The 60636-nt window shown below is 40.1% G+C and overlaps 2 protein-coding genes across 2 annotated transcripts; both read left to right on the forward strand.

Moving 5' to 3' along the window:
- The first annotated feature begins 23264 nt into the window (after positions 1-23264).
- On the forward strand, positions 23265-38404 carry LOC148048948 (zinc metalloproteinase/disintegrin-like). Its single transcript, XM_087703612.1, has 7 exons — positions 23265-23446; positions 25367-25470; positions 31806-31882; positions 33649-33727; positions 34727-34803; positions 35835-36033; positions 38253-38404. Exons 1-7 carry the CDS (start codon positions 23296-23298, stop codon positions 38385-38387), a joined length of 822 nt encoding a protein of 273 aa, XP_087559738.1. The 5' UTR covers positions 23265-23295; the 3' UTR covers positions 38388-38404.
- A 1416-nt stretch (positions 38405-39820) lies between these two features.
- On the forward strand, positions 39821-42625 carry LOC148048949 (zinc metalloproteinase-disintegrin-like ohagin). Its single transcript, XM_087703613.1, has 3 exons — positions 39821-40190; positions 41180-41349; positions 42511-42625. The coding sequence occupies exons 1-3, from the start codon at positions 40170-40172 to the stop codon at positions 42608-42610; spliced, it is 291 nt and encodes a 96-aa protein (XP_087559739.1). The 5' UTR covers positions 39821-40169; the 3' UTR covers positions 42611-42625.
- Positions 42626-60636: the final 18011 nt, after the last annotated feature.

Here is a 60636-nt window from a genome sequence, read left to right on the forward strand (position 1 = left end):
CCACTCTGGGTATATATTGCCAACAAAGTCCAAACAGAATTGATTTACAGTTAAATGTTATAAATTGATTTCCTCATCTTCCTCAGTCTTCATAGGAAAAAATAATTTGTCACTTTCCCATTCAGTCAAACTCCTAGTATTGTAAGGGAATGTAGGCTGAATCCTCAAAGAGACACAGTTCTCCAGATGTGGAGATATCTCTTGGTCTGTAACTTTTATTATCTATCTTCATACCTCTGCATATTTTCCACAGCCATTATCAGCTCATCAAACCATTTTTTTTTTAAAAAAAAAAGTTTTCATGGTCATAAAGCAACACCCAAAAATAACGACAAAAAAGGAAAACACCAAAACTGAGCCAGTAGGATTGTAGTCAAAGTGACACAGACAACTAAATATATATACTATATTAATTACAAAATAATTAACAAGAAGAACAACATTAATAAAAGGGCAAAATTAAAGTTTTAAAACTCTATGTTAACAAACTGCTATTGAGATCAACTCATAAAAAATTTACCATATCTTATTTGTCCCAAATCATCCCAAGAGTTAACAGTTATCCATCCTTGATCAAATATTCATGTTTGTTTCTTAATACCATATTTTATCAATCATTGTCTGGTAAAATATAATAAATTCAATTTCCAAAGATTCCCAAAAAAGTCCAGATGAAATTGTTTTTCAATTAAGTATGATAAACTCATTCCCTAATCATCTTCAATCCCCCTAAGGAAACCAATGTATTGTTTCTCCACTCAGTCAGATTCCCACTATTGGGGAAAAAAATGCAGGGTTCAACTTCAGGGAGACATGTGCAATAAATTCAGTTCTAAGTCTGTACAATCCATATTTCTTTCTAACGAATCTGCTGCTTTCAAATGACATTTCTTTTGTGAATCTAATTTATCCATTTCTACATGCATATATCATTTTATCAAAACTTAAGGAAAAGCTTTCAACTAGGGATTGCATGTTATGGAACAGTCTTTTTTCACATATCAGCCACATTTGCTTGTCTGTAATCTAATACATTGTTGCTTTGTGTAACTTTGCAATGGTAGATAATAGAGCACAGGAAACATGGGAGGTTAAAATGAATTAACATTCATCCAGCTGGGCATCTTTTAAAAATAAAGTTAAGTAAAACAATAGATTCAAAATGTGAAGTTAAAACCCAGGAATGTTTCAGAAAACGAATGTCCAAGAGGAAGTCAGGTGACTTTCAGTCCATTCCCACAGGGAACAGGAATCTTGAAGACTCCCCTATCCAGGGTCCATGGCCATTCAAAAGCTGTCTTGGGTCCCAAGTGCTCCCATTGAAATCAAAGCCACAGCCACCACTCTGTTGCGAAGGGCAAGTGGGCCAGAGTCGCATTGGGGCTCTGTGTCATAATGGGTTCCATGAGGAGGAGGGGTCCCTGTCTCCCCCATTGTGAAGTGCACTAAATTTCACTGTGCAGCGCACGGCACTGCGAGAGCAGCAGGCAGACCACTTCAGCCATGGGGCAGCAACAGCAGTTCCGGCGGCAACACAGATCAGGTCATTGGGCAGGCCATGAGGCAGCCATGGCAGTGAACACAGCAAGCTAGTGTCTCACAGCAGATAGCAGGTCACACGTCTCCACAAATGACCAAGGCATGCGTGCCCAGCTGCACCAACAAAGAACAGAAGTAGCTGCCCACCATTTCCTGCTAGAAAAATCTTTTTGAAAACCCTGACTGTGGGGAAGCAACACAGAGCAAGAAATGAGGCACTGGAGAATCGAACCCAGCCACTTCTCTCCATCACAGTGTTTCCCACACGTGGCTTACAGCTCCGAGACTGAAGTGGTGGGAGGCGAGGATTGCCTTGAGCATAAATGTACCACAATGAAGGTTTAATGCTGTTGCTGAACAAAGTCAAGTACAGAGGCACTTCACTCTTGCACTAAGGCTCTGGCCATCACCACCACCACTTCAGACACCTGCACTGTTCCACATTGCCGCAACAGCACCATTGCCTCACTCCAGCCAGCAGGGACCTTGCACCACTTCTTGTACCACCCTCTACAGCACAGATTTCCAGCCCTAATCAGAACGAGACTCCCTACCCCACTGTCACCTTTACCTTCTCAGGCCAGGCAAGGAGTGGCTGGCAGGGGAGAGATGAGGGGTGGGGCCAACCAGTTGTAGGATCAGCCGGTTCACCAAACTGCACAAAAAGTTAACTGGTTCAGTTGAACTGGTGAAAACTGGCTGAATGAAACCACTGGGTGGGTCCATCTGAGTAGATCAGAGCCACCCAAATGGTTGGGCTATTTTCAAATTCTTGAGGTAACACAGTTCAATACAACTGAGTTCCCTGTACATATTCATTGTCAGCCCACTGAAAAGCAAACAACCTCTGGCTAGCCCGCTTTAAGTCCAGTCCAGTATACCATACAATGGCAGGTGACATCAAAGACATGAAAATATAATGATTGGGTATTGTATGGTGAATTGTCACTATCAGTAAATTGATAACTCTCAAGTCCAGAATCATCAGGTTTCTTTTTTTTTTTTTTTAAATATATATTTTATTATGTTTTCATTCTATACAATCACATATTCACTGTGCTTAATCAGGGCATATAACATTGAATAATAAACACGGCCCTCACTTATATAGAAAATGCCCTCTACAATACAAACCCAGTATACCACCTTAGCCTGCCATACACCCTCTTTCAACCCCCTCCAACTTTCATTCTTCCTTCTCACACACCCCTCTACGCCTACTTCCCCTCCCCTTCTTTCTAACCCTATCACTCCGTCTCCATTCCCTCCCTCCCTTCTCCTCCTCCTCTCTCTCACCCTTTCCACCCTCCTTCTTCTTTCACTCGACTCTTTCCTTCGGTATCTATTACCTTCCAGTATATTCGGTTTGTTCTATTTTCGCACTAACATAGAAAAGCCACAGTATACCAATACAATCATGGAATTTAACACATATTGTATTTCCCCCCTCCCCCCTCCCCCTAAATCCCCACCTCCCTTCCCTCCCCCCGACTTCCCAAAGACCATACGTGGTATAATTTTTGAACAATCACAGTCTAAAATATCTCTACATTGAACTCAGCTTCTTACTGTTACCCAAATTTTAAACAATTTAAATTATTACTGATACTAAGCATAAGCTATCTGGAGTTTCTTAGTCCCATATTTGCTTTTTATGTAATCAATCCACTTTTTCCAGTCTCGTTTATATCTCTCATTTGAATGTTCTTTGAGATATGCTGAGATTTTGGCCATTTCGGCTAAGTTCATAACTTTCAAAGTCCATTCTTGAATTGTAGGTAAATCTTTCTTCTTCCAATACTGCGCCACCAAGAGTCTTGCTGCCGTTATTAAATACAGAATCAAATTAGTCTCTGCTACTGTAAAATCAATACATATACCCAGTAAGAACAACTGGGGGGTAAATTTTATCCTTCTTTTAAAGATGTTTTGCAGGATCCACCATATTTTTATCCAAAATGCCTTAACATTACGACATGTCCACCATATATGAAAATATGTAGCATCACAAGAACCACATCTCCAACATTTAGGTTGAACATTTGGATACATAGAGGCAAGCTTTTTAGGATCTAGGTGCCATCTATAAAACATTTTATAAAAATTTTCTCTCAAGTTTTGTGCTTGTGTAAATTTCACATTTCTTACCCAGATTCTTTCCCATGTTTCAAGCATTATTGGTTCCTCGATATTCTGAGCCCATTTTATCATACAATCCTTAATCAGTTCCGTTTCAGAATCCATCTGTACTAATACATTATATATCCTCTTTATATGCATTGAGCTTTGATCTCTTATTTGTTTAAACAAATTATCCTCAACTTTTACAAAGCCAATTTTTTGATCTGTTTTCCACCTAGCCTGTAGTTGACCATACTGAAACCACGTTTGAACTACCTTCTCTTCTTTAAGTACCTCTAAAGATTTTAGTTCCATCACCCCTCTTTCTGAGATAAGAAGTTGTCTATAAGTGGTTCTATCGTGTTTTTGTTCTACATTCATATTTTCAATTGCATGTCTAGGAATTGCCCACATGGGCACTTTATCATTTAGTTTATGTTGATATTTTTTCCAAACCCGCAATAAAGCATTTCTTAAGATGTGATTTTTAAATTTCTTATCCGTTTTTTTGTTAAATAACAGGTAAGCATGCCAACCATATAACAAGTCATATCCCTCGATATTCAAAATTCTGTCATTAGTTAGATGAATCCAATCACTAATTGCAGATAATGCCACTGCGTCATAGTATAATTTTAAGTTAGGTAATTTCAATCCTCCTCTTTCACGTGCATCTTGCATTATTTTCATCTTTACCCTCGGCTTCTTTCCTGCCCACACAAATTTATTGATACCCTTCTGCCATTCTAAAAGATTCGCATCTCTTTTAAGTATTGGTAACATTTGAAAAAGAAATAAAAATTTTGGTAAAATGTTCATTTTTACTGCCGCTATTCTACCCAGCAAGGACAAATGCAGTTTTTCCCACCTTTTCAACTCCAACTGTGTACTATGCCAAAGTGATTCATAATTATACTTGTATAATTTCCCATTTGAAATTAAAATATTAACTCCAAGATATTTAACTTTTTTAACTACCTCACATCTTAACATCGCCCCCAGTTCTTCCTTCTGTTTGGTAGTCATATTTATAGCTATTATTTTGGTTTTTCCTAGATTTATTTTAAATCCTGAGACTTGACCATATTGATTGATCGTATTCAATAATACCCTACTAGTTTCCTGCGGTTGTTCCAATATTATAACCAGATCATCCGCAAATGCACGGACTCTATATTCTTGCTGTCTAATTTTAATCCCTTTTAGACCGCCCAGGCCCCGTATCTTATTCAACAATATTTCCAAAGTTATAATAAACAATAATGGGGACAGAGGACAGCCCTGTCTTGTACCTTTTTCAATTTGAAACGAGTCTGTCAGATTTCCATTGACGATGATCTGGGCTGTTTGCTGCTGGTATATTGCACCAATTGACCGTAAAAAGCCATCTCCTATCTGCATTTTTTGCAATGTCTTCAGCAGGAATTGCCAATTAACTCGATCAAAGGCTTTCTCCGCATCCAAAAATATGAATGCGGCCGGGATTTGATTGTTTTTTCCCAGGTATTCTAAAGCGTTGATAATTAATCTAACGTTGTCCTTCATCTGTCTGCCCTGTATAAAACCAGTTTGATCGGTATGTATCAGTTGCTGAATTACCCCCATTAGCCTATTTGCTAATATTTTAGTAAAAATTTTATAATCTACATTGAGTAATGAAATAGGTCTGTAATTTTTTGGTTGGGTAAGGTCTTGATCTTCTTTGGGTATCAACGATATGAACGCAGTCTTCCACGAAGGAGGCACTTTCCCTCCCGATTGAATTTTATTGAATAATTCTCTGAGGGGTTCTACCATTTCTAACTGTAGATTTTTATAATAAACAGCTGTTAAACCATCTGTGCCTGGTGCTTTCCCTAACTTTAATTGTTTAATTGCCTGCAAAATTTCCCCAGAGGTTATAGGTTGATTCAGCTTATGCCTATGTTCTTCTCTAACTAGGGGGATTTTCTCTTTATCTAGGAATTTATCTATATCTCCGTCCTTAATTTTATCCCCTTTATACAACTCTGTAAAAAATTCCCGAAATACCTTTTGAATCTCTTCCTGTTGAAACACTTCCTTCCCTCTGTAACACAATTTGGATACATTTCGAGCTTTCCTTTTTTTTCTAATCTGATAAGCCAACCACCTACCGGGTTTATTTGCATTGCAGAAAGTATTATGTTTAGCATATAATAAACTAGTAGCTACCTGGTCAGAGATCAGCATATCAAACTGAGATTTTAATATAGCAATTGTTTCCCTAATCTTTGTATCTCCTGGATTCAATGTTAACTCTGACTCTTTCCCTTTAATTTCCTCTTCCAATTCTTTTCGTTTTTGCCCTTGTTTGTATCTATGTATTTTGTTTATATTCATTAATACTCCTCTCATATACGCTTTGCTTGCATCCCATACATATTCCAAAGATGTACCCTTGTTCATATTGAGAACAAAATATTCCGATAGCAATTTTTTACAATCATTAACATACTTTTCATATCTAAATAAGTTTTCATTCAACCTCCAGGACCTTCTTGGCTGGGCTATCCTTCCCAATTCCATCCAGACTGGATTATGGTCTGAAAGAACTCTCGCCATAATCTTTGTCTTCTTCACCCTACAAAGTAAATCATTTGTAATTAGTATAAAATCAATCCTTGAAAGAGATTGATGTCTATTGGAAAAAAAAAGTAAAGTCATGTTCTTCTGCGTGCCTCTCGCGCCAAGCGTCTCGCAATTCAAAGTCGTCCAGCATGTCAAAAAAGGCTTTGGGTAACTTAGCTCGAAATTTGGTGTTCGGGCGGGCTGTCTTCTTATCTCTTTTGGTGTCGATCACGCCATTCCAGTCACCCAATAATATACAAGACTCAAAGTCCCACTGTACTAATTTAGCGTGGAGATTTCTATAAAATCCATCTTGTTGTTGATTAGGAGCATAAATTCCCAAAAGTAACGTCTTTTTCCCTTCTAAGATTAAATCTAATGCAATATATCTTCCAAAGGGATCTGCTTCAATTAGCTCAGCTTTAATGTCTTTTCTTAAATATACTACTATGCCATTTTTCTTTTCCATGGCTGAGGTCGCAAAATGTTGGCCCAGTTTGGGGTTAAACAAATATTTTTGATCGGTTGATTTGATATGAGTTTCTTGCAAGCAAATTATGTCATTCTTAAACTGTTTGAGATAATGAAATATTTTCCTTCTTTTCTGTGGAGAGTTCAGTCCGTTAACATTCCATGTCAAAATCTTAGTTGTCATTTTTGGTTGCCTGAAGCTTTTTTAGAGCCTCCCGCAAGGCCTGTCTCACCTTTGGTTTAGCTCCTCCCACAGCTTCTGAGCTTATTGCAGTGGCTCCTTGATCAGTGGCCAACGATTGTTGAGATTGTTGCATAGTAGCTTGTTTATCCGTTTGTCTGGTGGTCTTACGGTTGGATCTTTTTTCCTTGACTCCTTGCCCTTCCGGAAGAGGGAGATGATACATTTTATCTGATGGTTGTGTGGTTTGCTGTTTATCTTGTTCGTCTCGTGGTTTTTCACCATATCCCGAAGGTTCAGGGTATCCCATCTTCAGAATCTTATGATAGAAATCACGAGCTTTCCATACAGAGCTGAGACGATATCTTTGTTTGTCCATTGTAACTATAATACCGAATGGGGCATCCCATCTGTACTGTATCTGACGCTTTCTGAGCTCTTCCACCAGAAAAGCATAATCTCTTCTGGCTCTTAGCATTTGAGGTGGTATTTCTTTCAAAACAATCAGGTCCTGTCCACCAATTTGAAGCTTAGTATTGTAAGACTCTTGTAGTATCATATTTCTAGATTCTCTTGTAACAAAGTATATTACTATGTCTCGGGGAAGTTGCCTTTGTTTTGCCGCCCATGAGTTAACACGAAAAATCCTGTCAATCTGCCAATCAAAATTGGATCCCGGTTTTCCCACCAGACGGTCAAAAGCTTCAGAAAACATTTGCTTTAAGTTCTCCTGCTTTTCTTCACGCAGCCCCCTCACTCTTAATGCAAGCTCCATCTGCTTATACTGTATCATAATAATTTGTTTTTCAGCATTGTCAATTTTTTGTTCCACCACTTCAGTTTTGGATATCAGGTTAGTTTTAGCTTCATTGAGAGTTTCTAAATTATCTTCCATTCCAGAAATATATTCTGTTATCACATTTACAATTCCCATCATATTATCATTCGTTTTAGTGACCCTGGTATCGAATTTGTCATATAGAACTTCCATCTCATTCCTTATTTCATCTTTGAATTCTTTGAGCATTTCTAGATTCTGTTCTCTGAACTCTTTAAACATTTCTAAGTTCTGTTCTCTGGATTGTTTGAACATTTCCAGAAAAAATTCTTTTGTTGGTACATCTCCACTAGGGGGCATAGATGGTGGGGGCTGCAGCTTTGTACCAGGTATGGGAGACGTTTTCGGAGGTAATTTGACAGAGGTTGATTTAGATGCCATTATATTTTAGTTTTAATTATTTATTCTAAATTACTAATCCACTGTGCTATGTGGAGAGAAAGAAATTCCTCCCCCCCCTTTTTTCCCTTCTTTTTTTTTTTTTTTTCCAAGGGGTTTTACGGAGGATTTCAAAAGAGAAAGTCCGTTTGGAATGTTTGGAATGTCCCTGTTTCCACAGCAAAGAGTCTTGAAAGCTTTAAGGGAGTAGCTCTAATTAAATTATAAGAGATTGTTTCTTTAGTTCTGTAGCAGGAAGCCGGAGATAACAAATGCAGAAGCTGTAAACGCCATTTTGAAGACAATTAAACAAAAGAGGTTTTTATAACATTGAAGCTGGTATTTCAGATAGAGAAAGGTTTTCAAAGTTCACAAGTTTAGTCTTTGCTCGTATTGATTTTTAATAGTCTCTTTTCTAAAGATTGTCCTGAGGGGGAGGGGGTCCTGTCTAGTGCTGAGAATAACAGCTGCGAAGTTCAGGTCGGAGTTGAATGACTCAGCTTTGGGTTGACCCTCCCCCTCCGTCCACAGCTCACAAAAAGAAACAAACTGTGAACTTCAAAGAAGATTCTTACCAGCTGAGATTCCTCACTGCTTTTTTCTTGTCTGAAAAAAGAGTTATCTTCTTGATATTAAGTAGATAACGAACCTGGATTCTGGGGGCAGCTCTGTTAAGCTGCCGACCGGCGACAGGCCACTCCCCGGAAGCCCAGAATCATCAGGTTTCTTCACTGGAGAATTGGACTATTGAAAGATTTCCCTTTCTTGAGAAGATAAGATAAGATGATAAGAGATAAAGGGATCATAAGAGATAAAATCATCTTTATTGTCATTTTTTTCTGTGAACACATTGGAATAATTTAAAGATGAAATTTTGTTGCCTACTCTCAAAAGAAGGTATAAAGTCTATCCATATTCATTCTCCCTCTCCCTCTCCCTCTCTCCCTCCCTCCCACCACCCCTCTCTCTCTCTCTCTCTCTCTCACACACACACACCCCTCACTGTCCATTTTGAATCAATAGCAGAAATACTGACCACTTACGGTTGATTCATTGGAGACATTTTTCACCCTGCCCAGCCTCCAAAGACGTTCCTGGGGAGGGTGAATAATGGCCCCAAACTTCATTCAGTTTGGGAGTGAACTTCTGGTTGGGTTGTTGGGGCTGTTTTTCGCTCTCATCAGCCTCCAGAGGCTTTCCTGAAGCCTGGGGAGGGTGAAAAATCAGCTGGCTGGTGTGTGCAGGCACACTGGAGCTGACAGTTGGCATGCTTCCAAATATGGCTCTGTGTGCCACTTGTGACACCTGTGCCATAGGTTCGCCATCACAGTCCTAGATAGAAGGAAGTGAACTACCAATAATATTTTCTGCCATCTTCCCTGCTCTCTCCTCTGGGTCTTACTATTGAGTGACCAAGCTAGCCTACTCGTTAGTTGCACACCCAGAAATGTGATGCTGCTAACCACTTCCCCAGGTGAATCATTAGTACAAGCAATCTTCCAGTACTTGAGGAGCTGTCACAGAGGGGAGGGAGTCAACTTATTCTTCAAAGCACCTGCGGGCAGGGCAAGAAGTAATGGGTGAAGATCATTAAAGAGAGATTCAACCTAGAAGTAAAAAAAAAAAAATGTGATAGTAAAAACAATTAATTAGTGCTTAATTAGTGAAATTGTAGATGTCCCATCACTGGAGGTTTTCAGGAAGTGACTGGACAATCATTGGTCTGGAACGGTATAGGATCTCCTGGGCAGGGGATTGAGCTAGAAGGGGATTGGACTAGAATCAAGATCATGTGAAATGTTTATATCACTTCAAGCAACTAGAACTAAGAAGGAGTTTCCTGACAGAACAGTTAATCAGGGGAACAACTTGTTTTTTGAAGTTGTGGGTGCGCCAACTGGTCGTTTTAAAGAAGAGATTGGGCAGCCATCTGTCTGTAATGTTATAGGGTTTCCTGCTTGAGCAGGATGTTGAAGATGTCTAAGGTCCCTTCCAACTCTATTATTCTGTTATACTAGAAATCAAATACAGATTGAGTGGTGGGAGTTGCCATGGGGAAATTCAGTCTGCAGAAGTAACATTTCTCAGAACACTTATTTTTTTAAAGAAAAAATGTGCTCTGAGGATCCAGACTTCTTTGATCTTCCACTAATCCATCAGGAAATGTGACAGGTACAATAGTAACATATTGCACCCCTAAAAGTATGAATTAATCCAGAGAAAATCATTCAATGTGATTCAGAGTCAAAATAGATCAATCTGAACTCTACCCTCTAGATCAGGGGTGTCAAACTCAATTTCATTGAGGGCGGTATCAGCATTGTGTTTGATCTTGGGAGGCAGGGTGGGGTGGCCAGCTATACATCACTCATGTCAGGGGTGCCTGTGGTGGCCCGAGAGCTCTGCCAGTGAAAATGGGCTGTTTCCAGGGTGGCCCTGTGGGACAGATCTAAGTACCCCACAGGCCAGATCTGGCCCCCGGGCCTTGAGTTTGATACCCCTGCTCTAGACTGTTCTTCAATCTGCAGTGTATAACGTTTCTTTAGTTCCCTGGATCTCATTGAAAAAGGTTTTTCCGCCCTCAGAGGTCAAAGGGCTATTGCAAATTGGCATATTGTATGCCAGGACAATATATGACCTCTGGACTTCCCTTTTATTCAGTCTCTAGTATAGCACTTATTTTGCTGCTGAAAATATCAACAGTATACTGTATTTTCCTAACATTTTAAAGGGGAAATGGAATATAACTCCTAAGACAGATTTAATAACAATCTCTTCCATATCATATATCAAAATCTATGTTTAGAAAAAGCCATTTCCCCTTTTTTCACACTGTTTGTCCTATTGCTCCACCCTACATAGTTCTTCTTAAACCTTCAGTGCAGCTACAGGCCACCCAAACCTGGTCCACTACTGGCAAGAAGAATGAACCTAAAACAGGAACAGAAGTTTAAGACAGAATAAGAATTCATTCATGATTTTTTCCTTCTGAAAAATGGGATCTGCAACACTCCATCTTGATACAAAGAAAATTAATGAAGAGCCATCTTTCTTGTTTGCTACTCTAAGCTTTAAACTTTCATAGAAAATCATGAAAATTGAAAAAAATGACATCTATTTTAGAAAATGATCCCAATGCACTAGCATTAAAAGGCATAGCAAAATGCATGTTGGAAAAAAATCCCAAGACAGTGAGAACAAATAATCAGTGGAACAAATAATCAGTGGAACAACTTGCCTCCACAGGTTGTGGTTGTTCCATCCCTAAAGGCTTTCAAGAAGACACTGAACTGCCATTGGTGTAATGTTTCCTAAAAATGCCTTAATTGATTCATGAGTATCGAGTGAAGTTTTAATACAAAACTAGTCATTTATTAGGAGCATTATAGGCAAGATCTTTTCGCAGTCAAGTTTAAGCTTTGTTTGATTTATAGCTGAACTTTATCCCTGTTCCTTCCCTCCACCCAGTCTGCGTCATAAATCACTTTCCCCTATGAGATGAACCCCTCCCAATCCGGCTGCAGTAATCTGAGATCCGACTCATCCAACAGTATGCGTGGAATGCACTCCTCCCTTCTCTTACTGTGACAACCCTGGGAGTTGACATTTCCATGCAAGGTCATGTCTTTTTGTCAAGATGTGTTGGTTGTTTCAGAACCAGGCATCTGCTAGCAGTATAGTTTTGAGTCTCATGGCTAGGTCACTTGCTGGTTGGTCTTTCTGGTCACAGCATTGTCATCTGGTGGTCACTTGGGCAGCTATTTGAGTAGGGGGAAAGATGGCATCCACCACCTGCTCCTATTTTCATTTGCACTGGGGCATGTGGGAGAGGGCATCAACTAGAAAGTTCCTCCACTCTGGAATGTGCTTTACTATGAAGTCAAAACAGTTGAAATATTGAGCCCATCGGACTTGTTTGGGTGATAGTTTCCATGGGGTCCTGAGAGCCTCCAGATTTTTGTGGTCAGTCCAGACTTCGAATGGTTTCTGCCCCCCTTCCAACAGGTGTCGCCAGGTTACCAATGCCCACATCACTGCAAAAGCCTCCTTTTTCCATGTGGCCCATGTGTCTATGAGCTTGCAGGAGGTGTAGGCTCAGGGCTTTAAGATTCCTTGCCTGTTTCTTTGGAGTAGGACTGCTCTCACTGCCATTTCACTGGTGTCTGCTTGGATCATGAAGGGTTGCTTGGGATCAGGATGCTTCAGCACCGGTTCATCTGCAAACATTTCTTTTAGGGTTTTGAATGCCTTTTGGTAGGTTAGGTCCCACTGTAGAGGTTGTCCTGGGTAAGGTTTTGTTCCTAGGCTCCCTTTCTTCAGGAGGTCTGTCATGCGTTTGGCAATCTTCATGAAGGAGGCGATGATTTGCCTATAGAAATTCACAAATCCTAGGAAGTTCTGTGGCTGTCTGCGGGTGTGATGGGGTGGCCAGCCTAAGATGGCTTGTACTTTGGCTGGGTCCATCTATATTACCTCATTTGACACTTGGCAATCCAGATAGTCTAGCAAGTGCATGGTGGAATTCACATTTTGATAGCTTGATGTACAAGTTGGCTGCCAGAGGTTTTTCCAGTACCTGCCAGACCAGGGTATGTGGTCATTCATGGTCTCCATGTAGATGAGGATGTCAATCAGATAGACAAAAACCCTCTTATAGAGGTGCTCATGCAGCACCTCATTTATTAACTGTATGAATACCTCTGGGGCTCCCTGCACTCTGAAGGCCATCACTTTGAATTGGAAGCTCCCTAGGGGGCAGTTGAACGCTGTTTTACACTCATCTCCTTCTCTGATCTGTACTCAGTAGTATGCTTCTCTGAGGTCTAGTTTGGTGAAGACTTTTCCCTTGGCCAGGTGAGATAGCATGTCCTTCATGAGGGGGACAAAATATAGGTTGTGTACGCACAAAGCATTTATCCCTCTAAAGTCCACACACAACCTCATAGTTCCATCTTCTTTTTCTTTGAAGACAGGCGCTGTGACCCGTGGCTTGGCTGGCTATTTTGCATAATGTATGTTTGAGATTTTACACTTTCTTTGGCTAAATGATTTAGTGTACTCACAATGTCATTAGTTAATACTTCAATCACTGCTTGTAGTCGAATTACCCTATTTACAATGTACATTGGCTCTCTGGCATTTAAGGTACCATCTTCTGCCCATGTGGCAGGTCCATAATAATTGATTACCTTCTTTGGAGTCCATTCATCATCTTTCCTCTCTCCAATCTGTATATCACTTGGTTGTACAGAACTTTTTTCTCAATTTCTGCATGATAAATCATTATATACAGTTACTCCCAGCAGTTGTTTTTGTTCAATGGGGGGGAGGAAAAAACTTTGTTTTATTATTCCTAATACACAGGATCCAAACCACCCCTTGGGCATATTTACCACATATCCAATACATCCCTCTGGATGTTTTCCATTCCAGGGTGTCACTTTCGGGATCCTTTAAGTAAGCAATTTCAGTTATTTCCCTTAAGGCTTCCTCCTTTGTGGTTCCACTTCCTCCACACCAACTGCCATTGTAAGAATTAGGAGGAGATCTGAATTATTTGTGTAAAGAGAATGAACCTGACAGATTCCATTTTGAACAAATAAATATATATTTTGCTTGCTCAGGCTAGAAAAATACTGTTTGTAACAGCATTTCATGTTTTGTTGACAACCTGGGTCTCTCTGACCCAGCCAGGAATAGCCCAGATGGGAACTTGGAATTCCCCTTCGATACAGATATGTTTTCGGGAAGTCAGTAATTATTTTGTTATTGTTTAAACTGTGAGCATGGAGGAAATAAAGAATTTTTGGTAAAGTTTAAAATAACATAGTTTCTTGACACACAGGTTTCCCAGAAAAACACATGGGAAATTTATTTTTGGGCTATAACTTAATTATTGCCAACTATTGTCAATATTGCCAAGTATTGTTATCGATCACGCAAAATGCATTTATGTAATTGTATTATAATGTACTTTGATAATACCCATGAGACTTCAACTTGTGTATTTAAGTATCACCTGTTGTAATACTCAGTATTCTCTCTGAGAATCCTTTCATGTGCATGAAAATGATCAATAAAACTCCTTCTTATTGATGAATAAAGCTTTTTGTTGCCTATAATCTCCTTGTTTGGTTTTTTTTAAGTATATAGAAAATATATCCCTGATATTTTTCTCAGTCATTGTCCATACAGTCAAACAAATCATGTCTCCTACTGCTACCTTTCTATTTCCTTTCCTTCACTCATAACACACTTTTCCTACTAAATTAGTAGTCAAAGCCCATGTCCCTTCCTTACCTTTTGTGAATGTTAAAGTATTATTTTTCCACATTTAAACCACTGTACCATGATGTAATTCCTGAGCTTCCCATGGCCATTGGTCTCCCATATATGTTCCCCCACATACAAAAATATTTTTCACGGTAAGAGTTTTAGCAATTTCCTTAGCCAATTGCACAAACATGGTTACTGCTTTGTTTGGGAATTCTGGTAGTTATGATTTCTCAAATTCTTGATAGTATGACCAATATAATTTTGTGTGTACAGGTTTTATTTTTGTAGTTTCTATTTTTAATACTAGCCATCCCCACGGATCCTTTCTGGTTCTATCTATTCCTATTGCAAATTCTTTATATTGTATTCCCTGTTCTAGTGATTGATTTGTATATAAGCAACTGTGGTTACATTTACCTGGAGTGCAGTCTGTCCTGGTGCTACCCATACTAATATTCATCTCTTTTGGTCCTACATTCGTCTCATTTCAAACTGTAGTGGTATACCAGTAGTCATAACTTGGGGCAAAGGCCACATGTCCAGTACTTAATGTGGATGCTCTCTGAAGCAGGTATTTTCGTTCTTTCATAAAACTTCTTTCCCACTCCAGGTTTTCACATGTAATCCCAAACAAGTTATCAGACCCTTGTCCCTTGTCAATTGCTTGACATGCATCAAAACACACTTGTACACTGATTTCCCCTCTTGTTTCATTATGAGCCAAGTAACTTATCTTGTTTGACTTAAAAAAAACATCTGGAATGGACTTCCCCATCGTTTATAAGCATACACCCATATTCTAGCAGTAAACAGTCAGGAATCATAGTGTGGTATACCATGGTGTTTCCAATTTTCCTCTCTCTTTTGGTCACTTTAATGCATTGCATACACTTCTCTAATGGTTGGGCTAGATTTAAGAGTGTAATAGAAAGCCCCCCTAAAAAGTACCACCATATATAATGACAATACATCTTCAATTATCTTAATATCACACTGTATCTTACACCCAGTACACACAACACAATCAATGTAGTGAGCAAAGCGACAACATCCACACTTAATTGTGTAGAGGAATTTGTTCAATTGTGGTTCTTTTCAATTGAGGGAAAAGCATAGGCAACCACTCAGCTCTAGATTCCAAAAATATAAAAAATTAGTCCACATGCAACTATTACCCCTCCTATTGGCAAGAAATTGACCACCATTAAGTCCTTTGAAATTTTAACTTCAGTGGCTCTCCTTGGTGAGACTCCACCTTCCATCTTTCTGGGGCTGGCATGGGCCCTTTCACTCAGGAGTAGTGCATCCAACCTTTCTCAGCAGTCAAAATTGTCATTTCAGTAGTCAGCAACACAATGTAAGGTCCTTCCCCAGTTAGAGTTAGTTTCTTGGCTTTCCAGGCTTTTATCAGTACCCACTGTCCTGCCTTATATTGGTGCACAGCAAAGTCCAAGAGTAGTGTTTGCACAAGAATTCCTTTCTGTCACAAAAGAGAAAAACATCTGGACAGTTCTAGTACATATTTTCTTATGACTTTATTTTTTAATTCAATTCTCAGTAACCCCTCCTTTCCCATATAAGGTGTTCCAAACATTATTTCATAAGATGATAGTCCAATATCTTTGCATGGTTGTTTTCGTATCCGTAATAAGGCCAAGGGGAGGCATTTATTCCAGGGCATATTTGTTTCTTCCATTAATTTAATTAATGTTTGTTTTAATTTTTGGTTCCCTCGTAACACAATCAAAGAGGAACTGGGGTGCCATGCCATGTGATAATTCCACCTAATCCCCACAGTCTCATTAATTGATTTTATCGCCCTCACCATAAAATGCGTCTCCTGATCACTGTCTATTATTTCAGGAAAACCATATAGAGGGATTATGTTCTCTAGTAATATTCATGCTCAGTGGTGGGTTTCAAAATTTTTTAGAACCTCTTCTGTAGGTCTGGGAGTGGTTTACCAGCCATGTGACTGGGAGGGTGTGGCCAACTTGTAAAATGTGGTGAAACTCATGTAACAACGCTCTTGTTTAGCAACCAAAATGTCAGTTCAGAAACTCTGGCATTTGAAGCACACAAGTCTTAAAGCTGTGAAGTTACAAGACCCTTGCACCCCTAACCCTATACAAAAAAACCCCAGAGGTGTTCAAACTTGACAGCTTTGAGACTTGTGGACTTCAACTTCCAGAATTGCTCCTCCAGTCATGTTGGCTCAGGAACTCTGGCATTGAAGTGTGCAAGTCTTAAAGCTGTCAAGTTGCACCCTTAACTCTTTAGGAAAAAAACCCCAGGGGTGTTCAAAGTTGACAGGTTTAAGACTTGTTGACTTCAACTCCCAGAATTCTTCCTCTTGCTCTTCATCTTGATGATGTACGGATGGGTGGGGGGAGGGAGCTGGAGCCAGTTCTAAATGGCACGGTATATTTGTGGAACCTCTTCTATTGAAGAGGTTAGAACTGGCAGGAACCCACCCCTGTTCATGCTATAGTACTAGCATTTGGATGTATGCATGGAAAAGCCTCAAGCCATCAAGTTAAATGATCCGCAATAACCAACAAGTATTTCATCCTCTCTGCGCTTGGTAGCTCAGTATAATCAACTAGTATCTTTTGGAAAGGTCTCAAAGTCAATTCCCTTCCCCCCATTGGTTGTTTTCGAAGTGCTGCTTTGTTTTTAAGTTTTTAAACATATTATACATTTTTCTCATTTGCAATGTAATATTTTAAATCCCTTTACATACATATCTTCTGTGTATCAAATCTATTAAAGCTTGCAATCCCCAATGTGTCCCCTCATGTAATCTTTCAATTAAATTCCTCATTAGAGCTTTGTTTAATATTTTTCTCCCATCAGTAAAATCCACTCTCCCTTTGTGTTCTTGATCACCCCCTCCTGCTTCATTGCTTCTTCTTCTTATATCAAGCGTTTAGGCACATCTTGCTCTTCTGTTTCAGGTATCGTTATTAAAAAAAACTCTCTTTTCCCCATGAGTCCTGTTTCTTTAGCTTTTTCATCTGCTAAGTTGTTACCATATATTTCAAATCCTTCTCCATTTTGGTGTGCTTCTACGTGTATTATGGCTAATGCATGTGGTATATTTATTAATTGTAAAATTTTGGTAACTAACTCTTCTTTTGCTAATCCGTTTCCCTTGCTATTTATCAGCCCTTTTTCCTTCCATATTTTTCCAAATTTGTATGCTATTCCAAAGGCATACATTGAATCTGTGTCAATATTCCCCCCTTCTTTTCTCAATTCCTATGTTTAATGCATAGAGTTCACAGGTTTGAGCAGATCATTGACTTGGCAGTCTCTCTTCTAACAGTCTTCAAGGATTCCCCTTCTATGATGGCACAGGTGCTTCTTCACTCCCCCTCTATTACCCTGGAACTCTCATCTATAAACAAAGTCCTTAATCCTTTTATTTAAGTCTCCTTCAGATTGGCTCTCACCTTTGTCTGATAGTCAATTGCTTTTAGGCAACCATGCTCTACCACTTGTAAATCCCTTTCTCCACTTAAAAACTGAGCCTGGTTTATATTAACTTCAGTCACAATCACTAGACTTGGATCCTCTAATAAAATACTTTTGTATTTCATTAATCTAGAATTTGTCATCCATTTTTGGGCTTGCTGATTCAAAATATTCAGTACTTGGTGTGGACTACTCACTACAATTGCTCCTCCAAAAGTTATCTTCCGGCTTTCCTGAACTAATAAGGCAGTGGCCGCAATGACTTATATACAGATCGGCCATCCCTTTTTTACCGGGTCCATCAATTTTGACAAAAAATGCTATGGGTTTTTTCAATCCTCCCCATTTCTGAGCTAAAACCCCTTTGGTTATTCCATTTTTTACTGCAACAAAAAGATGAAATGTTTTTTCTAAGTCCGGCCATGATAGAACGGGTGCCTTTTCTAATTTTTCCTTTAGTTCCTGAAATTTCTCCTTCTCTTCTTCTGACCATTCAATTACCCATGGTTCAGAGTCTATCAATTTTGAGTACAATGTTTTGGTTGTTTCTGCATAATTTATGATCCACTGTTTGCAATATCCCACTAATCCCAGAAATTTTCTAAGAGCCTTTTTATCTTTTGGCAGTGGAGGATTTAAGAAACGTAAACCACATAATTGGTTTACTATGCCCTCTATTCTAGAGGGAGTGATTTTTCTGCTGCCTTTACTAAATAAATGCTGTAAATATTTCACTTCTGTTTCCACGTATTGGAGTTTATTCTTAGAAACTCTCAGTTCTTGAGATGCTAAATAATTTAAGAAATCATTGGTTCCATTTTCTACATCTTGCTTCTTTTCTCCTGAAGGCAAAAAGTCATCCACATATTGTATCAAAGATAGTCTTTGGTCTTTCTCAATTTTTTCTAGGATTTGTTCAAAGATTTGGACAAATAAATTAGAACTTTCAGTATACTTGTGGGACAATACTGTCCACCTGAATTGACTTTTTCTTCCAGTATCCATGTCCTCCCATTCAAATGCAAATATATCTTTGGACTCCAGATCACGTGGACAAGCCTAGAAAGCATAATTTAAATCAATTAATTAAATTAAACAATTGATGCTCTGGTGCAGTTCTACTCAATAATGTGTAGGGTTTAGGGACTACCGGGTGCCAGGATACAATTATGTGGTTTACTTTTCTTAAATCCTCCACTAGGCAAAAGTTCCCATCTGGCTTTTGAACTGCTAAGATGGGAGAATTATATGGGGACATGGCTGGTTCTAAGAGTCCATCCTGTATTAATTCCTCTATCACTGGTTTTAACCCCCTTCTTCCCTCCAAACTGATTTCATTTTGCTTCTGCCTCATGGGCTCCTTGATTTTGAGGGTAATTTTTATAGGGGTCACTTGTAATCCACCCCATCTCCTTTTGTGGCCCAAACTATTGGCGTTATATGTTCCTTATTTTCTACAGTTAATATTAACATCTGATTTTTAATTATTTGTATTCCCCACTCACAGCACTGGAGCACAATTCTTCCTAACAGATTTACTCCTGTTGCTGGTACATACAATGGTTAAATTTGGTTTCATAATTTTTTAATTTCAAAGTTATTTCTTCTAATTGAGGGACTTCAAAACATTGTCCAGCTACTCCCAAAATTATTATGGTGCTGTTTATTAACCGGCAACCCTAGGGTATGTTTATTAAAGATGTCATTGAAGCCCCAGTATCTGTTAAGAACACTTATTCCTGCTGTTCGGGTTCCACTTGAATATTTATCAAGGGCTCTTGGTGAAATCTTAATATTACAGACCCCTGATTCTACTATTCTTCATCTTCACCTATCAATCTAAACACTTTCTGTTCTTCTCTCTCTCTCTCTCTCTCTCTCTCTCTCTCTCTCTCTCTCTCTCTCTCTCTCTCTCTCTCTCTCCAGTTCTCCATCTGTGGAAAATTCCTTGCAAAACGTCCTTCTTTTCCACAATTGAAACACTGATTCCTGTTACCTTGTCCTGCCATTTCTCTGCCTCTTCCTCTCCCTTGTCCTCGACCCCCAAATTCTCTTCTCTGTCCTTTCTGATCTCCTAACTTCTTGTCCATCATTACTCCTACTGAAGACAACAACACTTTCTTATCATCTCAACGTTCCTGTGCATCACGATTCACAAACACTTTCTGAGCCTCTGCTCAGAATCAATTATACTCTTTTCTCACCATTCTATTTTCTGTATCCTTCTTTATATACAATATTCTTAAGTTCCAGATTTTACAATCATGTAAAATCCAATTCCCCCCTCTAATAGAATAGAATTGTGGGTCAGATCAGTCAGCAAGAGTAACTCAGTTGTTCAGTTAAAGCTACCACTGTAAAGTTTAATAGCAAAATCCTGTTTTGAAAGCACATATTCCATCTCTTCCTAGCATTTGCCTTCCCTTCAGTTTCAAAAATGATGTGGAAACACCAAGTGTGTTTTACCATTTCCAGCACAGGGAAACCAAATTCCCCTAGTCCTGAATCAAATGGCCTCCAAAATATCCATCTCATTCTTAACAATGTGGTAAGCTTTAAGATGAAAAAAAACAACCCTTCAAGGCTAGCATTAATATATTTGATAATATGTCTTAGATGCTGAAGTTAGGTCATACAGATTCTTTTCTATGTTTTTAACATTGCTTTGCTTTTTTAATTCAAATCAACACAGGGGGTGCTGGTTCTTCTGTACAATATCGCTACAATATCTCTACAATAACCACCGTTCGAAATAGATTGGACTAAAAGAATAGCCAGCCAAAATGATCCATGGCTGGGAATGAGCAGAAAGTTGGATCCAGCCAATCCAAACTCAACACCTTTGTTGCTATGATATACTGCCCCCTCTCAATGGCAGCTGACTACCAGTCCTTACATTTAGCACATGGATGGAAAACCTCTTCTCCTGACAGACATGTAGCTTTCTGTATTGGAAGGTGGATGCTGCAGAGATTGATCTCCTGTTCATAAGCATATTTTTGTTCACCTTCATAGATGGAAAATTCATCTCAGCATATAGTTAGTTTCTTTCTTGTCCTCTCTCCACCAGTCTAGGGAAGGAGCAATGATGCATCTTTCCCCCAACTTCCCAGTCATACCATGAAGATCACTGCTTTCTTATTGCCATCACAACTGGGAAACAGGTGATGTATTCTCAGTTATGCTATTAATCAGCTGGATAGCAGAAATCAGATTACCAGATTGCTTTCCATTAATGATAGAAAGAATCTCATGACTGGTTTCCTAGCAAGCAACTGATCCTGAAAGTCTTGGATCGGTAAATTTCTGTCCCTAAACCACCCAAACTTCGCAGGGCAAAAAAAAAGATGAATTGCACCATTGGTGGGATTCAGCCAGTTCACACCACTTTGGGAGAAACGGTTGTTAGGTTTCTGAGCAGTTTGGTGAACTGGTTGTTGGAAGAAATCATTAGGGCAGAGAAGCCAGTTATTTGAATCCCACCACTGAATTGCACCCAGAAGTAAGTTGGCAGCCAGTGGAAGTTCATGTAACATAAGTGATACATGTGCCACTGCATTTCTGACCAAATTTAGCTTCCAAAAAGTCTTCAAGGGTAGCCCCATGTAGTATGTGGGAGATGGACAAATTTGGCAACAGGATGCTTGCTAGTTCCAAGGGTAGGAAAGGTCCCCATGAATCCAGAATTCAAAGCACATTCCTTTAATGGACTCTTAAAAAATGCTGAAATCTGAAGATTTATCTTAGGAACACTAACTTGTGAAATCATAATTATGAACATTAAGAAGTTGAAGTGAGTTTGGTGACTGGTTTGGGATTATTATTTTTTGAATAAAAGCTGTGCCATTAGATAACACTGTAAGATGCCACAGTGGAAAAATCCATCACCTTGTCTAGAGGACAACAGTAAAATATCAATAAGGGTTTTAGTGTCTTTCTTTTGCCAGTTTCCTTTGTAGTAATGATTGGGGTAGCTGTTTTCTTATTTTTTCCCAATCCCTGCCATGAAAATGTCTAAATGTGTATTTATTATTACAGGTTATATATACACGGATGTGATTTACTGTGCTAGATTTTGTGCTTGTTTTTCAAGGATTAGGACCATCTCTTTTATTGGAACTCTTAATTCTTCCAAAGCTCCTAATTAGATTAAAAGATTATTAAGACAAACAGAATAAAGATCTGACAGGTAATGCCAAAAGGAGGAAGACCAATGAAATGCCATCACAAGGCATGTAAATGTTTTGCAAAGGAAAAAGGTGGACAGTGCCAGGTAAGGCTATATGGACACAGTCATTCATACAGCAAAAGAGCTAAGAACTGTTCTCTTCTTCTAACATCTTTTGAGCCATTTCTTTAAATGAGGGGTGTCATTTTTTGAAATGTGTAGACAGCGTGGAAGGTTGACAACCACATAGTTCAGAAATAAATGTTCTTGAGAGAATAACACAAAGAAAGCCAAACACAGGGTCAGTTACAAGAATAGAATGGATTGGAATGGATTGGATTGGAATGGATTGGAATGGATTGGAATGGAATGGAATAGAATAGAATAGAATAGAATAGAATAGAATAGAATAGAAGGAACTTTGGAGGTCTTCTAGTCCAGCCCCCTGCTCAAGCAGGAGAACTTATACCATTTTAGTTAAGTGACTGTCTAGACGCTTTTTTAAAATATCGAGTGATACATCAAGGGATATATTAAACATAAAGAGATTTTAAAGAAGTAGGTCTGAAAATGGTATTTTTAATACATTCTAAATATTATTCTTTTCTCAGGAACAAAAGGATATGAACTTAAGAGCATACACTGGATTGGACCTCTGGCCCATCTAATTCAGCATTCTTGTTCTCATTGTAATCAACCCAGAAACCCTTTGGTCTCCCTGCGGATGGCTTTTGGAGATAGTTCCTCTGCTTTCAAGGCTAACAAATGTTGATCTCTATGACTTCTTTGGACCATGTGACTGATGGTTGTGGGAAAGTGACAAACTTTTTAATTAGGTAAAAACCATGGAAATGCACTGAGATGGCTTTCACCAGCCTCTGCCAATATGACCTATACAATAAACCTATTCTTTGAGGAATCTACCTGCCTCAATGTTTTGGATATGGATATGTTACTTGGAACCCCGGTAGCTAAATTGTCCAAAAATGCTTGTTGTACACAAAATACCACAAAAACCAATTCTTGACATTTAAAACCCCATGCACAAGAGCACCCAAATTTAGTTGCATTAACGTGCAGGCCAGGAAGACCCATTTTTTAACCACTTAATCCGCTCCTTTGTGGGATACCTTCAAAGAACCCTTCATGTGTAATAGTTGGCACTAAGTTAGTTGGAAACATGCCCTCCAATAGTATGATGGCAACTCAGAATTTGGGCAAATCCTTTAGCAAACACCTTCTCATATAAAGGCATGAATGAAGTTACTTGGTTCTCACAGTCAACAGGAGAAAAGCTCAAGTTGGCTTGAAAGCAGAAAAAGTTTCCTTGACCATCAGCCAACTTCAGGCTTCAAAATGATCCAAGGTCTCTTGGTAACTGTCTGCTTAGTGGTTTTCCCATATCAAGGTAAGATGTTTTCTTTGCTTTCCTCATTCTGGTTCTTACTGTTAAAATGCTATTTCATCGAGCAGGTTTCTATGGTTATTCTTTGACGATTAATCAAACTTTGCTCAATTTTAGTTTCTACAGATTTGCCAAAAGAATGCTCCTAAAGATTCTATTTGTTATGAATCAATGAATAGATTTTTTTTTGTATTTGCTTAAATTTTGTCAAGCAGCAAACAGATCCCAAGAAAGAAAAGACCTAACATTCTCAAAAGAAAATAATGTTCAAGTCAGGTATATTTTCCAGTAATGTGAGTAAAAAAGGAGTAAAAGACTGAATAGGACAGAGGGGCAGAGGTTGTTTAAAGAAAAAAAGAAAAAATCAGGAAGTAAAATATTTTTAAAGTGTTTTCAGTTTTAATTTTCTTCCACTAGGTCAATTAGAAACCATGTTGAAGATTCCCTGAAGATAACAAGAAGTGGTTTGCTTAATATTATGCAACTTTAATTAAGTTGCATAATATTGAGCAAACCACTTCTTGTTATCTTCAGGGAATCTTCAAATGCCACTGAAGCTAATCTGAGACTTTCCTCAATGCAAGATTTAAATTATTTTAAATAATTTCTTCCCCCTTTCTTTTCATTCTCCAGAAAACCAGGGAGGGTCCCTTCTGACCTGCTTCCCATGTTCTCCTTCCTTCTGTGGGCTGAGATAACTTTGACATGCCAGTTAAGCAGTCTCTTCCTTCTGGCTCCCAAGTCATTCCCAGATATCATTACAAACAGCAATATTTGATTGCCTTAAATGGCTGCCCAAACACAGTTAAGGGTCAATAGCTGGCTAGAGTAGCCCGATTTTTTTTTTAAAAAAAATCAGATCTTGCTTAATATCAGGCATGCCTCTTTTAGTATTCAAGAAAGAAAAACCTCAATTCCATTTGAATAGAGATATAGTACTTTTATTAGATATGAATTGAAAGCAGTGAAAAGGAAAGCAAGATCTGAACCAAAAAGGTGCAAACAAGTACATATCAAATGATTACCCAGCCCCCTCCCTACAATTACCCCAGCCCAGTGTCCAATTTGCAACTCCCTAAGGTGTCACGTGGGGTGCATCATCAAAAGGGCTCATCAGGTTGGTATGTGAGATGGTTGACCTTGACCAAGTCCAAACATCAGCCAGCAGCATGCGAAGAAGATGGGGTCACCTTTACCAAGTGGGAAGCTTCCACAATTAAAACAGTAACTTATGGAGAACAATATTGTAAGAAAGGGAGATGGAAAGGAAAACACTGCTTTTTCTGTGCTCTAAACAGGAGGGAATAATAACTTTTCTTTCCAATGTAGGGAATTGAACACCTCCTATGTTTCTGAGAGCATCAGGTACAAATGGGCAGGTACATAAAACTATGAGTAAGGTGTAAACTTCTTCTTGGGGCTACTTTTGCAAGATGTCCATCAGCCTCAGAAGATACATTTCCAAGGTCAAGTTCTAGTTGTGCTTAGACTTCACTTTCTACCTTAGGAAATTTGACTAAAATTAGGAGATTTTTGACTAAAATGTGAATAAACAAATATCATTGTCAGTCTCCCTATTGCATCATCTACTGTAGGACCAAGACTCCTGACTTGAATCAGCTTCTGGAAAGTACACGGTGATAGTCAAAGGCTTTGCTTGGCTGCAGAATGGAAGTGGTTCTCCACCACTTTCCTCTGGGATACTTTTCTGCCCTTTTAGTACAGTCTGCAGTTCTGGGATTTCATGTAGTTAAGTGTTCCTTCTTTACTCCCAGTTATCAAACACTGTTTAGTAAATTGTAAAAAACTAACCTGAATTTCGGTGCTATGCTCCACTAGAAAAGGACCCCATTCTTCATTGATAACTGAAAAACTGTTCTAGATGCAAAAATGGTAGAACTTTTCTTTCCTTTTCTTGTGAAGGGAGTTCTATAATCTTGGAAGCTGGGAATGTTAACGATTATGAAGTAGTATATCCACAAAAAATCCATCCATTGCCCAAAAGCAGAATTGAACGTGAGCAAAAAGTAAGAAATAATCTTCATTTCATCAACTAATTTAAGTGTCAGTAGTGGGGGGAGTGAATAATTGCACTGACATGGCTATCATCCCTGTCATTGTACTTTTATTCTCTTATTCTTGTTCTCATTTTTGTTTGACAAATGCCAATCAATCAATCAATTTATTTATTAATTTATTTATTTACTTATTTATTATCTATCTATCTATCTATCTATCTATCTATCTATCTATCTATCTTAAGGTGACCAGACGTCCCGCTTTTGGCGGGACACACCCGCCTTCCAACGCATTTTCCCGCGTCCCGCCCGCCTTTTTAAAAAGCACGCTTTTTTTGGCGCTCGCAGCTCCCGCCCATCAGCTGCTAGCTTGCTGGGCTGGCTCATTGTTCTGTTCTCTATCCTACCTCCTACCTACAAATTTAAGCCAGCCCAGCCTGCCGCTCACAGATTGGATTGGCCTGGACTCCAGCCAATCAGTGAGCTGGCTGGGATGGAAAACCGCGGCATGCTTAAAGTTTTCCATCCCAGCCAGCTCACTGATTGGCTGGAGTCCGCTTAGCATGCCGCATGAGTCCCCCGCCCATCCGTTGCCGCTCGCATGGGCGGGGTAGCGTAGCGAGTGAGCGGGGAGCGAGCTCGCCTTTCCAGCTCCACTTCCGGACAAGCTGTGGAAAAACCTCTGCGAAAAGTGCCACCTGGGGCCGCCGCTTCTTCTCCGAACTCAGAGTAAGTGACGGGCGGGGCGAGTGAGGGGGGGGTGGCGGGATCGCCACCCGCTGCACTGCAGTTGACTCACCCCGGGCCGGGCGGGCTGGGAGGCTCTGGGCGTCCGGGCGGGAAGAGCACAGAGAAAGGCAGAGCGGCGCTCGACGCGACTCTGCTATTTCTGCTGGAGGAGTCCCTAGATAGGGAAGGCGGGTGGCGAGGCAGAGGAAGGGAGCGCAAATGGCGGATCCCGGGCTCATATGCAGAGGGAGCTCTCCAGGCACAGGAGCGCTGGAAAAGTGCCCCGCTCATGCACCCACCGGGACGGAGCACGCTCGCTCCAGCCCTGCCTGCCGGCAGGACTTTGAAGTGTTGGCTTGCCGCTTGCCTTCCACTTCGGCCCGCGCGGAAGGCAATCCAGCCCTTTCAAAGTCATGCCGGCAGTTTAGAACTCGCCCGCCATTCAGCGAAACATCTTTCGCTGAATGGCAGCCGAGGGGCACACTAAAGTGCCAGCATGAGTTTGAAGGGCTGGCTTGCCTTCCATGTCGGCCCGCGTGGAAGGAAAGCCGCACTTCAAAGTCATGCCGGCAGTGGGAAGCCTTTGCTGGCCCGATACCAGCTCTGAAGTTGCTTTCCTTTCTACTAAAGCCCCTGCTCAGCAAAGCAAGTCCGGGGAAGTCCTTTGAGCTGGCTAGAAAAGGTCTGCCACGAACTGGGAAGCTGACGCACCCCCCTCCTCTCTGCCCCCCCTCTGCAACCCCGGATACCCTCTGCCGCCGTGCCTGAAGCATGGGAGCGCTCACCAGCCGGCAGAACGCCGGAGTGGAAGAGGTGGATGTCCCGTCCAATTTCCTCTACAGATACCCCCCAAAATCTGGTAAGACGGAGCAAGCAGGGGGGGGAATATGCGAGAGGTTTGCGGGGAGTCCCGCCTGGCAGGGTTTTGCGCGCGCTCCGTACTCTGAGTTGAGGGAATGGCGAGCAGCGGCTGCAACCCCAGAGTTCGGCTAGGCGAGAACTTTAAGGCGAGCGGCGGGACGAACCCTTGCTGTCAATCTCCCCCTCCCCTTGTGCCTTTTCGCAGCCGTCCCATCGTTCTCCCGCCAGTGGGGCTGCTCCTGTGATCCCCCCCCCCGTGGCTGCGAAGGAGTTTCCCGAGAGTTTTAGAGGGTCAGGAGTACGACCCTCATTGCAACGTCGCCATTTGCAAGCTCCGGCTGCTTGGGAGGGTGGTTATTCATGTATTTTTTTCTTCTTGCTTCCGCTTTCTTGCCGGCTTGCAAGGATTGTGGTGGCGGCTTGGATGGAAATAGTGACATTCGTGGCATCGCGCTTGGGGTTAAAAACTGCTTTTCGTTCGCGGCAGCAACTGCTCTTTGAGAATTCTTGCTTGAAAAAACAGGACTCCCTCACGCGGTCCTGAATTGAGGTCCATCTCCCTCCACCCCTAATTAAAAAGCCCCTGGTAAATTCTTGCCTGTCCTGTGCCACTTGGCATGCCTGCCTGTTTAGTTGTTATTGCGCTGATTGAATTCTAAAATACACCATCAATCTACCCCATCCAGAGGTGGCGGCAAGAGCAGCGCGTTGTTGTTGTTGGGGCCAGCCTGCTCGTCCATGGCTCGAGCCGTCATCGCGGGCGTTAGGGACCTTCCGTTCTTCCTCCGCACCTCGCCCGAGCAGTCCTTACAGTCGCTGCCCGGCTCCAGCCATGGACGAGCAGGCTGGCCCCAACAACAACAACGCACTGCTCTTGCCGCCACCTCCGGGTGGGAAGCAATCATGCCTGTGCGGCCCCTGTGCTGCGGTGGGAAGCGAGTCTGCAAGGCTTGGTTGCTTCCCACCCGGAGGTGGCGGCAAGAGCAGCGCGTTGTTGTTGTTGGGGCCAGCCTGCTCGTCCATGGCTGGAGCCGTCATCGCGGGCGTTAGGGACCTTCCGTTCTTCCTCCGCACCTCGCCCGAGCAGTCCTTACAGTTGCTGCCCGGCTCCAGCCATGGACGAGCAGGCTGGCCCCAACAACAACAACGCACTGCTCTTGCCGCCACCTCCGGGTGGGAAGCAATCACGCCTGTGCGGCCCCTATGCTGCGGTGGGAAGCGAGTCTGCAAGGCTTGGTTGCTTCCCACCCGGAGGTGGCGGCAAGAGCAGCGCGTTGTTGTTGTTGGGGCCAGCCTGCTCGTCCATGGCTGGAGCCGTCATCGCGGGCGTTAGGGACCTTCCGTTCTTCCTCCGCACCTCGCCTGAGCAGTCCTTACAGTTGCTGCCCGGCTCCAGCCATGGACGAGCAGGCTGGCCCCAACAACAACAACGCACTGCTCTTGCCGCCACCTCCGGGTGGGAAGCAATCACGCCTGTGCGGCCCCTATGCTGCGGTGGGAAGCGAGTCTGCAAGGCTTGGTTGCTTCCCACCCGGAGGTGGCGGCAAGAGCAGCGCGTTGTTGTTGTTGGGGCCAGCCTGCTCGTCCATGGCTCGAGCTGTCATCGCGGGCGTTAGGGACCTTCCGTTCTTCCTCCGCACCTCGCCTGAGCAGTCCTTACAGTCGCTGCCCGGCTCCAGCCATGGACGAGCAGGCTGGCCCCAACAACAACAACGCACTGCTCTTGCCGCCACCTCCGGGTGGGAAGCAATCACGCCTGTGCGGCCCCTGTGCTGCGGTGGGAAGCGAGTCTGCAAGGCTTGGTTGCTTCCCACCCGGAGGTGGCGGCAAGAGCAGCGCGTTGTTGTTGTTGGGGCCAGCCTGCTCGTCCATGGCTGGAGCCGTCATCGCGGGCGTTAGGGACCTTCCGTTCTTCCTCCGCACCTCGCCCGAGCAGTCCTTACAGTTGCTGCCCGGCTCCAGCCATGGACAAGCAGGCTGGCCCCAACAACAACAACGCACTGCTCTTGCCGCCACCTCCGGGTGGGAAGCAATCACGCCTGTGCGGCCCCTGTGCTGCGGTGGGAAGCGAGTCTGCAAGGCTTGGTTGCTTCCCACCCGGAGGTGGCGGCAAGAGCAGCGCGTTGTTGTTGTTGGGGCCAGCCTGCTCGTCCATGGCTCGAGCCGTCATCGCGGGCGTTAGGGACCTTCCGTTCTTCCTCCGCACCTTGCCCGAGCAGTCCTTACAGTCGCTGCCCGGCTCCAGCCATGGACGAGCAGGCTGGCCCCAACAACAACAACAACGCACTGCTCTTGCCGCTACCTCCGGGTGGGAAGCAATCACGCCTGTGCGGCCCCTATGCTGCGGTGGGAAGCGAGTCTGCAAGGCTTGGTTGCTTCCCACCCGGAGATGGCGGCAAGAGCAGCGCGTTGTTGTTGTTGGGGCCAGCCTGCTCGTCCATGGCTGGAGCCGTCATCGCGGGCGTTAGGGACCTTCTGTTCTTCCTCCGCACCTCGCCCGAGCAGTCCTTACAGTCGCTGCCCGGCTCCAGCCATGGACCAACAACAACGCACTGCTCTTGCCGCCACCTCCGGGTGGGAAGCAATCACGCCTGTGTGGCCCCTGTGCTGCGGTGGGAAGCGAGTCTGCAAGGCTTGGTTGCTTCCCGCCACCGCCTCTTCCCTCGTCCGTCTCGATTGCTGGAAGCAGTAACAAACGGCGCGTCTGCTCCGCTGTCAGCGCCTTGACAGCCACCCCAGCCGGCGGCTACCAGGCCTCGCTGGAGTCAATTGCAAAACCGCGTTCAGCGCTTTGAGGACCTGAGGCATCTTGGGAAATGCAGTTCCCTATCGGAAAGAATGGAGTAGCTGCGAATTTGTAACAACAGAAGATAATAACTTGGTGCTTCGCAGGTTACGAAAATCTCAAGTTTGATTTGCACACTGTTTTTTAAAAGTTAGATAAAGAAATTATGCTGTGAAAGCGACTAGAAAGCCTCCCCTCCCCTTCCTGTGTGCGAGAAAGGGAAGGAGAGGAAGGAAGGAGGGAGGGAGGGGGGAAGGAAAAAGAAGAAGGGAGGGGGGAGAAGATGGAAGGAGAAAAGATGGATGGAAGGAGAAAGAATGGGAGGAGAAGGAGGAAGATTGAAGAAAAAAAGAAGAAAAAGAAGAAGGGAGGGAGAAAAGTGGGAAGGAGGTAGGAAGAAAAGGGGAAGAGAGGGAAAGAGCAGAAAGACAAAGAGGATGAAGTTGATAGGCAAGAGGAAAGAGGAAGGAAGGAAAAAAGAAAAAGGGAGGGAGAGAGGAAAGAAGAAAAGATGGAACTAGAAAGGAAAGAAGGGAGGGAGGAAAGGGGAAGACAGGGAAAGAGCAGAAAGACCGAGAAGGTGAAGGTAGATAGGCAGAAGGAAAATAGGAAAGGAGGGAAGGAGGAAGGAACAGAAGCGAAGAGGAAGAGAGAAATGGAAAGAGCAAAAAGACAGAGAAGGTAGATAGGCAAAAGAAATGAAGCTGAAAGAATGGAAGGAGGAAGGAAGAGAAAAGGAGGAAGGGAGTGAGTGAGGAAAGAAGAGAGGATGGAAGGAGAAAGGAAGGGAGGGAAAGAGCAGAAGACGGATAAGGTGAAGGTAGATAAGCAAGAGGAATGAAGGAAGAAGTGAGGAGTCTCGGGGAGGGGGAAAGAAAACATTTAGTGACCAAAGTTACAATGGCATTGAAAAAAGTGACTGATGACCATTTTTCACACTTAGCGACCGTTGCAGCATCCTCATGGTCACGTGATCAAAATTTTGTTTGGCAACAGATTCATATTTATGCTGGTTTCAGTGTCCTGGGGTGACCTTTTGACAAAAAAATTTTTTTTTAATCAAGCCCCCCCCCCCCCCCCCCGGTCAAAGGCGTCCCTCTTTTCCAATCTGAAAATCTGGTCACCTTAATCTATCTATGAATCTGACCGTAACTTTTGTTCAAGATTTACAGTTTTTCCCCTATTTTTCTTACATTTAAAACTCTACTACTTTCACAATTTTGCCATGTGGTTTTTAGGACAAATTTCCCTGAAATTCCTGCTATATTTATGGGCCCTTTTAAAGTTAAATTTGTTCTGTTTTGTAACAGGAAATTACTACAAAGTCACATATTTGTCAGACTATGAAAAGTGATCATTGGAGCAGGGGTTATAATTGGGATCCAGTTTCCTCTTTAGATTGGATCTAATACTAGTCCGACACTTATGAATAAAACTTTCATAGATGGATTTATATAGAAAGTTATGCCTGACCAAAGTTACTATTAATAGGTAATTTGAACAGAGGGTTTTTTCCATTTTTTATGCTCTTGGGGCATCCTTCATCAAAGATGATGGGCAGCTGTGACAGCTGGGAACCATGAGATATAAAAAATCCTTTCTAGCTTCCTAGAATGCATCACTTTGAAATATAAAAGATGATTTAGTAGTTACAGCTCAGAGTTGGAACTAAGGACCAAATACCAGTATATCCTCAACCATGGAAGCCAGTGGATGACTTTTGTCTCTATGTCCTAGCCAAACCTCATTCATCAAGATGTTGAATTAAAGGAGATCTTGAACTTATACAAGAAAGTTTAATTTAATTTATGAAGATTTTATACTGCTTTTCAAGCAGTAGGTGAAATATTCTAAATCTAATAAATGAATTGGCTATGTGTATCCATTTGACAACGGTGTGGAATTGATCAGAAGATACACCTTTTATTTGTCTTTTTAAGAAATGAACCCTGAACTATTTGCATTTCAGATGAAGTATGAAGATACCATGAAATATGAATTTAAAGTGAACGGAGAGCCAGTGGTCCTTCACTTAGAAAAAAATAGGTATGTGAACTCAGAAGTTCTCTTATCTTTGCTAAGAGAAGGTTAAAATGCCTATTCTTAGATAAAATCCTACAGAAATAATAATTGTATTGCTTTGTTGGGAAAATTTAATTTAAATGTTACCAATTTACTGTTGTTACCAATTTACTGTTTAAATTGGTGAGGTAAATATACTTATTGAATCAATTAATTATTTCTCAGCCCAGAACTGAGAATGTTTTATTCCTGTTTTCACTGCTACTGTGCTTGACGCTAACAATTCTAGATAAAGTTGAACTAGTCAAGGCTCATAAACCTCTGGACCTTGAATTACCAAGCTTATTTATGAAATACTTCACAGATTTAAAAATTATTGTTTACACATTCATGCTACTCCACCCCATCAATCTGTATTATGTGTCCTAAGAGCCCAATATTGGGAATGAAGTTCTGGCTTTGATTTCAGAGTGTATTTTTGTATTGACCATGCTACATGTGCCCTCCAAATATATATTGTCTTTATTATGGAGCATAAACTGTGAAGAAATGGATAAATAATGTTACTTTATCTTATATCATTTTAAACATTAGAAAGTATCGTGTTCCCTTTTTTAATGTTTAACTATGAAGACTATGTAGAATTTAGGGTAGCATCTGGATGACCATGTTCGGACCTGAAAGCAAAGCAGGGCTATAGGTGAGAGACTAGTAAGGAATACCAAAGTTATGGCTACATGGAAGCTACCCACCTCCTAGAAGAATGAAATATTTTGAGAAATATTTAAAAAAGGCAGAATACAGTATTTCCCCTAAAAGAGAAATACAAATCTTAAGACAGAAACTCAGAGCCTCAGCTCTCTCCCCCCCTAGTCCCCTCCTCAAAAAAATCTGCAGCAGCATTAGAAATGCAGATTCGGTAACCCATTACCGCCTGCAGGAAGGTCTAACTCTGAACAAAGATATGGTTAGCCTTCAGCCACAATAGCAATTGCCCAAGAAGCCCCTTTATTGCATCAGAAGACCAAGCTTCAACCCAACTTGGCTCAGAGCTAGCTATGACCCCTACAACAACCAATAGAATGCATGTCCGTGTACAGGGAGAGGAAGTTCAAGTGCAAAGCCCAAAAGAGGTATAAATACCTCTCTCTCTCTAAATTCCATGTGCTCAGCTGCACCAGGACCATGCGCTTGATGGTTCTGCTCCATTAAACCACCTTTCCAAATGGCCTCCGTGTTTCCAATGTCTTTTTCTTGGCTTGGAACTGAACCAAATGGATATTTCTTCCAACACTTGCAAGTCTGGCAACATAGAATCATGTACCAATGAATGGAATGGATGTGACACCAGGAGTAGATAGTGACCCAATTCTATAGTTTGGAACATCAAGAGAGATGTTTCTGAATGAAAGTTCAAGGCATCCCTTTCTTCATGAAGCAATGTGAACCTCTTGAATAAAGGGAGATATACTGCTCTCCTTTGCAGACCTAGTAGCTTCAGCTGATGGTTGCATGGGTTAGAAGAATCAAGGAGCCTCGTGGTCAGTCACAGAGCCTTGATGATTGCACAGCTTCCGTGATACAAACCTTTCTCCTCAGGAAAATCTGGAATGCTGTGCATGACTCATAAATAGCCATACCTGATCAGATTGAAATGCTGGCTCCTTTCCTTTGACACCAAACAATATCATTAAAATGCCATTATACAGAAACTGTAGACTGAATGTGGGATTATCTCTGTTCCTACTTAATTCCAGACATAGATATTCTCTTCCTTTCATTCTTTTCAGAGGACTTTTTTCCAAAGATTACACCGAGACTCATTATTCCCCTGATGACAGAGAAATTACAACACGCCCTCAGGTTGAGGTAATATTCAGAATGTCTTACTTTTATGAAGTAAATGGAAAGAATATTTGTGCACTATATTCCAAATAGGCATATGCAAGACCAGGCTATTCAAAGAAGAAGGACTATATATGGATGAAGTGTCTTATATTGACCATGTTCTGTGTAAGGATAAGTGGGTTGTTAAAACCCAGTCAGTTCTACTTATTGAATTAATAGGGCAGTATTTTAATCAATCAGTTGTTTCCTATTGATTAAAAACAAATATTTTGTGGTGTGAGCTCAACAAAGAGATTTAGTATGAGAACCTCAGGAATACTAATATTTTACTTCTACAGAATACAGACATTCATTCTATGTCACCACAGTAAAATGGGTCAAACCAGCTATAATATCATAACTGTAACATGGTTCCTTAGGTCCTCTGCCACCTCCCCCATATTGATTTAAAACTGCATCTTCTGTCTCCCAAAATTTTCTACTTGTGGATTAGCCCCTTCAAAGGCCACACCAGCTGCTCTTTTCTTGTTGTAACATAAATCTGTTGGTTTTAATTTCTACATGACTCTTCTCCTAGAAGATGCTAGGAATCAAATTTCAACATCAGTTGGAGTTTTCCTGGTTATATATGCATTTTTAATATAGTGTTACTGTTGCTTATTTATATCTTTGATGTGTTTCTGAAAGTTTTTATTGTGTGGGTTTAAGGAAATAACAATCAATTGGTAACATTATTAAATGCAAAGTACATTATGATAAGAGTTTAGAACATAGTTTGAAAGTTTATTCAGCAAATCCTGTGGTGCAGCACTAGAGTTGTGTTTATCCTATATTAATTTCTGAATAATCAATTCTAGCAGATTTTCTGTCATCCTCAATCAAAATATTTTGAAATAGTTGCTTATTATTCATTATTCATTGTTTCATTGATGTTGTGGAATACATTGGAACTGCACTTCTGCTCATCAAATCACACTGCAAACAAGCTTTAACCAGTGTAGTCCTCTTGCCTCCATACAGGATCACTGCTATTATCATGGACGCATCCAGAATGACATTGACTCAACTGCAGTCATCAGTGTATGTGACGGATTGAAGTAAGAAAGTCTCTTAAGTTTTGTTCACTTTATTAAGAATGAAAATATTATTACTGCTCTTGGAATTGTCATAGTCAAAAAAGAGCATCAGTTTTTCATACAAATTAATTGGGGTCATCCAAGACATCTGCAGGATTAAGAAAGACTTTGGATCCCAAGAAGAGTTGCAAGGTGCACAATCTGAAACTTACCTATCTTTTTTCCCCTGCAACAACCACTCCTATAAACAAAGGAGACACAGACTTTAAAGCTCATCTTGGCAAATCTGATTTAGCTCCCTACTTTGTCTACTTGCTGGCAGTAGCTCTTTCTTAATCCTGCAGATGTCTTGGATGACACCCAATATATACGTTGTTCTTTGCATTACATAGATACATACATATATTCATGCATACATGCATACATATGTACATTAACTAACCAAGTGAACATTTTCAGTATAACCATGACATAGCTGTACAATATTTGTATGGAGATAGTTTGGCATGTAAAACTAAACCTTTTTGAAAGATTCAGTTTTCGTATAAATTTTTATTTTATTACATAAAATTAAATTAAAATATTTGGGTCGTGTGTGTGTGTATCATACATATGACATAAAATATTTTAAGTTTAAATTTACCTTATTGTCATTGCACCTTGTACATTATAATTATAAAAATAAAACACAGGCATCCTTCACATATTATACATTAGGACTGAAAACCCCTGAAATTGCATTGATAATGCACTATATTATAATTTTATAAAATAAAATTTTACGTAAAAATTGAATCTTTCAAACAGGTTTAATCTTCATACAAATATTGTACAGATACTTCATGGTTATATTGAGAATGTTGACTAGTTAAGAATTGGTTATCCATTGAGGGGTCCCGTAAAGTTTCTGAATTCATTTGATTTTTTGCAGGCATTTCATTACCCAAGTAGGAAACATCATTAGTGATATTCAGCCCTGAAGTACAAATATTGTCTTCTATTGATTGTCCACCTTTAATCACCCTATTCATAAAAAGTCTACTTTTTTATAGAGGACAATTCAGGCATCAAGGTGAGACGTACCTTATTGAACCCTTGAAGCTTTCTGACAGTGAAGCCCATGCAGTCTACAAATATGAAAATGTTGAAAAGGGGGACAAGACCCCCAAAATCTGTGGGGTAACCAGCACCAATTGGAAATCAAACGAGTCCATCAAAAAGACCTTTGACATGTCCGTTACTGCTGAAGAAGTAAGTCTCATATTCAACCTCAAGTATAACATGATTTGAAAACAGGAATACACTTATTTGTTTATAAATTATAAAGCAAAATATACATTCTCTGGAACTGATTGGAAAGAATTCATAGGACAGGAACCTCCATTTCTAAAATTATATTTCAGCCATGCTGAACAATAAAATATGGAAACTCAATGAACAGAAAATACATCTTCCAGGTATATAACATTTTCCATGATCATGCCAACATAGTTTGGAGATTTGATTCAAAATGGATTTAACTGAATCTTAACTTTGTAAATCAGTTAAAAAATGTGATCAAACGATCAAATTGGATGCCACTTTTGAATCAAAACTAACAAATTGAATTTGGTCACAGATGATCCTCATACTCCTAACGTTTTTCTCCATTACTAGAGGCAGAAAAAATTGAAGACAAAATATTGCATCTAAAATCACAGTTTCTACTTTCATTTGGTGGCAGAAATTGAAATTGGATGAAACATATCCAGACATTCAAAACCTCAACTTCCTTTATTAAAATGTGATAGCCTTGGAGTAATAGTTGTTGTTACAGTACAATGCCAAAATGCAAATGCAATCATCAGAATTGATTATGAAGACTTGAAGGCTTGATTGATGGCTTCAGTATTGATGACAAGCTGTCGTTATGTTTTGTAGTCACCTTCACATCTTGAATGTTCCAGTCTCAATGTCAGGTCATGGTCACTTTATTCAACCTGGATCTTGTGCAACAGGGTTAAGAAAGGGGCTGTCAGACAGCAAGGAAAGAAATTGCCCCATGGAATTGGCAATCTGATCTTGCAGTTCCATATGGTGAAAAAGCACCGATACATTTTTCTATGGGACGAAGGAAGTAATGCACTTCATATGGTTCAAATCTTAGCCATAAGGGTAGTTCCTGAGCAATTTGGGTAGGTTAATGGTGGACGATGACACTGGAACTCAGGAGGGAGGGGCTTTTCGTTCCCAGGGCAGTACTAACTATATATATATATATATATATATATATATATATATATATATATATATATATATATATATATATATATATATATATATATATATATATATATATATATATATATATATATATATATATATATATATATATATATATATATATATATATATATATTTATATATATATTTATATATATTTATATTTATATTTATATTTATATTTATATTTATATTTATGCTGATAAATAAATAAAGGGAGACTAGTATAGATCTATTTCAAGCTATTTAGCTCTCATCAGCTAGCCATACCCAAGTTTTTGGGAATCGAACCTGTGCTCTATTGCCTCCCAGGCAGGGAGTTAACCATTTGAGCTACAGAGAACGACTCCTTTATCAGCCAGCCAGGGTGGGAGGTATATACTTAAAGTCACAACCCCTGGTATGCCCAAGTATGGGAGGAAGGTCACACTTCCACTCTCTGTCATTAGGCTCGTCACAAGAGACCATCCAGACAGAAACCCAATATTTTTATAAAAAAATACTGGCTGGCTGATAAAGGAGTCGTTCTCTGTAGCTCAAATGGTTAACTCCCTGCCTGGGAGGCAATAGAGCACAGGTTTGATTCCCAAAAACTTGGGTATGGCTAGCTGATGAGATCTAAATAGCTTGAAATATATCTATACTAGTCTCCCTTTATTTATTTATCAGCATAAATATAACAAATGTAACAAAAAAGGCAACAGTAAAAAATATTGGGTTTCTGTCTGGATGGTCTCTTGTGACGAGCCTAATGACAGAGAGTGGAAGTGTGACCTTCCTCCCATACTTGGGCATACCAGGGGTTGTGACTTTAAGTGTATGTATATATATATATATATATATATATATATATATATATATATATATATATATATATATATATATATATATATATATATATATATATATATATATATATATATATATATATATATATATATATATATATAACGTAGGCACCATAAATTCTGAAAATGGATGCCATTGGAAACAAATGCCATGCTATATTTTGTACAAAGAAAATGTTTCATGCTATGGCAAAATCTCTCCCTATAAATGTCTTCTTCTTCAAAAAAAACAACAACAATATTTCTTAAACTCAAAGGCCAGGAAGTAAAACATGGAGATTTCTGACTATCTGATGACCTGTTGGTTGCAGGGAGTAACATACTGTATCTAAACAATCTTTTCTTTACTGTTCTGTTTAGCAAAATATCTTGGCGGTCCAAAAATATCTTGAGCTTTTCATAGTTGTAGACCAATCAATGGTAAGTATTCTGGATAGCATTTCATTTTCTTTCTGCATTGTGCACACATTTTTCTTTCTGTCTTTTTTCAAATAACATTCAAACTGAATTGTATCTTAAAATGTGCTTTATGATAAATTTTGATATTGTTTTGTTATTACACTCAAATGATTAAGAGACATTTAGAATTTAACTACATTCTAATTTCTACATTAGTTCTTCCTGGACTCCATCTAAATTTTAATTATACTTTATCCAGATATCTCAAGATCAGGAAATTGAATACAGAGAAGATACTGTAAATGAAATTTTGAAATGGAGAAAAGAGTAAAAGGGAATCATCGTTTCTTCTACTAGGTCAATCTAGCATTTTAAAATTCATGAGTAGAATTTTGAATTAGTGGGTAGATAGGCAAATCTGGGTGTTTTACTTTTCCTTATTTTCTCTTTTATTTCAAAACTATTACATTCAAGTAGGTTTTTATTTAGATATAAATATATACTTTGTCATCCTTGCCTGGCAGGATATTTTTTATTTATATTTTTGCTTGAGATGCAATGTTAAAATTTTCCTAACAGAAAATATTTTGATTTATTTTTATGAATATATGCATCTGAAATTGATTTCTTCCTTATGTTGCCTATGAATGTGTGAATTTCAATTTCTAACTGAATTTCAATAAGTAGATTGTTCCAGGAAATCATAATTATACACTGTTAATGTTCATTGTATCACTCAAATGAAGTCTATTTCCCCCCGAATTAAATCTGTTTCTTGAATAGAAGCTAACTGTTGGCTAATAGAGAAGAAAGATCCACATTTGACTTAGCCAATCTCCTTTGCAGCAGTGCAGCATTTGCAGTAAAATAACTCTTTTTGGCCATCTCTGAATATGTGCACATGTCCCTAACTAAATAAAAGAATGTTCATGAACTCAAAAATAGTCCATGAAACCCCAGACACCAGCTTAATCTTTCCACTTTAGTACTATTGCAAAAAGCAACATTTTATGCAAGCTCTCATCAAGGATAATTGGTCTCAGGCTGATGTCATTTAAATTCAGCTTTTGTGGATTTCTCCAAAACATTCCTGCACTATTTATTTCTCTAAGTTGACAACACAAGTAATTAGATGGATAGTAAATGATTATCTCACATATCCCTGAACATGGAAATATAGCATCAAATTAAGGAAAGAATTTCAGTAGGCTGACCAACATTTTAATTTTTAATGTTTAATAAATTTATATGCCACCCAATCCTGAAGGACTCCGGTTGGCTTACATAAAAACAATTTAAAAAATACTAAAAATTTTAAAATAGAAAGACAGGGAAGTTAAAAGACACAACATGCACTCAAACTTACTAGGGCTGGACCTCATTGAAGAGGTCAACAGCCCCAGGCCTGCTGGAATAGCCAGGTCTTAATAGACTTGCGGAAGGCCGAGAGAGTGGGAAGGGTCCGGATCTCTGGGGGTAGATCGTTCCATAGGGCCGGGGCAGCTACAGAGAAGGCTCTCCCCCGGGGAGCCGCCACACAACATTGTCTAGTCGACATTTTCTCCAACCAGGAGGAAATACCATGTGTGGTGCTGAAAAATTAATTACATTAATATATTAATGGCACCAATGTAGGCTAAAAATAATCAGAAATGAAAAGAATTCATTGGACTGCTTGGATATAAAAGTATTATTTTGCCTTAATCAGCAAATTCATTTTTTTTAAAAAAATCCCTTTCTTTCCCTGACATGTTATTTCTCTCTCATACTCAATCCCTTCATTCCCAAATGTATGGTCTCTTGTTAACTTTTTTGTCTTTTCTCTAGTTCAATAAGTATAGCCACGACACCATTATTATAAAGAAGAGGGTGTTTGATATGATCAACTATGTAAATGTGGTAAGAAAACTTGGCAACAGGTTTTTTTTTTCTGTTTCTGGATTTGAGCCTCTCCCTGCCCCAATGCAGATTTGTGTTCATACAACAAAAGTAATGAGGTAAAACAACTTAGGAGGCTGACTTTTACAAGAATGCTAACTTTTCTGACTTGGAGTGCACCAAAACTCTATCGTTTGGTAGGCTGGTGATGCAGCATGGAAGCCTAATTCAGAAAATGGGTTAGTTTAGTAACTAGGTTAATAAACCTCTTATGTGAATACAAGCACTGTGTTGGGAGGATGCAAGTCTAAAACTGTTGCAAGAATTCAATCAGTGCTACATCTCTGTAGCTGGATTCTTTCAGGACTGTAGAAAATTGTCTGAATTTGGAAATTAAACAGAAATGGACAGAGTAAGCCTAGTCCAACTCAACTGATTATGAAGATGATCCCTGAGAAGAAAACAGGAGGGAAGAACCCAGTTTGAGTTGGATTGTGGCACTTAGGAGAAGATCCACCCATATTATCTCTGCTTCTATCCTATTAGCCTTGTTGACATCTTCACTGTTGAACATCAGTTAGAATCAGGGAGACAATGGGAACATCAGTGGGTGAAATCTCCCTTTACTCCTCCTCCTCTTCTGTTCTTGGTTAAAGATAATAATAACCTTGTTCTTCTTTATCATTATATTTAATTCTTCTGCTTAATAAATTATTATTCTTTAATATGTGATGTCCTCGATGCTGTCTGAGTTTGGTGGTTTCCTTGCAGATATTTCGCTACCTGACTAATCATCAAGTAAACCACCAGGCTCATAGAGCACCAAGGATTCCCCGCTTCCAGTTCCACCCTGAACTTCAGAGATTTTCTTTTATTGATTCCCAAATCTTTTCTATTTCACTGTTCCATAGAGGCATTGCCTTTCATAGTCCATTGCCTTTCAGCCTTGAAATGGTTCTCAAAGTTTACTTCTGTTTGAGTTTCTCATTGATGCCATGTCTACCCCACAGGTTTATAAAGCTTTGGGAATTCATGTAACATTGAATGGCCTAGAAATTTGGTCCATCAAAGATAAATTTGTGGTCAATGAATCACCGGACGATAATTTATCCTCCTTTTCAAAATGGAGAAAGTCAGTTCTGTTGAAGCGCAAAACGAATGACAACGCTCAGTTACTAACGTATGTCTCCTTATGGGGAGAGGGAAAGAGGGTGGCAGTGAGTGGAAGTTTATGGGAAGGTTAATGTTTGCACAGAAGTTCTTATCTGGATTGCATGCCTTAATCCATGTGCACATTATATTCTGGGTCAAAATCAACCTTTTTTTTTTCTTAGATGAGAATTAGTCTTGAGAAGGGCTTGAATGGTTGCAGGTGAAAAACCCAGCTTGATTTCATTTCACTTGAATCTAAATTGAAACTCAAATGATTAACAATTTTAATGACAACTTTAAAGAGTGCCTGGATGTCAACACTTTAGAAGACAGAGGGAACTCCCTGTGGCCCAGAGAATTTGAAAGTGTTTTGGCATATGTAGAATGATGTCCTTAGAAGTTAGAAAAAAGCCAGGATCTATTTTTCTTCCCATTTCCAATATTTATCAGTAACCAAATGATTTTTCAGACTTCTTGGTTTATAATAGCAGCATTTTTTCCAAATGTTCTCAGAATGAAACTTCAAGTGGAAAAATGAAGAATGCCATGTCAATTGATATCTAAGAAAAATTATGGGCCTAAATAACACAATTATTTGAACTAAATTGGTAGAAATCTCCAAGAATAAATTAAAAGAATAAAATATTGGGGAACACTTGAAATTGATAAATTTATTGGCGTATAGCTGTAATATATTGGACAAATAACAATTATGTTATGAGCAATATAGATGGAGAGCAAATCAAAGTGAATGTAAAATAAAAAAAAATCCATTTTATTTTCTCACAGATATTTATTTCAGTTATCACACAATCTTATTTTCCAAGCTCAATTAATCTGTAATAATACCACAGGTAAATTGATAGAAGAAACTTATTTTTTAAAGAAACTCGTGTTTTGGGTTTTCACTGTACATGGAATATGAATTAACCCAAATGGGCTGGATTCAGACAATGTGTTAACTCCTTTCCCCAACGTAACTAAGGCTAACACCACCCAAGCATCTCATCTGGTTGGTTAAATGGTTTGTGTGGGTGGGGCCTAAATTGAATTATGGTGCCCTGAAAACCGGCAGGAATGGACGGGGTTAGGGATTCACAAAAAGCCATAGAAGGCTCTATAGGCCCCGAGGCTTTAGATTGTGTTTCCAGCTTCTATAAACTATGTCCCCCTCACTGCTTTCTTATAGGGCTGTTGAGATGAATCGAAGAACTTTAGGATACGCTTTCATTAGAACCATGTGTGATTCTCTGAAATCTACGGGAGTTATTCAGGTTGGTAGAAGTTAAACTGTTTACCTGTTTTGACTCAATGGAAACTTATATACAGGCATATAGTCTCTAAATTACTAAATGGAAAAAAATAGTAAATCTTCTTGCTTTGAAAGTTTCTTACAAGCTGTGGTGGCACAGTAGTTAGTTATTGGAGGCATGCTCTGCCCACTGCCAGGAGTTTGATCCTGAGTGCCTCAAGGGTGCCTTCCATCCTTCTGAGTTTGGTAAAATGAGGACCCAATGTGCTGACTCTGTAAACTGTTTAGAAAGTTCTGTAGAACATCGTGAAGGGGCAAATAAGTTTAAGAGCTATTGCTTGTTCTTTGAACAAAGAAACTGGTTTTTTTTTTCAGGAAATATAATCACAGCCTTGCAAATTATAAATCTCTTTTTCTAACTCATAGATTTTTCATTAGAAAGTGCTTGAAGAAAGGTGTTAGCTCAATGCTAGTAATAGCTGGATTCACTTTTGATTTCTTGCAGATTAAGTAAAGTAAATTAAATAAAGTATTCTTTTTTCTTCAGGATCATAGCAAGTTTGTAAATTTGGTTGCGGCTACAATGGCCCATGAGATCGGTCATAATCTGGGCATGTTCCATGATTCAACTTCCTGCACTTGCAAGGGTGGCCCATGCATTATGGCTTCTTCGGGAGGGTAAGTATTCAGGAAAAAAAAAGTTTTTTCAATCAAATTATATTTAACAATTAAATGTTCAAGTAAGTATGCTAAGAGCTTAAAAAATAAAATGGCCAGGGACTTACACAACAGTGGGATTCGGCCATATGTGTGTCACTTTACCATGTGAAATTAAATTGGTTGCATTTAAAAAAATAGGATTGGTCTCAACAATTGAAGAGCCATCCATCAGTAGCTTCCTCCAAAACACTAGAGTTTAGAGAAATAGAGTAGGAAGCACAGCCAAGTAAACAAACATTAATAACTGTGATAGACAGAAGAAGTAGTCTGTAAAGACTTTCCTACAGTGGGAAGAAGTTATAAGCAGAATGGAATAAAATGATTCTGAACCAGGCAACAGCTGGAGGAAATAGATAAATTAGCATCCTTTCCTGCCTCAGCACTTTTTCAAGACATTAAAGACGTTCTGTCTCTCTCAGATATTGCAGCCTGCTGAAATCAACAGGTAACAATGTACAGGTAATCCTTGACTTGCAACTTAGTCCTCACAGTTACATCTGTCACAGCCTCCCCTTAGTCCTGGAGTCAAAATGCAGGTGACTGGAAAGCATCATGTATTTATGATGGTTGGAGCATCTCATGTGACCATCATGTGCAACCCTCCAAGCTGTTTTCCAATATGCAAAGTCAATGGAGGAACCAGGATTCCCTTAATGACTGTGTGATTCACATAACATCTCCATTTTTTGATCGTACATTGAGGACTACCTGTATTTTGTTGCTGTTCTGTGGTTAGGCTTTATTTCATCAAGAAAGAAAAGTGGAAGGGAAGAGGATGGGATGCAATGGGAAGAAAGGAAAGTAATGGAGAGGAGAGAAAGGGAGGAAAAGACAGGAAAGAACTGAAGTGAATTTGTTAAGTTCCCAGGAATTGTCTACTGCAACCCCTCTGGCCATGACTTTTAGGTAAGATTATTATATAGTCGCAGTGAGTGTTTGACAGGAATGTGGCTATCCACTTGTTCATGGATCCAGAAGTGCCAGAAGAGCTTAGTTTTAATAGTAGTTTGTCATGCACCACTGAATCAAAGTCTTGGCAGAAGTCTATGTAAATTGTGTCTATTGCTTTACCCTGGTCAAGATTTGTGGTCCAAATATTTCTGCAGTGTAAAATAGCAATAGCAGTTAGACTTATATACCACTTCATAGGGCTTTCAGCCCTCTCTAAGTGGTTTATGAGCCAAGGTGGCGCAGTGGTTAAAGAGCAGCACTGCAGGCTACTGCTAGATCAGCAGGTCAGCGGTTCAAATCTCACCGGCTCAGGGTTGACTCAGCCTTCCATCCTTCCGAGGTGGGTAAAATGAGGACCCAGATTGTTGGGGGCAATATGCTGACTCTCTGTAAACCGCTTAGAGAGGCCTGATAGGCCTATGAAGCGGTATATAAGTCTACTGCTATTGCTATTGCTATTGCTATTTACAGAGTCAGCATATTGCCCCCAACAACAATCAGTGTCCTCATTTTACCCACCTCGGAAGGATGGAAGGCTGAGTCAACCCTGAGCCGGTGAGATTTGAACAGCCGAACTGCAGAACTGCAGTCAGCTGAAGTAGCCTGCAGTGCTGCATTTAACCACTGCACCACCTCGGCTCTAAAAGTTGCAGATTACAAGACAATTTTTCCTGAAAACAAACTGCTTGTTAGAAAGCAGGTTGTTTGTCTCTAGCCTGACCTCAATACCAGGAAAGATTCTGGAAAAGATAATCAAGCAATGAATTAGTGAGTACCTAGAAGTAAACAAAGTAAAAACCAACATGGCTTTGTCAAAAACAGATCATGCCAGACTAATCTTATTCCATTCTTTGACAAAGTGACAAAATTAGTAGACCAGAGGAATGCCGTTGATAGAGTTTACTTGGACTTCAGTAAGGCATTTGATAAGGTAGACCATAACCTACTACTAGATAAAGTAGAAGAATGTGGGTAAGACAGTATCACCACTAGATGGATTCATAATAGGCTGACTAACTGCACTCATCGTGTAGTCCTCAATGGAACTGCATCTACACGGAGGGAAGTATGCAGGGAGTATCCCGCGGCTCTGTTTTAGGCCCAGTACTCTTCAACATCTTCATCAATGATTTGGATGAGGGAATAAATGGGGAAGTCATCAAATTTTCAGATGACACCAAGCTGGCAGGAATAGCCAACACTCCAGAAGACAGGCTTAAGATACAGAAGGATCTTGACAAACTTGAACATTGGGCACTATCTAATAAAATGAAATTCAATGGTGAAAAGACTTAGGTTCTACATTTAGCACGAAAAATGAAATGCACACGTACAGAATAGGTGGTACCTTGCTTAATAGTAGTAACTGTGAGAGGGATCTCGGAGTCCTTGTGGACAACAATTTAAATATGAGCCAGCCGTGTGCAGCAGCTCCCAAAAAAGCCAACACAATTCTAGGCTACATAAACAAAGGGATAGAATCAAGATCACATGAAGTGTTAATACCACTTTATAAGGCCTTGGTAAGGCCACACTTAGAATACTGCATTCCGTTTTGGTCGCCACGATGTAGAAAAGATGTGGAGACTCTAGAAAGAGTGCAGAGAAGAGCAACAAAGATGATTAGGGGACTGGAGACTAAAACTTATGAAGAACGGTTACAGGAATTGGGTATGTCTAGTTTAGTGAAAAGGAGGACTAGGGGAGACATGATAGCAGTGTCCCAATATCTCAGGGGTTGCCACAAGGAAGAGGGAGTCAAACTATTCTCCAAGGCACCTGAGGGCAGAACAAGAAGCAATGGGTGGAAACTAATCAAGGAGAGTAGCAACATAGAACTGAGGAGAAATTTCCTGACAGCTAGAACAATTAATGAGTGGAACAGCTTCCCTGCAGAAGTTGTGAATGCCCCAACACTGGAAGTCTTTAAGAAGATGTTGGATAGCCATTTGTCTGAAACAGTATAGAGTTTCCTGCAAGGGTTGGACTAGAAGACCTCCAATGTTTCTTCCAACTCTGCTATTGTCTTGTATTATAAGTGGAGGGTGATAGATTCGTTTGTAATTGATTCCATGATTTTACAGGCTTGGTTTGGTTTGGTTTTATTAGTTTTGTATGCCGCCCACTCCCGAAGGACTCCGGGCGGCTCACAATAAAACAGGAAAAGGGGATAAGTAAGACGATACAACAATTTAAAATATACAATATTCACAATTGGAGTGGGGCTGGATACTTCAACAGCCCCTGGCCTCCCGAAACAGCCAGGACTTAGTAGCTTTATGGAAGGCTGGGAGGATAGTAAGGGTCTGGATCTCCACGGGAGCTCGTTCCAGAGGGCAGGAGCAGCAACAGAGAAGGCTCTCCCCGAGGGGGTTGCCAGCCGACATTGGCTGGCACATGGGACCCGGAAAAGGCCAAGCCTGTGCGATTGAATCGGTCTTTGGGAGATAATCGGCAGGAGATGGTCTCTCAGGTACACAGGTCCGATGCCATGTAGAGCTTTATAGGTAATGACCAGCACCTTGAAGCGGGTCCAGAGACTAATGGGTAGCCAGTGCAGCTCACGGAGGATAGGTGTAACGTGGGTGTACCTAGGTGCACCCACAATCACTCGTGCAGCTGCATTCTGGACTAGCTGAAGTCTTTGAACACTCTTCAAGGGCAGCCCCATGTAGAGCGTGTTACAGTAATCCAGTCTTGAGGTGACAAGGGCGTGAGTGACTATCCGAAGGGCCTCCCGGTCCAGGTAGGGTCGCAATTGGTGCACCAGGTGGACCTGGGCAAAGACCCCCCTGGTCACAGCCGACAAATGGTGATCTAAAGTCAGCTGTGGATCCAGGAGGACTCCCAAATTGCGAACCCTCTCTGAGGGGTGTATAATTTCACCCCCCAGACTGAGAGATGGAATAGTTAGCCAATCTTTGGGAGGGAGCATCAATAGACATTCAGTCTTTTTTTTTTTTTTTAATCTTGTAACTTTTTATTCATTTTCACATTCCATTTTACAATCACTTATATACAGGGTATTTGCTATAAGAAAAAAAAATAAAATAAAAAAGAAAACACAACTCATCATTCACAACCCCACCTGACACTTCCATCCTCCATACACCCCATCTACCCCCTCCAACTTTCCTTTCCTCCCTCTAACACTCCCCTCCTACTTCCCTTTCCCCTCAAACCTTCCTTCTCCCCTTACTCCCAGCACGCCCTCCTTACATTCCCCTTACTCCTTCCTTACTCCTCCCTCTTCTTTCCCTCTACCTCCCTCCTTGGTGTATTCCTTTATTCAACTATTGTTTATTAATATAATCTGATAAAAAGTAAAATAAACCAAGGAAAAAAAAATATAAAGAAAGAAAAGAGAAAAAAAGAAAAAAAAAGAACAACCGTATATAAGTGCATTCTTTTTCTTATAGAGACTATGTTAACACCCACCCACCCACCCCCCATAAATCCCCATCCCTAATCCTCCCGACTTCCCAGGGCCCACACCTGGCACTGCCTTCTATCTAAAGTATCTTATGTTCATATGGATTAAAAATAAAAGTAATATATTAAAGAAAAAAAAATAGATAGAAAGAAAATACAAATTGTATAAAGGAAAGAAAGACAAAAAAAAGAAAAGAAAAAAAAAGAAAGAAAAGAAAGAACTCTTTGTGTTAAGCTCAGCCCCCCATCTTTATCTATGCTTAAATAGTGTAAGTCATTCTATATATATTTTATTCTCGTCTCTTGCTTCTTTGTTATTTACCCCGACCTCCTGTAGACTCTCCCGTTCCTCTTCCTTAACCTTATATTCAGATAAACATTTATACAAATTTGTATAGACATCAATATACAATCTAGCTCAAAAATAATCTCCCCAAACTTTCCCTTCTAGTAAAATTTAAGCAGCGTGGATCATTCCACATATTCAAATATTACTTTACGGAAGAATAATCAAACTTTCCCTTCTAATAGGATTTAAACAGCGTAAATCATTCCGCGTGCATTTTACCTTCGTCCCTTGCTTCTCTAATATTTACCACTATTTTCCATAATCCCTCCCAATAATCTTTCTTAACCTTATTTTCAAACAGTAATTCAAAATAATCTGACCAAACTTTCCCTTCTTAGTAAAATTTAAGCAGCGTGAATCAAGTATTACTTTACACAAAAATCAGTTTGCATTCTATCTTAAAATGATCCCGACCAGCTTTCCCTTCTAATAGGATTTAAACAACGTAAATCATTCCGCATGCATTTTACCCTCATCCCTTGCTTCTCTGATATTTACCACTATCAAATTTATGCAAACATTAGTTTAAAATCTAGCTCAAAATAATTTCACCAAACTTTCCCTTCTAATAAAAATTAAATAGCATGGATCATTCCACATATTCAAATAATACTTTCAACAAGAATCAATTTACCTTCTGTTTTAAAATAATCTCATCCAACTTTCCCTTCTAACAGAATTTAAACAACATAAATCATTCTGCATACATTTTACATATATACATTCAGTATCACCCCACCAATATCCAGTTCCGCTTTTTCTACCGGAGAGAGGTCGCAAACCCCCATTCAATCCACAACTTTGACGAATATTTTAGAATGTCTAAATCCTCGATCTCCGCTTTTCTGCTTCTCCGAGGGAGGAAAAGCTACCCCCTCCATCTTGCAGCCATGTGGTCTGTTGCTTGCCTTCTCCTTCGGCTTGTCTCTCCTCTTTTCCAAGTGAGTCAGGAAGTCCCGCCTTCAAGGTCTTGTAATAGAAATCTCGAGCCTCCGAAACAGAATTGAGACGAAATCTTTGATTCTCAAATGTGACCGTAATGCCGGCTGGGGCTTCCCATTTATATTGAATCTGATAATTTCTAAGCACTTTAGTTAGGAAAGTATAATCTCTTCTTGCGTTTAACATCTGGAATGGTATTTCTTTAAAGACAATCAAATCCTGGCCATCAACTCGCAAACTATTATTGTGAAACTTTTGCATAATCGCGTTTCTGGATTCTTTTGTGGAAAAATATATAATTATGTCCCTCGGGAGCTGTCGCTGTTCCGCTACCAACGAATTCTGGCGATAGATTTTTCCGAATCTGCCAATCAAAGTTAAGTCCCGGGCTTCCCAATGCATGGCTGAAGGCTTCAACAAAGGTCTGTTTCAGATTCTCTCGCTCCTTTTCGCGGAATCCTCTGACTCTTATTGCGAATGCCTTCTTATTAAAGTTTATCATAACGAGCTGTTCTTGAGTGTCTCTAATTTTTTGTTGTAATATTTGAATATTAGTAGTCAAATTAGAATTAGCCTCCTCCAAGCTTTCCAATTTATTCTCTATTTCAGCGGTATAATCTGACAAGGCAGACATGGCTGCAAACGTATTCGGCTTCATTTGGTCAATTTTAGACTTTAAATCACCATATAGCTCCAGTACAAATTCCTTAATTTCTTGTTTAAAATCATTAAACATTTGAAAGAAAAATTCCTGTGTTAAGAATTCTCCAGTAGAGGGCGTAGGAAACAAGGGCTGTGATTCCAGTGTAGATTCTTTAAGTTCATTCATAGATTCTTTAGGCACATTTGTAGAGAGACGCTTCGATTTTGACCTGGGTGCCATTATAAATAAACAAATAAACAGCGCTTTCGCTCCCCTCTATTTCCAAAAAAAAAAAAAAAAAATTATTTTGTTAAGGAGCGGTCTGCAGGAAGGTAAAGCCGGCTAAGTACATCCCCTATCAGTCACCAACGGAGAGAAATCGCCATTTTGAAGTCCGTTTAAACAAAGAAGCCTCTAAGACAAATGCGGCTGGTATTTAAGATAGTAATAAAAGCATAAATCTCACAGGGGTGGGACCCGCCCCCCGCCCATATTAATCCTAGCTTCAAACAACTTTTCTTTGCCCTGAGGGGGGGGTCGCCTGTCTAGGGCTGCAAAAAAAGGCAGCTGAGAAGAACTGGCTGGAGATAAAGGCTCCGCTTACGCTGGATCTAATCTCTGTCCACAGCCAAAAAAAAAGAGAAAGGCTGTGAATTACGAATAGACCCTAGCACACAGAGCTACTCCCTGCCCCTTTATAGCCAAAAAGGGGTGATATCTATGATCTTATTTAGATATACAGACCAGATCTCTGAGAGGAGCTCGGTTGAGCCCTCCTCGGCGACAGCCTCCGCCCCCAGGAAGTCCAATAGACATTCAGTCTTGTCGGGATTGAGTGCAAGCTTCTTCGTTCCCATCCAGACCCTAACAGCTTCCAGGCATTGGCACATCACTTCTACCGCTTCACTGAGTTGGCACGGGGCAGACAGATCCGCATATTGATGTTATTTAATCCTGTGCTGCCATATGATCTCACCCAGCAGCTTCATGTAGATGTTAAATAGGAGGGGGAACAGAACCAAGCCCTGCGGCACCCCATAATTTTTTTTTTAAATATAATTTTTATTAAACATTATTACCTTTAAAAAACAGGAAGAAAAATACAGCGACATAAATACGACATAAGCAAGACAAATCATACATAACAATATAAAGTAAAACATACAGATACAAATGCTGTTTTAAACATACAACCCCCCTCCCCCTCCCACGGTGACAGTCATTCACAGCCCAGTTTTTCTTTCTTTCCTCATTATTAGGTCTCTAAGCCACATCTTCTCATTGCAAGATTCAGGGATCTATTACGGTACCTATGTTAACTTTCCCCATTTTAAATCCCTGCTGTTCTCCTAGTCGCCCACATATATCATAGGTGCGGCACCCCATAATTGAGGGCCCTAGGGGTCGAGCTCTGCCCTCCAACCAACACCGATTGCGACCTGTCCGAGAGATAGGAGGAGAACCACCGAAGAACAGTGCCTCCCACTCCCACCTCTCGCAACCGTCGCAGAAGGATACCATGGTCGATGGTATCGAAGGCCGCTGAGAGGTCAAGGAGCACTAGGATAGAGGAATGACCCCTATCCCTGGCTCGCCAGAGATAATTGATCAGCGTGACCAAAGCAGTTTCTGTGTTGTAACCAGGCCTGAAAGTGGACTGAAAGGGATCCAGATAATCAGTTTCATCCAAGGACCATTGGAGTTGAGAGGCCACCACTTTCTCAACAACCTTCCCTACAAAAAGGAGGTTGGAGACTGGACGATAGTTGCTCAAAATGGCTGGGTCCAAAGACGGTTTCTTCAGGAGGGGTCTCACCACCGCATCCTTTAGGAGGAGCAGGAAGGATCCCTCCTGGAGAGAGGTGTTAATTATCATCTGGATCCAGCCACGTGTTACCTCCCTGCTGGTCGAAACCAGCCAGGAGGGGCACGGGTCCAGTATACAAGTGGAGGCACTCACTGCTCCCATGGACTTGTCCACTTCCTCAGGAGCGACAAGTTGAAACTCGCTCCATAAGCTCCACTCAAGACCTTCCCCCGGTACCTCGGCTGGTACCGTGCAATTGGAGTCCAGGTCTGTCCGAATCCAAGCGACTTTATCCGTTAAATACTGAACAAATTCCTCAGCTCCACCTTGTAAAGGTTCATCCGCGTCCCTCCCTTTCAGGAGGCTATGCATCACAATGAGATTGATCTGTAATTTTCTACTGGGCTATGGTCTCCCTTTTTAAAGATAGGTATGACCATGGCTAATGACCATAGATCAGGCAAGGAGCTTGTTCATAGATGATGCTTAGAGGTTCAGCTAGGGTAGTGGCAGTTATCTACTGTAAAATCAATATGTAGTAGATTGTTGGAATTAGTGGTAGCCATTGCAGTTGACAAAGACTGAACTGAAGAACGTGTTGAAGAGGTTAGCCTTTATGGCTTCATCATTACAGTCTTCCTCATTAGACCCTTTTAGGGGTCGGATAGTTTTCAAGTCTTTAAGTTTGGCATTTCCTACATTATAGGAGGCTCAAGTGGATTTTGAGTGTAACAGTCCAATAAATACATTAACTTTTCCTTTGCCTTAAAACATTCATTTGTTATAAAAATTACAACCCCTCCAATATAAGAAAAGAAAAATTCCACTGTTTTTCCTTCAATTATATTCCTGTCCTTCCACAGAGAGGCTGACTAAAAATGAAAACAAAAGGCAGCACACTAGATACAAGAAGTAGCCTGAGCAACTAACATCACATGGAGTTCTGATTGAAAATTCATTTCCTTAAAAAAGATTTTTTTTAATGGAATTAAAAGTGAGGGAGCATAATCTGGCAGTAAGATAAAGGGGTACAAAGAGTAAACTTAGTTATTTTATTAGCTTTAGAGAAAAATCACTGCATTTGTTCATGAATCATCTCCCCCCCCCCTTCCAGCATTTATATGCTTTTGCAATGAATTCTTTACTTGGCCCAATATGGACGATGTCACGATCTATTCTTGGTTCACCTTTACAGTCAACTACTTCCCCTGCAGTTCAGCTCTTGCAGTTTAATGGATTATCAGCAATTTATGATGACTGGGACCCTACAATGCGTTATGAACAAACCCGAAAAAACAGATATTCTTCAAAATTCAGTTTGTGGGAATTCCTTTGTGGAGGAGGGAGAAGAATGTGACTGTGGCTCTCCAAAGGTAAGTTCTTTTTTTGAATGAATAAGGATAATTCCAAGACGTTTCTCAAAAATGGGAATCCTTGCTAAATCATCTGGCTTTCTAAGTGGTATCCAAGGGGTTGGTTTGTGGGTAGCATAGGCGTACATCCTCAATGTACATGGATGTGTGAATTGGTTTCTTCGATTTGGGAAACCAGTTGTAGAGGTAAAGACTTGATACCTTACTACTCTGTTGGGAAGACAATGCACTTTTAAATACGGCTGATTTATCACTGCAAGAATATCCTTCCCTGCTGAAAACCCTTACATTACTTCACATTATTACTTCACATTATTTGTCTCACAGTTTTCTTGAGCTGCTTTCTACAGGATAACCTGTGGAAGCAATTGGGGCATGGCAAGCATCTCAAGAGGATACCTCCCACCCATTTTCTCCCCACTCTAAAGATAAATGGGGAGAAACTTATTTCTAGGCATGAAAGACACTGTTAATAAAGGTAGTGTTAATACTCGTGGTTGGTGAATCTTTTCTGGCTGACTTCAGAGGCTGACATCCTGAGTAGAAAATGTCTCAGAATAAGGAAGAGATTTGGACTGCAGGTTATGTGGCCTTCACAATTAGGAGGTGATGATATTTTTATTTGTTTTATTCTTTTCACATAGGAAATATCCGATAAGTATCTATCATGTAGCTATGCCATCATCTATTTGCAATAACAAACGCCAGGCTGCTTTTTGTCACATTCTTTGCCAGCATGGACCCATAAAAGGAAACACATGACAGAAATATCCTTTTCCCTCTTCAAAAGAGACCAATTAAAAGAGACCAGGAAGTAAAGCCTATGATGTCATTTCATATGTTTTGATTTTCAGGAATGTGCAAATGAGTGCTGTGACCCTACAAACTGTAAACTGAAACCTGGAGCAAAGTGTGCAGAAGGGGCATGTTGTGAGGAATGCCAGGTAAGGCTTTTTTATTTATAACACTAGGACGGATTTTATCTTGCTCTTTACTACTAATATGAAAATGTGATTTCTCTGCTTACTGTGATCAAAAGCATTTTAATTCTATTCCCATCCCTTCTTCCAGGTTATTTGACCCTTATGAAAATATCCATAGGGAGGACAGTTTGACAAAAGATCACGATTGTCTCAGTCTAAAATGCATTCCTTTAGCATCTTAAATCACATCTGTGAAAACAATACATGTTCTTCTTTGACTGAGTTTTCATGGAAACCCAATTTAAATAAGGCTGGACAAAGTTTGGGATTGGTGCTCTAACTCAGTTTCCTGACTTTCTGGAAGGTTCTAAGAGGCCTCCGCTAATGCTGTGACATTTTTCTCTCTGAGATTTTTAAGACAGAAATGGGTTCAGGACACTTTTAGGAGTCAAATTCCTTCTTTTACAGCTCTTAAGTTCTCCATCTGCCCTCCACAGCCCTCAATTCAGCTATTTTGGTGGCATCTTCTGAAGGGGCAGGAGGGGCATGAAGAGAGACATGCAAGTTTCTCTTTCCTTTTTTATGGGATCCCAGTTGACTGTGTAATAAACTTTTCAACAGAGGCTCCAGAACTTATTGTTATATTTCCATCATAGCAACAGAAATCAGCCACCTATTTTTCAGCACCTGACATGGAAATTCTATGAATGCTTCCTTTTCCAATGTAAGGAAATCAAAATATATCATGCACACATTCATCAATTAATGTTCTGCTGATTTTTCATGAGAGTTAATTCACTTTCATTCATGCTCATGGTCTTCTAGGTGTTATACACAATGTCTTAATTCATGGTGACCATCTGTAACATGGCAGGGATGCCTTGCTTGGTAATCCTCAAGACAGATGAAGAGGAAGCTTTGAAACCTGTTGTGAATCGTGGTGTAGCTCTTTTAGCCCTAAGGAGTTATAGCTGGAAGTGATTTTCATTTTCACCCACAGATTAAGAAAGCAGGAGAAGAATGCCGGGAGGCAAGAGATGACTGTGACTTACCTGAACTCTGCACAGGAAAATCTGCTGAATGTCCCATAGATCGTTTCCAAACAAATGGGCACCCATGCCTAAACAACCAAGGTTACTGCTTCAGGGGGAACTGCCCCACTTTGGCAAACCAATGTACTGCTCTCTGGGGGCCTGGTAAGTCAACCTTAGAATTTCAGAATTATGGCATTGTAAAAAAAAAGTAAAACAATCCTTACTATTGAACAATTAGGCATAAAAAATCAATCATTTCTGTTCTTTTATGTGGAAGTGACATACTTTTTCAAGATGAATTTCGTTCTTTGGAGGATTTAGAGCTCAGCCCTCCAGATCTTTTGGTTTAGGTCCAATCATCCCTAGAGAACCTGGCCAATGGTCCAAGATGATGGCAGTTGTAGACCAGAAATCTGGAGTGATGGACATTCCCAAATTGGACAAAGATCTGAGACAATATGCATATGAACTGTAGGTGTATGTATGCCATTAACAGACTGCCATGTTGTATATTACAACAAAAGCACAAAATCATTGCCCAATACTCTTTGTCACAATGGGTATTGTGAACTAAGTCAAAATTCCTGGAAAAGCAGAAAGAATAACACCAAGAACCTCTCATATGCTTAAAGTTTTATCCATATTCCCTTGTTTTTCTAAGAGTTAATTAGGGTTACTGTTTGATCCATCACTTTCTGCTTTTCTCAATCAGAGATAATAGAGATTGAATATGGGATTGTCTGCTGAGAATATTAAACCTCTGTGATTCAACAACAATCGCTCAGGATTTTAATGGCAGACTATCTCCAAATGAAGCTGAAAACAAGTTCCTCCTTTTCAAATAAAAAAGATATTTTTCTGGGAATGGGAAACAGGGAGATTTATATTGATCATAGATGAGTGGTGTAGTGAGGTGTTGCATATAGATTATAGAATGTCTCAAATAGAATTTTAATTAGAAGGTTCAGGTGGCAACTGGGGGTGATTGGGAATCCTGCTGTCATGTGACAACTCAGGTCTTGGTCTTGGTTCCTCACTCCTCTCTTACAGATGCAAAAGTGGCTCCAGATGAATGTTTTGAGAATAACAGGAATGGCGATAAATATGGCTACTGCAGAAAGGAAAATGGTACAAACATTCCATGTGAACCAGAGTAAGCACTCTAAATTGTTTCCCGCTATGATAATGATACAATCAAAGGATAATATAAGAAATGTTTTCAGGTCCACATCTGTGGGAAGCTAATTCTATCACCCATTAAAACAACAGACGTGTGAGCCAATTTCTGAATGGCTAATTTTTCTGTGTTTTCCACCTTGGGTTTCAAGAAAGAGCACAAGTGGGCTATATTAGGAGGCTTTCTTTTTAAAAGATTGAGTGAGAAAGAAAAGGTAATTCTTGACATATCCATTTGTTTACTGACAATTCTGAGTTACAGCAACACTGAAAGAAATGATTTAGAACTGGCCCTTGCACGTAGGACTGTCACAATACTCCTATAGTTATGTGATATCAATTTGGGCGCTTGGCAACCAAAATGAGGGCTGCAATGTGGCAAGGTTACATGATCCCAGTTTGCGATTTTCTCATCCAGCTTCCAATGAGCAAAATCAATGAGGGAGTTGGATTTGCTTAACAATTGTAATGAGTCACTTAACAATCACGCCCAAAAAGTGGTAACATTGGGTGCAACTCACGTAAAAGCAGCCTTGCTTAACAATGAAAGTTCTGGACCAAGTTTTGGTCATAAATCAAGAACTACCACTATAAACAACTTTAGTCTTTGGGCTGACATCACTCAGAATAAAGCTGGTTGGTTGTATTGCACTTAGATATGAAACCATGACTTAAAAAGTACAATAGCTAAATTTGCATCACGTGTTGAACACAAATCCAACAATAAACACGTTATCTTTCAGTGGGCTTTCTGCCTCGAAATCTTACCCAACAAACAGACCATTTGTGCCATTTTTTTTCCCTACTAAAATAAGGGCAGTCCTTATTTTATCCATCACAACTTCAGTCTTATTTCCCTTTTTCTCTCCTTGTTTTCCGTAAATTGAAATGGAATAATAGCCACTTATCTGAGCAATTTCACTGTCCAATGTTTAGTGAGGCTGCTGCTACCTTTAGATTTCAACTCCCATTATCCCCAGCTATCCACTGGTCATAGATTATGAAAATGTTAAGATAGAGATCTGGAAAAAAACAAGCTCTTAAATCTGCCTTGGGAGTTTTCCAGGTGGATCGCAAATCATTACTTGCTCTGAAGAGTAGAATCCTTACTCAAACCACATGAACTAGTTGGAGACACATGAACCATGTTTCTCTATTATTTTTTCAAAACTTTGAAACGCTTCTTGAGATTTTTCACTTATGTGTTAAACTTAACTCAGTTCATTTTGAGGCTGAGCAAACATCTGGTTCTCATGCTTTAATTAAAAATATATCACATATATAATCCAAGATCATCAACTGTCTGTTAACACAGTCACTCAGGCCCTGGTCATTGGATTGCAGCATAAGGCTACCCTTGGAGAATACTTGGAAGGTACAACTGGTACTGAGTTCAGTGGTGTCAATAGCTCTGGAGGCCCCTCACATGACACGTGACACCCTTGTTCCATGATCTGCACAGTTTGACACTTTGCTTCAGGGTCCAATTCAAGGTGTTGGTTGTTACCATTAAAGCCCATTTTAATATGAACCCAGGGTATCTGGGGAACCATCTTAGCCCTTTGGGACTAACCCACCATAGTCCTTCCTGTTACAGATCCAGTCAGCCAAACCTTTTAGCTGGCAGGGTCCAAGAGAAGAGGCTTTTCTTCTGCCACCCCTCCCCTATTATCTCATCAGAGGTGAGGTTTGCCCCCACAGTTCTGGCCTAATGGAATAACTTGACTCTGCCCCTTGGTCTAGGGCCTGACATGGAACTGCTACATTGGGGATGGCTGACCAGATAGAGATATTCATCTTGATTTTTAAGTTTTCATCTTTTATTCTAACTGTAATTGTTTCTTTTTAAGACTTTTAGACATTTTATTATATTGAAAGGTGCCCAGAGTCTTTGTATTAATGAGAAAAGTGGCATGCAAATTAATTAACGAATTAATTAAACTGTTTGCAAATGAGAAAGCAACAGACCTCTCATTGATGTATTCTTGTTAATGAAAACAAATTTACTTTTTCAGGAATGTAAAATGTGGCAGGCTCTACTGCACAGGTGGTAGAGAGTTCCCTACATATGGAGAAAAGATCGTTTTTGGTTCGTGCAAAGCCAGCCATTATGAATTAATTGATGATATTGGAATGGTCGATCCAATAACAAAATGTGGAGAAGGAAAGGTTAGTAAAAGATTATCTCTAATTTGTGTGCTCTAAAGTCTGATTCCAAGGGGTGATCACTAAAATAATTTTGGAATGGATGATTTTGACAGCTAGTCTCAATTTTCCACACTTCTGTGAATCTAAGTAGAAGAAAAATATCCCCCTAGCTGCCTATTTGTTTTTGTTTTTGTTTTATTGTTTTGTTTTCCTTCTAACAACAATTACAATGAATGAGTTGCGTGTCTGTTTCTTTCTTCTAAGAACAAAATGCCTGGCCTTCTCAGAGCCTTGTGCTTCTCCCTCACAGCATTTTCTGGACAGAGACAGTCCTTTCTCTTAGCTTGTAGGTATCTTCATAGGGAAGGAGGAAGAGAGAAATGAGAAAATCAGGGCCGAGTAGGTTGTGACCTAAAGGACACCAGTTCAATGAAGCCACTTAGAAGTGCTGAAGCAATTTGAAAGCTTATTTTAAAGGATCAGGAATAATTTCCCCCTGTCTTTTTATACAGGATGATATAAAATATATAATATACAATATATATAAACTGATCAAAGATTATTGAATATCTTGGTTTTATTCTAAGGAATGACAAATTTTAGTTGTGTAGGAAAGAATTGTCATACTGTATTGATAATTGACTTTGACTTTCAGGTCTGCTTCCTCGGGAAGTGTCTTGATGCATAGACAACCTTTGGATGAACAATTAGCTTCTCTCAAATTTGATTTTGGAGATTGTACTTTCGGAAGTCCAAAGAACCATTTCCCTTCATTCTAATCATCAATCACTCTTAGCTTTTAGACGGCATCTAAAATATTTCTTCTACCTATTTAATCTTACACCCTTTTGCTGTAATTAATTTTCCCCCCTGCCACTGAGCTCCAGGGATATGTCCAACATCAAAGGGACATTTACATTTTTGTCTTTTGCCGATTTCAAATCATGTTTTAATGCAACATTCTGCCTTTTGAGCCAGTGTATCCAAAGGCAACACTTCTTGTTCCGAAATGTCATGCTGATTCCAATATGTAACTGCTTTCATCAATAAACAATTCTAACACTGCATTTTATAAAGGCTGATCTTTCAAATCTTCAGAAGTAAACTACAACAAGAATTTGCATGCAATCATGAGATGGTAAATCATCAGGTGAATTATCTACTGGCATTAAAGAGGCTGGGTTTATCTTATTTAGTCACGCAGGAAATTCAAAAGGTGGATAGTATTTTCTTCACATTCTTTTTCAGAAAGAGACACTTAAAATTAAAGTATCCACATATGGGAACATTTGTTCCTGGTTTTGGAGGGGGGGGGGAGTTCCATCTAAGTAGGTCAGAAAACGAATGCTAAAGCTAAAGCAAAAAAAAAAAAGTTAGAAAGCTTTGGACATGTGATGCAACACCTGGAAAAATACAGTATCCTTCACTTAATCCTCCAGGGAAAGATTGAAGTCAAATGAGGTCCAGGTAGAAGAACATCATGGCTTCAAAATCTATCTTCTTGATCTATCTTCTATATATTATGTTAATAACAAAATAGTTAACAGGAAGAAGAATGAAAACATACAAGATTAATGTTTCAAATCTGTCTGTTAACAAACTGTTGGAATCATTTTGTAGAAGGTTTGCCATGGCATCCTATCTCTCCTATCTATCTCTCCCAAAAGTTGAAAATAATTTGCCCTGGATCAAATATCCATACTTCTTTCTTAATGCAATCTTGGAACAATTGTTGTTGAATTAAATATAATAGACTCAGTCTTCACTCTGGGTACATCTTGCCAACAAAGTCCAAACAGAAGTGATTTACAGTTAGATGTTATAAATTGATTTCCCCATCTTCTTCAGTCTTCATAGGAAATAAGAACTGGAACCGTCAAGACTCCCCTACCCAGGGTCCATGGCCATTCAAAAGCTGTCTTGGGTCCCAAGTGAAATCAAAGCCACAGCCGCCACTGCTGTTGTGAGGGGCGAGTGGGCCAGAGTCGCATTGGGGCTCTGTGTCATAATGGGTTCCATGAGGAGGAGGGGTCCCTGTCTCCCCCATTGTGAAGTGCACTAAATTTCACAGTGCAGCGCAAGGCTCTGTGAGAACAGCAGGCAGACCACTTCAGCCATGGGGCAGCAACAGCACCTGCGGCGGCAACACGGATCAGGTCAGTGGGCAGGCCATGAGGCAGCCATGGCAGTGAACACAGCAGGCTAGTGTCTCACAGCAGAGGGCAGGTCACACATCTCCATAAATGACCAAGGCATGTGTGCCCAGCTGCACCAACAAAGAACAGAAGTAGCTGCCCACCCTTTCCTGCTAGAAAAATCTTTTTAAAAATCCTGACTGTGGGAAAGCAACACACAGCAGAAATGAGGCGCTGGAGAATTGAACCCAGCCACTTCTCTCCATCGCAGTGCTTCCCACACATGGCTTACAGCTCCAAGACTGAAGTGGTGGGAGGCGAGGACTGCCTTCAGCATAAATGTACCACAATGAAGGTTTAATGCTGTTGCTGAACAAAGTCAAGTACAGAGGCACTTCACTCTTGCACTAAGGCTCTGGCCATCACCACC

The sequence above is a fragment of the Thamnophis sirtalis genome, unplaced genomic scaffold (genome assembly GCF_051295495.1).
Source record: "Thamnophis sirtalis isolate CommonGarterSnake01/CBP01778 unplaced genomic scaffold, rThaSir2_p1.2 scaffold_2, whole genome shotgun sequence".
Taxonomy (NCBI): domain Eukaryota; kingdom Metazoa; phylum Chordata; class Lepidosauria; order Squamata; family Natricidae; genus Thamnophis; species Thamnophis sirtalis.

Coding starts and splice junctions, on each gene's coding strand:
- LOC148048948 (XM_087703612.1), top strand. CDS start 23,296: ATGAAGTTACTTGGTTCTCACAGTCAACAGGAGAAAAGCTCAAGTTGG. Junction 23,447..25,366: donor AGTGGTTTTCCCATATCAAG/GTAAGATGTTTT, acceptor TTTCTTGTGAAG/GGAGTTCTATAATCTTGGAA. Junction 34,804..35,834: donor AGTGTATGTGACGGATTGAA/GTAAGAAAGTCT, acceptor ACTTTTTTATAG/AGGACAATTCAGGCATCAAG.
- LOC148048949 (XM_087703613.1), top strand. CDS start 40,170: ATGATCAACTATGTAAATGTG. Junction 40,191..41,179: donor TGATCAACTATGTAAATGTG/GTAAGAAAACTT, acceptor TCTACCCCACAG/GTTTATAAAGCTTTGGGAAT. Junction 41,350..42,510: donor GACAACGCTCAGTTACTAAC/GTATGTCTCCTT, acceptor GCTTTCTTATAG/GGCTGTTGAGATGAATCGAA.